At 41.5% G+C, this 71,502-nt stretch overlaps 4 protein-coding genes across 7 annotated transcripts; 2 read left to right on the top strand and 2 right to left on the bottom strand.

Moving 5' to 3' along the window:
* Nucleotides 1-9,707: 9,707 nt before the first annotated feature.
* On the bottom strand, nt 9,708-11,079 carry LOC105901178 (C-X-C motif chemokine 11-6). Its single transcript, XM_012828577.3, has 4 exons — nt 10,660-11,079; nt 10,375-10,498; nt 10,176-10,265; nt 9,708-10,044 (listed from the first exon to the last, which is right to left on the bottom strand). Exons 1-4 carry the CDS (start codon nt 10,715-10,717, stop codon nt 10,032-10,034), a joined length of 285 nt encoding a protein of 94 aa, XP_012684031.2. The 5' UTR covers nt 10,718-11,079; the 3' UTR covers nt 9,708-10,031.
* A 16,340-nt stretch (nt 11,080-27,419) lies between these two features.
* On the top strand, nt 27,420-49,422 carry rufy3 (RUN and FYVE domain containing 3). Of its 4 annotated transcripts, XM_031570630.2 has the most exons (19): nt 32,451-33,157; nt 38,281-38,340; nt 40,342-40,515; nt 40,774-40,891; nt 41,000-41,101; nt 41,450-41,573; nt 41,880-41,944; nt 42,071-42,136; nt 42,268-42,337; nt 42,516-42,599; nt 42,969-43,052; nt 43,301-43,468; nt 44,055-44,152; nt 46,564-46,683; nt 47,292-47,427; nt 47,545-47,621; nt 47,759-47,792; nt 47,941-48,018; nt 48,477-49,422. In XM_031570630.2, the coding sequence occupies exons 1-19, from the start codon at nt 32,980-32,982 to the stop codon at nt 48,618-48,620; spliced, it is 1,980 nt and encodes a 659-aa protein (XP_031426490.1). In that variant the 5' UTR covers nt 32,451-32,979; the 3' UTR covers nt 48,621-49,422. The 4 variants fall into 4 exon arrangements, with proteins under 4 accessions (XP_012684100.1, XP_012684101.1, XP_031426490.1 ...); XM_012828646.2 differs by lacking the exons at nt 32,451-33,157; nt 38,281-38,340 and adding an exon at nt 27,420-27,898; XM_012828647.3 differs by lacking the exons at nt 32,451-33,157; nt 38,281-38,340 and adding an exon at nt 27,421-27,898 and having other exon boundaries at nt 47,941-48,043; nt 48,477-48,603.
* Nucleotides 49,423-49,742: 320 nt separating this feature from the next.
* grsf1 (G-rich RNA sequence binding factor 1) lies at nt 49,743-56,714 on the bottom strand. Its single transcript, XM_012828648.3, has 10 exons — nt 56,264-56,714; nt 55,891-56,044; nt 55,579-55,734; nt 55,184-55,315; nt 54,786-54,924; nt 51,149-51,327; nt 50,905-50,999; nt 50,521-50,656; nt 50,375-50,425; nt 49,743-50,270 (listed from the first exon to the last, which is right to left on the bottom strand). The coding sequence occupies exons 1-9, from the start codon at nt 56,492-56,494 to the stop codon at nt 50,376-50,378; spliced, it is 1,272 nt and encodes a 423-aa protein (XP_012684102.2). The 5' UTR covers nt 56,495-56,714; the 3' UTR covers nt 49,743-50,270; nt 50,375.
* A 433-nt stretch (nt 56,715-57,147) lies between these two features.
* Nucleotides 57,148-69,022, top strand: LOC105901248 (MOB kinase activator 1B). The gene is made up of 6 exons (XM_012828678.3): nt 57,148-57,328; nt 63,050-63,216; nt 65,944-66,037; nt 66,198-66,331; nt 66,797-66,960; nt 67,256-69,022. Exons 1-6 carry the CDS (start codon nt 57,315-57,317, stop codon nt 67,331-67,333), a joined length of 651 nt encoding a protein of 216 aa, XP_012684132.1. The 5' UTR covers nt 57,148-57,314; the 3' UTR covers nt 67,334-69,022.
* The last annotated feature ends 2,480 nt before the right edge of the window (nt 69,023-71,502 follow it).

Below are 71,502 nucleotides of genomic sequence, written 5' to 3'. Positions count from 1 at the left end.
TTTATCTCTGCCTTCACCTAAAGTCCTGGTCTTTGTTTTAGTTTATTTTCTGTGTTGTTTTTAGAATGCATTGTTTTAATTGCTCTGTCCAAAATTACTGTTTTTAATACATATTATTCGGTCTCATTATAATCTTATTAATTATTTTTAATTAATTTATTATCTTTTTTTTGGTATATTATATTATCTTATTTTCTGCACTTCATTAGCACTTCTATTACTTTGTATTATTGTTGTTGTGACTGTATATTCTATGTTAAGCACCTTGAGATTTCTTTGTATTTTAAAGTGTGCTATACAAATAAAATCCATTATTATTATTATTATTATTATTATGAGGTGTGTGTAATGATAAGTGGGTTTTCATAAAAAGCAGGACCTTAGCTTGGAGGTGATGCTGTGGTATCAAAGGCTCTACTGAAGGCTGCGCCATAACTAGCCTGATAACCCCACTTTCTCTACCATGCAGAGAAGCAGTGTGTGTGTGTGTGTGTGTGTGTGATTGTGTGTGATTGTGTGTTATTGTGTGTGTGTGTGTGATTGTGTGTGTGTTTGTGATTGTGTGTGATTGTGTGTGTGTGTGTGTGTGTGTGTGTGTGTGTGTGTGTGTGTGTGTGTGTGTGTGTGTGTGTGTGTGTGTGTGTGTGTGTGTGTGTGTGTGTGTGTGTGTGTGTGTGTGTGTGTGTGTGAGACATAGAGAAAGCGGGAGAGAAATATTGCATTCATATGTGTTCCTGTCTGGGAGAGAACGATTTTTAATTAAACTCTGGAATGACAGTTGGATCAGTTTTTTTGCTCTCTTGTGAAAAAAAGTACAGCACATTTTATTTTTCATTAAAGACAGTTGTAGGCTGTGAATAGTTTTACATTCTCTCTTATGAGTCACTAAGTTATCTTCTATTGATTTCTATTGATTTTTCCCATGGTAAAACTGGATTTCAAAAACTGTTGCCTTACCTTTTTGCCTGAGCTTCTCCATGAATTTCTTGGCAATATCAGGCTTGAGGGAGCATTTGAAAGGCAGAAGCTAAAGTATGTGGAACTGGTAGCGGAAGCGAAGCAACAGGGTTGACAAGTTCACAAAAGACCAGTGGAGATAGGTGTGACGGTGCAAACCCATGACACCGTTATGAGCGACGCGATATTTAAATACCATGCATTTCAATGGGAACCAAGCCATTGTGACGTAGACCACCGTTTTGTGCGAAGCGACCGATAAAAGTTGGGAAATCCTTGAATCCTATGCAAATGAGGAGCGATTTTTCTCCGGCAGCGGCCAATCAGAATGCCTTTATAACTCGTCGTCATTTCGCACCCTATTTGACCTCACCTGGCTGTCATTTTAGCAAACTTTGAGTGCCCTGAATCTACACATACATACATAATGGAGGAAAAATTAATAATCGCTGTGTCTGCCCACCCGGTGCTATATGACACGTCTCTGTTCGTTTACAGAGATGTTTAAAAAAAAAATACGGCATGGAAGAAGGTTTCGGAAATTGTTGGTATTGCTGGTGGGTTTATTTTAATGTTATGTAATTTCATGCTTAAACGAAAAGGCAATTCTGGTTAAGTTAACGTTAGCACTGTTAGCGCTGCTTACTGGTTAGCACTCTTGCTATTTTCTGTTCTCCAAAATGCATCATGTTACACAATTGCTGGCTTCTTTTATAATATCTAGATATCGATAATATTCCAATATTCACATTCATAATACTTATATGATTAAGTATGCATTTCCAATGTTCTAATTTATGCAGAGGATCTCTGTAAAAAGAGGTGGAAGAACCTCAGGGACGTGTACAAGCGGGAGAAAAATCGGGAGAAGGACAGCTGCAGGAGTGGTGCAGGGTTCAGCGCAGGGAAGACGTGGAAGTACATGGCGGTCATGGGTTTCCTGGCGCCATTTCTGGAGTTCAGGGAGACGTCAGGAAACATGACCCTTGCAAGTCATGTTGAATGACAGGTGGCTGATCTGCCAGTCTGTTCCAGCCAGCCTGACCCCATTGCTGCCAGCCAGGAACACAGTGAGCCAGCCAGCCAAATTTATGTTGAGACCACCACCCCATCCACATCCACACCGCAGGGCAGGCCCGGGAGAAAGAGGGCGAGGGTGGATCCCTTTGAGGAGCGGATGCTTGCATCACTGGAGAGGTTCCAGCCCCCACCACCTGCTGATGAGGATGAGCTGTATTTCAGGAGCCTCATCCCAGCACTAAAAAGGTTGCCCCTCCATAAGAGGGGGGAACTGAAATTAAAGTTTTATGCCATGAGGCTTTTTTTTGAGGCTGAGAGGGAGGAGGAACTCCAGAATAATGGCTGGGCTTTGTCTGAGGTCTTTTAATAAAACAGTTTGTGTTTTAAAATACAATGTCTCCCCCTTGGTTTCCTAAAGCAATACTTCTTAAGCTTAAAAATAATAAACACATTACTTGTACATATTTGCTTTTAACAATGGGTGGCTCTTAAAAGAGCGGTTGGTTTAATAAGCCACTGACAACACATAACTGTACATGTAACTTGTACATATTTGCTTCTAAATGATCAATATGGGTGGCTCTTAAAAGACCCGTTTTGCAAAGCCACTGCCTACACCACATTGCGTTGCCAGGACACTTCACCCTCTGCATTGAAGTACGTGCAGAAACTCTCCCTGGAGCGGATGGCTTCTCGGGCAGCATTGTTGCTGCCGGTTCTGGGAGCATCCAGCAGTGCAGCGGACTCCCCCTCCATGGTAGGACCTGGGCGTGCTCGGCTAGTTGTGGACTTCTTTAGAAAGTTGTGAAGGACACAGGTGGCCTTGACACACATTTCAGCCTTTTCAGGGCAAACACCGATTACACGCTGGTACATCCTCCATTGGCTGGAGAGAATGCCGAATGCACACTCCACCGTCAACCTGGCACGGCTGAGGCGGTAGTTGAACATTCTCCTCCCCCTGGTCAGGTTTCTCCCTGGAAAAGGACGCATCAGGTTCTTCTGCAATGGAAAGGCCTCATCTCCCACAAAGACATGAGGCATCGGTACAAGGCCCTCAGCTGCAGGGATGGGGCAGTCCTCTGGGAGGTCCAGTGTCCCACTCTTCAGAGCCTGACCAAAGGCAGAGTTGGCCAGGGTCCCACCATCACTGCTCCGCCCATAGCTGCCAACATCTATAACTCGGAACCGGTAATCGTAATCGACCACCGCAAGGAGCACGATGGAGTATGTGCCCTTGTAGTTATGGAAGAGGGAGCCGCTGTTAGAGGGGGCCTGGATAACCACATGCTTGCCATCCACGGAGCCCAAGCAGTTCGGGAAGTTCCACCGCTGTGAGAAGCCCTCAGCGATGTCCCTCCAGTCCTGCTTGGTTGGCACTGGCATGTAGTCACCCACCAGGCTGTCCGAAATGGCACGGCACACCTCCTGCACAATTCTCCCCACGGTGGTTGCACCCACACGGTAACTTAAACCAATGACTCTAAATGAGTCACCAGTGGCCAGGAACCTGCAAGAGACAGTGTAATCAGTCTAAATCTCATGACTCAATTAGAGCTGACAATTAGGTTTAAACATTAAACATGAAATTAAATACTTACAAGATTGAAAAATTGTTGATAAAAAAAACATTTACATGAAAAAACGAGGTATAGGGCGTATTCACTCACGTGACCCCTATCCATAACAACAAGCTTTGGCGGCCATCTTGGGGTCCATGTACGGCATTGTTTTGCTGTGTTTTATGCCGCTCTGACCATCATATTGTGAAGGAGACACAATTTCAGTGCCTTGTAATTATGGTACTGTGCCTCATTGTTGGATGTGGGACTAGGACGGGTAAAGCGCACACACACCGCGAAAAGTTTAGGTTGTTTCGCGTCCCGCGTGTGATAACTAACCAGGGGGAACATGTGGAGGGACTAACATCTACTAGGCGCAGACAATGGATTTCTGCCATAAGTAGAGCGGATCTGACAGCGGAGAAGTTGGAGAATGAACGTGTGTGTGGTAAACACTTCGTGTCTGGACAGCCTAGCAAACAATGGGACCAGTTTAATGTCGATTGGGTACCTAGTCTCAACCTCGGGCACAGCAAGATAAAAGAGGCTGGGAGAGCCGGAAGAGCCGAACGAGCCGAACGAACAGCTCGGCGCAGAAAACATCGTGAACATCTCCAGCGTGATGTTGTCAAGAAAGTGAAAAGGTTAGAAAGTGAATCAAGGAAATGTGAGCTTGAAAATTCAGAAAAGCCTGTGTACGTGCCTGCTTCAAAGGTTCTCGCTGCTCCTGAGGAACAAGACAACGCTACTACTGGTACCAAAGAAACACGGACAACTTCACATCATGCAGAAAACCAGACTCCATCCAGTTGTACGGAACTCACAGGTACAAGCACTTCTGACAAATCTTCCCAGACATCTGAATTTAACTATCTGTTCAAGGAAAGCAAGATGCAGTCTTTTACTCAGGAGTATTTTTCAAACTGTCATGACAGTGATGACAAGGTACGATTTTACACAGGCTTACCCAGTTTTGATACATTGAATACAGTTTTCAATTTGGTTGAGGCCCATGTGTCAAGGAGGACCAAAACCTTAACACCATTTCAAGAGTTTGTGATGGTTCTCATGAAACTGAGGCTCAATGTGCCTCAGCAAGATCTGGCATATCGATTTGATGTCAGTCAGCCTACTGTCTCAAGGATTTTCTGGTCATGGATGATAGTGATGGATGCACGACTCTCACCCCTTCTCAAATGGCCTGAACGAGAGGAGATAATTCGGACAATGCCAGCATGTTTTGGTGACTTAGTCATGGCTGATCGTGGTTTCACAATTCAAGAGAGCCTTGCCCTACGCCAAGTGAAACTGGCCATTCCTACATTCACTCGTGGTAGCAAACAGCTTGACCCAGTTGACATCGAGCACACAAGAGGAATTGCCAATGTGAGGATACATGTTGAACGTGTGATTGGACAGTTGAAACAGAAGTACAAGATGTTACAGGAAACCTTGGAGATGGGTTATGTCAGCCTTACTGGTGGTTCCACAGAACCGATGGTAGACAGAATTATCAGAGTATGTGCTGTGTTAACAAACATGTGCCCATCAGTTGTCCCCTTAACTTGAATTGCAGATCCAACCATTACATGATAAGGACACTGTTTTTTATTTGATATACTGTTTTGAATTCATATTTATACTGTACAGATAAGGATAGTAATAGATATACTGTTTTTATAAACAATTTTTTATTTGATATACTGTTTTGATTTCATATTCATACTGTACAGATACAGATAGTAATAGATATACTGTTTTGATATACAATTTTTTATTTGATATACTGTTTTGAATTCATATTGTACAGATAAGGATAGTAAGATATACTGTTTTCTATTTCATATACTGTTTTGATTTCATATTCATACTGTACAGATAAGGATAGTAATAAATATACTGTTTTGATATACTGTTTTGAATTCATATTCATACTGTACAGAATAGCGCTAAATCAAGTTTTAGTGCAGATACTACCATACAAATTGTGACAGTGAGAATGCAGCAATGCATCTTGAATTAATTTCCATCTTTATCCAAATGACTTAGATCATTCATTGCCCCAAATAGTGATGGAATGGGGGTGAACGGGCACATGTTGACCCTTCATTTCTGTAGTTTTTTTGTAGTGCTTAGTCTTCAGGAACAAAACCTCACAACTCCAAGGTATGTGGGGAGGGGGGCACCTGCAGCACTGTATGACTTTATTTAGCCTTGCACTGTAAACAGGGGGAAGGACAGTAAAGGTTACTATGGTAACAAGAATTACAAACAACGATATTATCTCCAGGTTAACCTCAAATGTAAAATACAAAAACTTTCCCAACCACCACGTATTTCCCATCAAACCGTTTTCCCTTGACGCTTTGTACAAAGCCAGAGACGACGTAGTTGTAAGCCTGCAGACTTTTGTACGCCTTGAAACTTTCCTGTGTGTAAAAAATTGTCTCCAGTACTAAGTACGACGCAAGATCCATTGCCTCCACTGGCGGCAGGCGATCCGCGTCTAACTGCTCATCTTGAATCAAAAAAGGATCGATTCCAACCGCTGAAATCTTTCTTTGGTAACGCAGAAGGACATAAGGTTGCAGGCCTCTCGCATAATCAAACAGCGTACACGCTAGGTCAACTTCTTCTGACATTTAATAAGTGGACCCCAAGATGGCGCCACGCGAGATGCTGACGTCACGTGAATACGCCCTATAGTAAAAATGCTTACCGCAGGCAGATGGCGAGTCGTTCGGGTGGCCCAATTGGTTCACGAGACGTCGTCATCTTGTAAATCAATGGACCCACTCGTGAGCAGTGAATCAAAATGCTCTGTATTGAGCCTAAAACACTGCTGAAATAAAACAGCATCCAGGCGCAGCTCCATCACCAACCGATGATACTCCCCGTAGGTCTTGCGGGACCGGTGTATGGGATGCACCCAAAATCGGTGTCGTTGGGGTCGCTGTTTTCTCCTCCTCCGAATAAATAAAGCGCAAGTGGCGAGTGGCAAAAATCCGTCCATGGTGAATACACCACAACGATTAAAACTTCCATATTTATACTTTTCTCATGGACCCCAAAAAGAAACAAAAAAGAGCGGGAGATAATGAGATTAGAAGAAAAAATTATTGTATTCATAAATCGAACGAAAAACAAGCGGGAGATAATTACATTGGTCAATAAAAACAACTTTTCTTAACTCGCTGTAACGGAAGGACTTTCACACACCATATTTGGAACCGTCACCCGCCATGTTTTGCACAAGTCAGAGACAGTTCAGAGACAGTACACGCCCACCCAAAGCGATGGAAGCGTATCACGTCGCTGTCATGGGTTTGCACCGTTAGAGGCAGGGGCGTTTCTAGGATTCAAAGAAAGGGGGGGCTTAGCCCCAAGGGGAGTGGCATGTTTGCGCGCTGCAATTTTTTTTTTTAAGGCCCATTTGGGGCCGCGGATATCCATTGTTTCAGACAGTTCATAGATTGGTTTAATCAGAAAGAGTGTGATTTTGCTCTGTAGTTTTGCTTGCATTCAGTATAACACAAGAGACAGAATGACAGGGTCATAGTGAAATTTGACAACACAAATATACCAGCTGTGGTGAAATGACCTGTTCTGAGCACCAAAACTGTCCTGTGGGTAGCTCTTCAGATTAACCTGTCTGGGCCCTGTGTCTTTTTCACCTAAATCATTAGTTGCTGCAGCTGCTTGGTCTGTCTCTTCCTCTCTCTGACTCTCTGCCTCAGCCTCTCCTTCTGCATGACCCTTTAAGATAAGTTCAAACATTGAAACATTAACTGATCGAAATCCAGAAGCCAATTTTATGACTTGGCATAAAAATATCATGTAATAATCTAGTTTAGGCTAACCCTTGGAGTAGCCTAGGCCTGACAACAAATGCCTATACATTTCTACCACAGTAGAAGAAAATTAAAAAAACTCCACTCATTTCCTTCTAGACCTGTAGACCACTAACCTCCATCACACCGGCTCCTTCAGCCCTGTCAATCTCCTGCTTCTCTCTCTCATCTGACTGGGCGGAGCTACCACCTCTCCTAAAGAATGTTCTTATATCCATCTGGTCAATGAATTGGATGATATACCGGTACAATAGCGTTATGAGGGACACTATGACATTTAGTTTTCACTAGCATTAACTGATTATAAATAACAACATTCTATAGGGACTGATAATATTGTTTTGAAATACTAGAGAGATATATCAATGCAAAGAATAGAGAGATAGTTATTTCTTGTATTTCGAATTCGCTCGTTCACACTCTTGCTAACTGGTGACAGTTTCTAACAAAGTAGCAAGCTAGCTTAGTTTTAACATAGCCCACTACAATTATTCGCTTTCATTTGCCTCATATCAAGTAAACCTAAAGCAGGTAACACTCGTTAACAACTACAGATAGCCACATTCTATAACTTCTTGTACTTACAATTTCACTCCGTGCATAATTTACTTTGAACTCCTTGTCTATAATACTGGCTGTCGTTGACGAGAGACGGTACTAGTGCCCGGGGTTTATATCGTAAAGTATGATGAAAGGCTATTGGAGTATAATTTGAAGGGGGAGTAAACATACAAACCAGAACGCACGCATATAAGTAGCATGTTAGAGTTATAATTAACTTGTCCGTGTGAGAAACAATAGTTTATTTTTTTTTATTAAATTTTTTTTAAGCCAATAATGCCAAATGATTTGGGGGGGCTGAAGAACATTTTAGGGGGGCTTCAGCCCCCCTAAAATAGGCCTAACGACGCCCCTGGTTAGAGGTCATGTAGAGAAAATTAACCACAACCCATCTGTTGGATTTTGGTTTTCAAGGATGGTCAATCAAAAGAGTTGTCTGAGACTGCTGAAAAGACGAGGCAGTGATTGTGGCTGAGAAGCTTGCAAACTACTTGGGGTCATGATTAAAACTGAACTAAAACTGAAATATGTGAAATCTTGTCAGGGTGTATGTGAGAATGGCCCGAGCCGGCCATCTCACGATGTGGGATGTAGGCTGCTGGAACATGGTTGCAGGCAGGCAGGAGAACACACAGCGCAGGATACAGTGGCTTTCTTATAAAAATCACAGCTGTATATTTATTTACAACAACAGGGACTCGAACCCCCGAAACATATATACAAAAAACCAGGGACTTGAACCCCAAAATCATAGAAACATACACCAGGGTAATCCCAACCCCAAAAACATAGCGACATGCACTGAACAAAACTAAAGCTTTAAAACAGGCCAGGTACAACTCTGTACTCTCAACAGGTATCGTCTATGTACCTGCCTCAGCTTCTTGCAGCCTGTCCAGTCTGTCTACCCCTCAACAATGAGGTGCACCTTTTAACAAGGCAGTCCAGGGCCTAATTTGGCCCAATCAGTCCCAATTGGACCCGTCCACAGGTGCAGGGGAACTCGGATCCAACCATTGGGGTGGGGGTCCAGCCTTTCTCCCCTCGTGGACCAGAGAAGGGGGAGGGAGTTCACCTTTTCACAGTGTATCTTGAGGTGTATCTGTTGTTGTCTCTGGTAGTGGCATGTGTTCTAACCCATCATGAGTATAAAGGACGATTGGTCTTGGACGCCAGACACGGCTGATGAGCCTTATGAAGGTGTCGTGGGCCTAATTCAACAAAACACTGATGAAGGAAGGTGCCTGCTTGAAAATCCCAGTGAAATCCTCATGAAGGCAGCTTTGTGTTGTTGTTGTATCCTGCTGCTCAGGTTCTATGCTTGGGCAGTCATGTTGTTGTGTTAAGCATTTGTGGGCTCCAGACAGCACATGTTGTACTGTGAAGGAGGACCTTTAGTTTGAGTTTCAGTTTTTTCAGTCATTTTCTACAGTTTCTTTATAGTTATTGAGGTAAGCAGACACAGGTTTATCTCTTTAGGGATCTTTTCTATGTAGTCAGACACTTATGATTACATTATGAGCCTGTCAGTGTGGAATAAAAGTGATTTACTTTTGCTGTGGATGCATGCCCCATTGGATTACATTGTACAGCCGGTTATTGCATTCTACCTCAATACTGGACTGATTTCGATCATTTTTGTCCCTCATAAAAAATGATGTGAAAATAGAGCCAGTTGTAACCCAAAGTTCCCAAAGTTTCCCCTTTAACATCTTTTCCTGCATTTAACTAAAATGACAGTATAACAGACACATTGTTCTCAGTAAACTTTTATTGTCTAATTCATATTTACAACAGAATCCTAACCAACATGTATCACAAAATTCATAACATTGTATAAATTATCTCAATATTCAGTATAAATATCTTCATAAACATCACATATAAACAATGCATTTTAAATTAAGACTTGACAGGAACACACCCAAAAAAGGCATATTACATGTGAATTTCATTTTCAAACATAAAAGGACTCCGATGTGAAACACCTGGGATTGCTGATATGTTTTTGATGTGGATAAAGTAATAGCTGTCTTTTGTCTGACCTCGGAGAGAGATCAGTGGACTTGTCCAATGCAATTTACTCTGCACTCCTGCAAAACAACAAAAAAACAGGTAATCATTATATAAATATGATTAAAATACATATATATTTATATCACTTCAAGTCATTGATTTGCTTCTACAAGCCAAAATTGATACGGAGAAAACTAAACTATTTTACCTCTTTTTGATGGCGCTCTTGATGTAATTCTTGGCAAATTTGCTTTCTGGATTCAGGCACTTTTGTCCTCTGTTGTCCTTGAGAGTGACACTGTGGACACAGATAGAGGTAAACATCAGATACACAGACCATCATTAAGTTATAACACATCAAACTCAACAAGGCATTCAATTATGACATAACACCATAATGTCCTTACATGATTTCCACGTTGGGGCATGAGGCGGAAGGGGGATACACCTCTAGCCGCTGGATTCGGTTTGGATGAATGACGTTGGTCCCTTCATCCTGGCACCGGCATCTGGCCAGAGTATCCCGTTGCCCTGAAAATCAACATGACCACCATTGTTACAGGATGTCCAGCTGAGACAATGATGTTGTTGTATCACTGTCCCTTTTTACACTGTGACTACAATTTCACAAATTACACAACCTTTTCACATATATGAAAACATCATGGCCAACAAATGACTGGATCCCTTACCTCTCACAACTACAAAGAGCATGACGGCAAGAAGAGAGATGAGAGCTGCTGACTTCATTGTTGAAATGGGTGATGATCTGCCGTCTGTATCAGCTGTTGTATCGGTGTGAGGCTGTGAAGTTGTCAATCGGTGGCAAACATGCCTGTATTTATTCTGTCAGATCAGGGGGTTTCCCTAAGCATCGCACCTCCTCCTTCTTGTCCTGCATCACACTAGACACTTTCACATCCTCACGTGTCTTTTTTTTTTTACGGTCCCATTTCTTTATTTAATTTCCTGTAATCTGTGCATAGCAGTGAAACACACAGCAGTGACACTTTCCATAACTTTCTTGCTGTTTTTCACTACCCTAATGCATTATCTATAATAGTCTGACACAATACTACAATGTAACAACATTTTGGTTAAAAAACAACCAAAAGTCATAACTTTTTAAAAATAAAAATAACTGAAATGCAGTATAGCACATCTGCAGAAAGCTGATGTATTTCAACTGTCAATCTTATAGGATATGTTCAGGATATTTCTGCCCCAGTGTCATACACAGATCATTTCCCATGTCAATCTTACAGGGTGTGCTTCTGTGTATTCTCATATCCAAATGGGCTTGCACATATACACATAAATGCACATATACATGAGTGTGTTTGTGTTTGCCCAAGAGAGACAGACAGAGAAAGAGAGGGGCACTACAGGTACATGATGAATGTGTGATGAGAAGTGGGTTTTCATTATAAGCAGGACCTTGGCTTGGAGGTGATGCTGTGGTATCAAAGGCTCTATTGAAGGCTGCGCCATAACTAGCCTGATACCCCAATTTTCTCTAACATGCAGAGAACCAGTGTGTGTGTGTGTGAGTGCATGGATGTAATATGTGTGTGTGTGTGTGTGTGTGTGTGTGTGTGTGTGTGTGTGTGTGTGTGTGTGTGTGTGTGTGTGTGTGTGTGTGTTTGTGTGCATGGATGTGAGAGGGAGAGAAAGGATTGCATTTTCATTTGTGTTCCTGTCTGGAAGAGAAATATGTTTCATTAAACTCTATTCTCACAAGGTTATCCGTGTAATTGGTCTGTTAAGGTTAATTGCATTCCAGTATTTATACATATCTAACCAGTTAGTAAGGCACAAAGGTGGTTATTTCCCCTTTTGGTTATTTTCATTTGTTGTAAAGATTTAGATTAAGCTAATTAAATGACAGATGAAAATATCTATGTTCTGAACTGACTGTAGACTGTACAGATTCTGTTACTCGTATTTAAACCTTTAACATATTTGTGAGATAATGATAATTATCTGATTACAGAAGTATGTTGATTAATGAAGTCAGTTTGTATTGAAATCTGGAATGACAGTGGCATCAGCTTGCTCTGTCTTGAAAATAAGCAATTTCAGCGCATTTCATTTTCCATTTAAGACAGTTGTAGGATGTAAATGGTTTATATTCTCTCTTAGACATAAGTCACTAATTCACCTTAGTAAAAAAACTGTTGACTTACCATTTCACCTGAGCCTTTTCCATGAATTCCTTGGCAATATCAGAATCCCCATCCCCCTCTTACTCTTCAGAGTGAAGCTGCAGAAGCAAACACACACACTCACACACACACACACACACACATATACGCATGCACACACATATACGTATGCACACACACGCACATATGCATGCACACACACACACACACACACCCACATACGCATGGACACACACACATACGTATGCACACATACATATATGCATACACACACACACACATACATATGCACACACACACATACATATGCACACACACATACACATACTGTCACGTCAGAGCCCGGACCTGCACCAGCCACGCCCCCTTTGGTTTCCACCCACTCACCTGCACTAATAATCCACACCTGTTTACTAATCACCCAAACCTGTTTACTAATCACCCACACCTGTCACTGTCCCTACTCATACCTCGCACTCCCTTCACTCTGTGTCTGGTATCGCATTATACGGATTACCGTCGAGTTCCTGCTTGCCTGATGTTTTGATGAGTATCACCATAGTTCGCTTTAAAGTTTGCCTTTGTTCTGTTCCTAGCCTTAGTTAAAGTTCTGTTTATAGCCTTGCCGAGTGTGACTTGTGTTTTGTTTTCCGCTGCGGCGTTGAAGTAGATAGTTTAGTTCAGTTAAAGAGTTCGACTCTGTTTAATTTCTTTCTGCGCCTTCAGTGCCAGTTTCCTGAGTTTCATCCAGTGCTTCGAGCCTGCCCCTCCGAGCCTGCCCCTCCGAGCCTGCCCCCCTCCCCTTCGAGCCTGCCCCTTCGAGCCTGCCCCTCCTGCCCCTCCGTGAGTTTTGCCTACGTGCAAGAGGATCTGTTTCCTCGTCATCTGTGTTCCCTACAACCTTTGCCCTGTCTCGTTTGGTTTGTCCCAGGCTGTTCCATTAACAAAAAACTCTGTTTCTCAAGAATGTCGGTGTCTCTGTGTCGGTCCGTTTCGTGACGCATACATTATTACTCCTCCTCATCGTGGTTAATGTCATGCTCATAGCATGATGCCATAACAATTTCAGTACTGACGTGATCACTATGTTTGAACACGAGTGATCGGGTATGTGTACGGTCAACATCTGGATCTTTGCTTGGGGAATAAATCACACTCTTTTATCTTGGCACAGACACCTCGGCCTAGACTCATGCGGCCTGAAAGAAGAATGTTTGATAGAAATGATGGCAAGAAAGTACCCGAGAAGTGTAAAAGTTTGCATGTAAATAGCAGATGTATCACTGTGACAGCTGTTTAGTATTCTCACATATATTAGCCTCCCCTGTCACATCTACAAAGACAACTCTGCACCCCTGCAAAACAACAGAAAAATAAATTCATACAGGGGAAACTCAACTATTTATCAACTATAATATAAGACTAGATGTTCTATCTATCTATCTATCTATCTATCTATCTATCTATCTATCTATCTATCTATCTATCTATCTATCTATCTATCTATCTATCTATCTATCTTTCTTTCTTTCTTTCTTTCTTTCAATCTAAGCTGCGTTCCTTCCACAAAATCTTCAAACCTAAGAATCTCTGTGCGTTTACAGGAACTGGTAGGATTTAAGATCACTAACAGTGTTTATGGGAGAGGAGATGTGAAACTGAAGAGTAGTAAAGAGGAAAGTGGAAAAAAGAAATAGGTATGAAATTTAATCAGACCACCATGGACTGAATGACGAACAACTTTTTGTCGGTCTTTACCGTTTTTTTTTTCAAAGAACAGACATGCCCGGGCATGTGGCCTATCTGAAAAAGTGGCATTTTTATGTGCATGGCCCACAATTATATAATGCTTTAATGTATTGCTTGAAAATGGTAGAATTGACAAGGGGGTTTAACCCTGACCTCTATCTCATTACTCATTACATAATGAGCTGGTCTAAGGTCAGGTCAAAGGTCACCTGCACCCGAGACGCGACAATTTTACCACAGGCCTGAATAGAAACTCAAATCCACATATTCAACATTTTTTGTTATAGTTTAAGCCAAGCCAGTAAACAGTAACATATTTCAATGAATTTGATGTAGAAATTCAAGACGCATGTTCTTTGAAGAAGCTTGAGTAAAAATATCATTGGCGAAACAGTGGTTTGATTTTACTTTTATTGTTGCAAGATTTCAATCTCTCTGCCCATCTTCAGAGTGTTCTTACATTTACATTGAGCCTTTTAGCGGATGCTTTTATCTAAACTGACTTCCAGTACAGTGCAGATTGACATTTTCAGCAGTATACAGTGGGTACTGAATCCTGATTTAGATGTTGCTATCGTCTTGCTCTATCAATGAGCATTAATTTGTGATCTCTCTTATTAAGGAATCAATCCACGTTGTAGTTGTATTTCCATGACAGCACTTAAACACACAAACATTGTCTGGGGCATACAGAACTACTGTTAATCAGCTAAAGCATGTAGAGTCACTTTGACACTGGGAGTCTCCCAGGTACAGAAAGATGGGTGAAAGACCCAGTGAACACCCAGGTTTCAAACAAAGAATACAATCTCACAGTAATGAGCATATTTGAAACACTCTGTATTTGCATTGTGTTATGGCCGCAGGTGCGCCAGGAGTGTAGGCTTCAGCACCTAATTGCTGATGATATGCACCGGTGCCCATGCAGGTTATTATCTAAAATGTCTGCTTCCTCTCCTGATGGAAGGCCATTCTTGTTTTTAATTTTGACACATTCATTGTCAATCCTGACAACATTCTTGTATTACTGATAACTGACTTGGACCCATCTCACACTCTCTTTTGTATTTAATTCAGTTGATAAAAACACATTTGTTTGTCATTCGCTGTGTCCTTGGCATGGGTCGACCTGCGGGGAAGTTTTGTCTAATCTCTGTTTATGCTCTGAAGCTTGCAGAGTTTCCCTTTTTTCACTCCTGAATTTGTAAAGGCTGCAGCCTAGCGAGTGGACTTTCACTTTCAGAGCCTTTTGCCTTTCTGGGAAGTGCTATCTCTGGCAGGAAACAGCAGCAGGCCATGCAGGTTAAGCTGTGCATGCATCCTAGTAAACTGTATATAGGGAAAGAGAGGCGCCATCAATGAAATCACTAAAAGTGGGGTTTGTTTATTCTGAAATCAATTAACCATTTGTTGTTTTAAATAACAGTTGTGTCTACTGGTCTTTGAGTGGTGTGCAGACATATCGACCTCTGACCTGCTAACATATTCTATCTTTCGAAGCAGCTTTGGCTATAACACATTCTTTTTATCAAAGCAACTTTTGGTTTATTTAGGAAGTGCATTCATCAGCATGTTTACATTGATTTATTTAGCAAACAATTTGATCCAAATTGAACCTATGACCTTTGTAGGAGCATGCCCATTCAGGGTACAAACACAACAAATCCTTTGCAGGGAAAAGAGAAGTGACTCTAAAGGGACTGCCACATCAGTTTCCACTTCCTCAAGTTTGCACTCCAAGTCCTTATTGCCTTTGGGGTTTGGAGGACGATCTTTCAGGACCAAAATAGAATGTGTTTCAAATACTTCCCAATACTTTTCCAAGGTAGATTACAAGCAATATCTGAGGACTCTGAAATAGTTTACCAGTATAGCACCAGTTAGCACTAAATCCCATTATAATGGAGGTCAACAATATGCCATAAAGGACACCTTGCCAAATTACCATGTGAACCGTGAACATGAATCCAGTATTTTAATGCTGCCTTTGGAAGAATAGCACAGATGACCGAAGCTGCTCATCCTTGTCCACTGGCCATTCCTTCAGCAGAATTCCTACACATCATTCCTGTATCATCAGAATGCAGCAGTGTTAAGGTTGAGAGATGCTTCTACGACTGCGTTACTGTGTGGCATGCAGTTGCTTCGTCGGACTTGTGAACCTTTATAGTTCTCCGTCGGTTAGTGGGTGTTGCAAAACCATATATAAAAAAAAGATGGCGGACCAAACTCCGTAGATGGATTCGTAGAAGATACATCTGAGGGGATTTGCGAGGTGTCTGAGCCAGCTATCTAATGTTAGCATGCTACTACCGACAAGGTAAACAGCGATTTAAAAGTTGTTTGCAGTGTGGACTGCTTCTGGATCCTTTGTTTAGCTTAAGAGTGACACTGAGGGTGGAGCTAAATGGACATGTGAATAATCAGTTGTGTGCATAGACTATATATCCACCCTCAGTGTCACTCTGAACGTCGACAGGGCAATAAAGAAGGGGTAAGTTGCCAGACTTGCACCTTGCCTTCTGGTGCCCTCCACAACAGAAGGGCCTAGACAGCACAGACAGACAAGACGGTTTGTCCATAAGGGCGATTTGGGCGATATTTTTTTTCTGTCCCATTCTACCACTAGACCGTACTACAGTGTACTAATGAAGATAAATTGACAACAAATCAATTAGGGCTTCCAAGACAAAATGTATCCATTCAACAGGTTTCTACAAAGGGGAGGGGGGGATCATACATCCAAGAATTGGAACGAAGGAAAATCGTGGCTAGAGGGCTGTGAAGTGGCTAACGCGGTCTGTATTTCTATTTACCACTGTCACTTTTCATAGGTTTCACAGTGTGAATGTTTGCTTCTTGCACTAACACTGAGTTATTTTCTATGTGATGACTTATTTTGCTTTTGTAAACCAATACTTTCAAGATCAGTCAATACATATTGTTGGTTTTGACTTATATGTTGCCCCCTTCTTTATGTTGTTACTGGACATATAATGTGTCCTGTTAAGCTATGTTACATCATACAACATTTGAGACATGTGAATAATGAAAAAGTGGGATCATTTATTGTGGAGCCACATCATTTTTGCTTATGAAGGCTCCGGGATGCAACTTTCTTCCATAGCTTTCCACCTGTAACTAGCTACTCTATGTAGCTAGAGGGGAAATCTTTCTGTTGTGTGCTGTCATCTAGTGGACAAAAAGGTATTGCTGTATCAGTTAATCAGCTAACAACAAATTGATACAATTGTCTTGCTTAATGTACCTACTGAATGGGTTGCCTTAATCATTATCAAAAAAATTGCCCCCCCTGAGAATGTTTTCAGGAGCCGCCACTGGGCTTAGATACTAGAGCAGAGTAACATTGCTGCATTTTGATGATACCGGAATGATGTGTAGGAATGGCCAGTGGACAAGGATGAGCAGCTTCGGTCATCTGATTATTGTATATATATATATAAACTACAAAGTCGTTTCTTAATGTTGTTTTTGTAGTGCTTACACAATCTCCAAGTTGGTGCATGAGGAACACATTTCTGATTTATCTGTGTTGCATAGAGGAATGAAGTCCACCACTCCATTAAGACACTTTGGTCTTCTTCCTTATGAATCCAGAAGTGCTGTTAAACAGGGGAGTGTTGAGAATGTAGTTGTTTCCTGACAAAACATTGTGCTAGTATGCATCAGAAATGTCAACCTCACCTAGTGTTATTGCTAGTCAGCTTAAATGACATACACAAAGGTGAACTGAGAAGAATACCCCACCTCTCAAATTTGCAAAGAATAGGCATGCCCTAATTACAGTAGCCGTAGACTTCACAGCCTCTGATCTTCAGGATCGCTCTGTGTTTATGCTGCCCTGAGTTTTGAATGAATAATTAAAGGCTCCAGTATTTGCAATGCCACATCAGGGGCTTTCCCTTTTTTGACTCTTACATAATCTCTCTCACCCACACATACACACACACACACACACACACACTCTGTATTTGATGTTCTGATTTCTCGGAAACAGGCTGACTATGAGAAAATGCGGGCTGGCCTTTTCCGTGGCTTTCACTGTCTGTGGCCTCCCATTGACCAATTCACCAACAACAACCATTGATAAAATGATGTCAATACAATGTGCCATTCGATTTATAATTACTTGTGCACATTAGCTGTTGGAGAACATATTTTGGAGCAAAATGAAATGTCATAAACAAATACAGTACGTGAACAAACTCCTCAATTGAAAGCTTTCCCTTTTTATGTGTATGTATGTATAATGCTGAAATATGACATTTAATTGAAAATCAGATTGATTGTATGGCAAAAAATGAGATTTAACAGCTCAACTAACTAACCCAATGGACATATGAACTTAAAATAAAACTAAGTTTGTATCAGTTTGGTACACCTCCATATAACTCAATCAATCTATCTATCTATCTATCTATGCTACATTGCAAAACTTTCCACAAAATCTTCCGACCTTCTGCCTATTTACAGGAACTGATATCTATCTATCTATCTATCTATCTATCTAGACTGCTTACTACAGAATAAGTAGGAAAACATGGTGAGTGAAATAAAAAGCACGAATGAAATGCACGAACTTTGATCAAAATACAAATTCCTTTTGCGTTGTTGCTCAGCCTGGCTGACATATTTGACTTTAATGACTGACATTATTATTATATTATTATTTGACTATAATGACTCCAAGTCTTAGGAGATAGTAGATACCTGTGGAACCTGGTCAGACTCATTGGTCAGACAGTTGATAGGGAGATGAACTCATTAACTGTGTCAGAGACAAGTGAAATATAATAGTGTGTCCTATATGTGTGTGTGGGGGGATATGTTACTAAGACAACTCTGCACCCCTGCAAAACAACAGAAAAACATATAATCATTATATACATATGATTATAATACAAGATATTATATAGTATATGAATTTGATATATCACTTCAAGTCATTGATTTTCTTCTACAAGCTTAAATTCATACAGGGGAAACTCAACTATTTATCAACTATAATATAAGACTATATGTTTTATCTATCTCTATCTATCTATCTATCTTTCTTACTTTCTTTCTTTCTTTCAATCTAAGCTGCGTTCCTTCCACAAAATCTTCCAACCTAAGAATCTCTGTGTCTCTGTGCGTTTACAGGAACTGGTAGGATTTAAGATCACTGACAGTGTTTATAGGAGAGGAGATGTGAAACTGAAACTGAAGAGTAGAGTAGAGGAAAGTGGAAAATAGACTCACCGCGGTCGGTATCAAGTTTAACCAGACCTCACACGGACTCCAGCCACATGCAAAGTTTGAAAACAGACACACGGACTTAATGACGAACAACTTTTTGTCAGTCTTTACTGTTTTTTCCCAAAGAACAGACATGCCCGGGCATGTGGCCTATCTGAAAAAGTGACATTTTTGTGTGCATGGCCCACAATTATATAATGCTTTAATAAATTGCTTGAAATTGGCAGATTTTACAAGGGGGATTTAACGCTGACCTCTATCTCATTACTCATTACACAATGAGCTGGTATAAGGTCAGGTCAAAGGTCAGCTGCACCCCGAGGCACGACAATTAAGTCAGTATTACCACAAGCCTGAATAGAAACTCAAATCCACATATTCAGCCTACAAAACAAAGGCAGAATTCAGAACTCAGCCTTTACTTACTTTGTTGTGCTCCATCCTCTGTCCTCTGTCCTTTGTTGAAATGTTTTGTTACAGTTTAAGCCAAGCCAGTAAACAGTAACATATTTCAATGAATTTGAATGAAATGAAATTCAAGACCCATGTTCTTTGAAGAAGCTTGAGTAAAAATATCATTGGCGAAACAGTGGTTTGATTTTACTTTTATTGTTGCAAGATTTCAATCTCTCTGCCCATTTTTCAGAGCGTTCTTACATTAACATCGAGCCTTTTAGCGGATGCTTTTATCTAAACTGACTTCCAGTACAGTGCAGATTGATAAAACACATTTGTTTCAAATCCAACCTCTCGCCTCCCTCTTTCGCTGTGTCCTTGGCACGGGTCGACCTGCGGGGAAGTTTTGTCTAATCTCTGTTCATGCTCTGAAGCATGCAGAGTTTCCCTTTTTTCACTCCTGAATTTGTAAAGGTTGCAGCCTAGCGAGTGGACTTTCACTTTCAGAGCCTTTTGCCTTTCTGGGAAGTGCTATCTCTGGCAGGAAACAGTAGCAGGCCATGTTAGTTATGCTGTGCATGCATCATAGTAAACTGTATACAGGGAAAGAGAGGCGCCATCAATGAAATCACTAAAAGTGGGGTTTGTTTATTCTGAAATCAATTAACCATTTGTTGTTTAAAATGTACAACAGTTGTTTCTACTGGTCTTTGAGTGGTGTGCAGACATATCGACCTCTGACCTGCAAAAAAATGTTATCATTCGAAGCAGCTTTGGCTATAACACATTCTTTTTTTCTCAAAGCAACTTTTGGTTTGTTTAGGAAGTGCATTCATCAGCATGTTTACATTGATTTACTCAGCAAACAATTTTATCCAAATTGAACCTATGACCTTTGTAGGAGCATGCCCATTCAGGGTACAAACGCAACAAATGACAAAGCATATTTAAAGTCCTTTGCAAGGAAAAGCGAAGTGGATCTAAAGGGACTGCCACATCAGTTTCCACTTCCTCAAGTTTGCACACCAAGTCCTTATTCGATTTGGGGTTGGGAGAACGATCTTTCAGGACCAAAATATAATGTGTTTCAAATAACCTCTTCTTTCCAAGGTAGATTACAAACAATATCTGAGGACTCTGAAATAGTTTACCAGTAGAGCACCAGTTAGCACTAAATCCCATTATAATGTAGGTCAACTGTATGCCATAGAGGACACCTTGCCAAATTACCGTGTGAATTTCCACCTGCCAAACCTGTAGGGTTGGTTCTGCAGTCTATAGTCAGGCATGTGTGTAGGTGTGACACCACGCGTTTCACAGAGAAATACAACAAAAGACATGGTCTTGTTCCCAAGAGAATTTGGATGCTTGCTAAATAAAGTAGTTCACTGAGAGTGAAAAGGAGCTGAATAGAGTAGTGGAAAAACAGCTAACAAAGAATTCTAAAACGGATGTTGAACTGTCAAGTAGATACTTACATAAATAAAGGATTAGTTGATTTACATGTGTAAATAGTTGTAACATATTTGGTATATATATATTAATTCATTTGGCAATTATTTTATCCAAAGAAACATATAGAGACAACTTTCACTTTTTACTTTTAGTTCCACAATACATTTCAGGAACTTCTGGGCAGAACTTGCAAATCACAGTTAGACTTATATTTTATAACTAATTATATACAGTATAGGGCTGAAATCTTGAGAATGGCCATGCCATTCAATCAGTCTGGCTTTAACAACGCTTATGTAATGAATAAAACAAAAATGAGTAGTAGTGTTGGTGATCCTCATCTTCATAGCTTTATCTGCCGTCATATGTATAGCTGTTTTTCTGTATCAATACTGTGCAGTGCTCTCTCCTCCTCTGGCGGGTCATTTTATTCTTTGAAATATGTTTGTATGTTGAGCTTTGGCCACATGCACTTGTGAAATCGAAATGATGCTCATTGTCTAAAAGCACCCTGAGAGTTCATAGAGCCCTACTAGAGGGCTTTGAGGCATGACCAAGGTCCCAGGATTAAGTCACAAGGGCAGAACAATTACATATGATTGTCAGACAACAACTCTATGGAAAATGGCTTGCATTTGATTTATTTAACTGACACACACGTCAGTAAAAATTGGCTTTTATTTTGATGTACTCTGCTCGAGTATCTAGGCTATTCTGGTGTGGAGGGCACCAGAAGGCAAGGTGCAAGTCTGGCAACTTACCCCTTCTTTATTGCCCTGTCGATGACCTTTGCAGTGTGGTCTGCTTCTGGATTCTTTGTTTGCCTTAAGAGTGACACTGAGGGCAGAGCTAAATGGACGTTGTTTGCATAGACTATATATAGACGACTTTGTAGTTTATATATATATATATATATATATATATATCTATATATACAGTATATATATATAAACTACAAAGTCGTGTTTTAATGTTGTTTTGTAATGCTTACACAATCTCCAAGTTGGCGCATAAGGAACAGGGGGAAGTATTTCTGATTGATCTGTGTTGCATAGAGGAATGAAGTCCACCACTCCATTTAGACACTTGGGTCTTCTTCCTTATGAATCCAGAAGTGCTGTTAAACAGGGGAGAGTTGAGAATGTAGTTGTTTCCTGACAAAACATTGTGCTAGTATGCATCAGAAATGTCAACCGCAAGCTTAAATGACATACACAAAGGTAAACTGAGAAGAATACCCCACCTTTCAAATCTGCAAAGAATAGGCATGCCCTAATTACAGGAGCCGTAGACTTCACAGCCTCTGGTCTTCAGGATCGCTCTGTGTTTATGCTGTCCTAAGTTTTGAATGAATAATTAAAGGCTCCAGTATTTGCAATGTCACATCAGGGCCTTCCCTTTTTTTTCATCACTCTCACCCACCCACACATACACACACACACACACACACACACACACACGCACACACACACACACACACACACACACACACACACACACAAACACTGGGCTGTCAGCCAACGAGTGAACTTCTAAACATCCCTCTGTATATGATGTTCCGATTTCTCGGAAACAGGCTGACTATGAGAAAATGCGGGCTGGCCTTTCCCGTGGCTTTCACTGTCTGTGGCCTCCAATTGACCAATTCACCAACAACAACCATTGATAAAATGATGTCAATACAATGTGCCAGTCGATTTATAATTACTTGTGCACATTAGTTGTTGGAGAACATATTTTGGGGAAAAATGAAATGTCATAAACAAATACGTGAATAAAATTGAAAGCTTTCCCTTTTTATGTGCGTGTATGTGTGTATAATGCTGAAATATGACATTTAATCGAAAATCAGATTGATTGTATGGCAAGAAAGGAGATTTAGCAGCTCAACAGTACTAACCCAATGGACATATGAACTTAAAATGAAACTAAGTTTGTATCAGTTTGGTACACCTCCATATAACTCAATCACTCAATCTATCTATCTATTCATCTATCTGTCTTGCAATCTAAGCTACATTGCATAACTTTCCACAAAATCTTCCAACCTTCTCTGTCTGAACTGGTATCTATCTATCTATCTATCTAGACTGCTTACTTCAGAATAAGTAGGAAGACATGGTGAGTGATATAAAAATAATTATTTCATGTCACTTTTCCTATTTTGGAGGATCCAAAGTACGAACGAAATGCAACTTTGATCAAAATACAAATTCTCTTTGTGTTGTTGCTCAGCCTGACTAACATATTTGACTATAATGACTGACATTATTATTATTTGACTATAATGACTCCCAAGTCTTAGTAGATAATAGATACCTGTGGATCCTGGTCAGACTCCGCAGGAACGGGCAGTTGATAGGGAGATTAACTCATCAACTGTGTCAGAGACAAGTCAAATATAATAGTGTGTCCTATATGTGGGGGGTTAGTTTGTTCGTGTGTGTGCGTGTGTGTGTGTGTGTGTGTGTGTGTGTGTGTGTGTGTGTGTGTGTGTGTTGGTGAATGAAGTGGTAATGTTACAGTGGGAAACAAAATGAAGATTTTATTTTATTTCAACAAAAAAGTATTTTCACAAAATAAAAAGAGGTACAACTTCATTACAGAAAATTCAGTCATGAAAACAGTTAATGACCTAAAAGTAAGGTAATGCCCTAAGCAATCACAGCGCTACCACTACAAAGGCATATTCTCAGGTGGAGGTGCAATGAGAGCAGCTTACACAGTCAACGCCTGTCAATATGTGTTTACAAAACAACTACTGACTGGTTGGATAAAACCTTTTCCTCCTGTAAATGTTTCCAAGAGATGACCCTTGTAACAAAACATCAACAAAGCATCAGTCTCAGCTTTGCTCCCTTTGGTTTCGTTTCTTGGGGTTTTGTTTTTTTCCTTGTGTTTTTGCACTGAGGGGGGAAATCAATGGAGATTAAATGAGTAATTACTTCAGGGATGCTTTAAACATGAATGAGTCTAGGTTTGTTTCTACACTAAAACTGAGAACATGGATTACAGTACTTTGTCAACATTGTACTCATGGTAGTATTAGTTATATCACACCCATATGAGCATATGTGTGAGTAAAAGCATCATAGATATTAATGAAAAAGTAAAACATTATCATGTATAGAAGTAAACATTCACCTCTGAAGTCTGATGATCCGTTTTCCCTGTCTTCCTTTTGGGTCGAGGCAAACCTTCTTGTTTCTTCTCAAGGTAAGCCTAACACATAAAACCTGTGATTCATTTTGAGCCCAGACAAAATGTATAAAAAGCCAGAGAGACTTACACAAAAAGAATTAACTCTAAAGTGCTTGGCTTCTATGCTCTGTGAGAAAATACTCACAAAATTTCCGTCTTTGAACAGAATGCCCCTGGTGGTAGAACTTGAACTGTTTGGATCAGTTTTTTTCTGACAGCTTTTGGTACTTGTCCTCTGCAGGTACATCTCTCCAGACTTCCCCCAATTTCTCCTGAAAACAAACAAGTTATTTTATGACTGACACACTCATACAAAACTGGCATGATGATAGTGATGCAGAATATGAACTTCAAATCATCATTTTGTTTTAAACTGGTTCTCATTTTCAACAAACCTTTAAAGACAGTGGTACTGCCGAGGGTCTACCATCATGCAACTGATCTGATATGATAATGTTTTTATGTCAGCTCTACAGAATAGCATTATTGAAAAAATAAGGTGAAATTACAGTTACTTACCTTTGCTTGGTGTTACACTGACTTCAAGAAGTATATAACAAAATAATGTAAGCGTTAAGGCATTCATTTTGGTGTTGAGGTACAAGTCTCTATCCACTAGACTGTCGAGAGAAGAGTAAGCTCTAACTTTTGCATGCACAACTTTATACTGCTTGGGAGCTTACTTTCGCTTTTCGGGAGAATCAGCAGGTTGACTGGGTTTAATCTTTTAATGGGTTTAATTTGCAGGGTTCTCCCCACCAAAGGAATTCTCTTGATACAGTATTTGACCTAGAATAAGCCCATCCACAAGACTAACATAACAGAGAAGCAGGCTCAAATAACTTTGCACAAACAAACACTAATAACCTTATTAAAATGTACATTCTATCAAACGCCCATTCTTTATTTACAATGGCAACAAACGTGTCTAGACGAATCACAGCACATGGTCACTCTAACATGGCAGACCATCCCACTCAGGTACATTAACGGCCTGCTCCCTCTCCGACCCAATCACAGTAGCACCAACTACCACCAACTGCATTTAAAAAAAAACAACAACAACATGCCCCTCTGCTCACAAGACCCCTCCCTAGTGTCTGGGGAGCGAAGCAAAATCCAAATCCCCCAAATAAGCCAGCTGCCTGGGGTCTACAGTGAGTCCGTAGCGGCCAATCGGATCGAAGACAAGTACAAACCTCCACAGTCAGTGTCAGGAGATGTTGGAGAGACGCAAAAGAGGTCCCTCTGCCCCGACTGAACCACCCCAAGGCTGTAGTCGGATAGTCCGTCCTATCGTGTTTCCCTAACCACTTTTCCTTGACTTGGGGGGAAAGCGTCATGAGGCCCATGTAAGATGTGAAGTACAATTAATAAGGTCTTAGGAAAAGACAACCGTGTGCTAATAGAATCTGGCTGTGCTTACATTAGGCTACTAATTTTGCAGCAGGTGTTACTATCTCCTTTCTTTTCGTAAATAATGCTCCAATGTACACTGTTTTAAAGGAGATATCAAAGGATGCACCTCCTATAGTTACGCCCCTGATGAGAGGGCATGTTGTGGTTGCAGGTGTTCATTTACATTTCAATTCCGTTCCCCTGTGAATTCCACTGTCCCTCTCAAGGAATGACAAACTTGAACTTCTGCTCCTAGTCTGCCACCTAGTGGATATTACAATAAAATATTACAAAATAATGATACTTAACATTCTTACAAGCAATCACTTATGTATCTGTAGAAATCAAATGACAATAAAACATACTTGTAAATTATAATTGATTTTCTTCATAGTAGTCTTGATATCCAATATTTTTTTTATGATTATACCAAATGCCTGAGGGATTAGTTGTACAATGATGAGGGGTTGGCTACATAATTCACAAAGTTTTGTTTATGACTTGACAAAGTAGTGAGGCTCTTTTAATAGGTCTACATTTGTTTGGTAATAATTACGTTTTGATATTTCTATACCATTTTTATACCAGTCCAATGCCTTTAGAAGGCTTGGATTAAAGTAGGATGCTGACTCTTGAGAGATAATGGTGTCACACTCTTGGGTTCTGCAAAGCAATGGCCCTGCTACGAGGGAAGATATAGACAGCAGTTTTACAGTAAAACCAGTTAGTAAGGCATAACATTATGACCATAGAGTAAAAAATATAATAAATAAAAAAGTTAAACGGGATGGTCTAGCTAGTCTGTTCATGATAGGATAGACTAACAACCATCATAGTCATAACTGTTTGCTTAAACACTAACAGTCATTCTTGAAGCATCTTTAAAACCATTAACACTGGTAGCCAATGCATTTACCAAGTGTGCCAAACTTAATGCACGTTATCTGCTTTACACTTAGTTTGTTATTTTATAACACACAATTAACAGCTTTACACTCTTTTTTTCCCCAAATGCTAAGCCCTGCACATAGAAAAAGCAAAAACGTCAAGTGATTTTCATTTTTACTATTGTGTAGTTGGTGCTTCATGTACGGTATGGTATGTGTGTAATGTATTGATGCTGAAACACATTTAATTTTAGAGTTTGAAGAGTTTTGCAAGAATTGCAAAGATGGTGCCTTAGCAATCAGAAAAAAACTGTAATCCAAAAAAGCACTGCTATGAATTTTGAAGCCTCGTCTTTGTCAGATGTTTTGAAAGGCCCTGAACTCGTTCACCAATGTGTTTTCACTCTGCTGGAAATGAGAAAGTATAATAGTAATTTGAATAACCCTGTTGCAGTTATGTGTGGAGTATACCTATAACACACTCTCTCCTGAATGAGCATCTTAAATATCAATAGTGTGTACACTGAAGCCCTAAACATTAAATGCAATAAGTGCATTCAATGTTTGCAAAAAGAGGCAGGCAATGACCCTACCAGAATAATGACCCATCACTATAAAAACAAAAGCCAATTCTAACTGGAAATGCAGTCAAATAATATGTGAAAAATGAATATTAAATACAATTATTTGAATGATCGTAAATTCTTTATTATACTATATATTATACGGTGTAGGCTATATACAGGCACAGTTATCTACTATGGGGCAGAAACTAATACTATAATTTCAGACAGACTCGCAGAGCAGACACGTATTCATCACATTTCTGAAACTGATTTTGATCTCCACATTGATTAGAAATGAAATAGAATAGACTGCCCTTCAGCAAAAAGAATCGGTACTTCTCCTTTAATTGCAGTGGCAAAGGTAAACACTCTACTGCACACGTCACGTCCTATCACGGGCCACAGCTTGGAAGTGGCATTTTGTGGGAGAATGGATAGATTGCTTCTAGGTCTAGTCAGTAGGAGTGAAGAGAAACGTGTTTTATGAAATATGTAGAGATCTACATATGTTTGACAGCTTGATTAATGAAGAAGAATGTCCGTGATTTTGTTGTTGATGTGCTTCTGAGACACAAAAGTCACATGAATTTGAATTGAAGATGGCGGACCATGGCATTGAACCGTCGGGGGATGATTCAGAAGTTTCCCAAACTTTGGGGAATTTAGAAAGTCCACATTCAGAAGAAAATAACGGACATTGCGCCAGTAGCCCTGAAGAATCATTCTCGCCAACATCGGTGATATATTTTAAAGAGGCTTTAAGCGCTGCCAACATTCAGTTTGCGAATAAAGGATCACCAAGTCCTACACCAGTGCGATATGAATTTCACATCGAAAGAACCAAGAAGACCAAAAGTAAGTGCACTGTAGCATGATATGTTGGGTGGATATATAACGATGAATGTGGATATATAACGATTTTAGAGTTAGCTACGGTTTGGTATTTTGCAAGGGAGGCTAAGATGTTGTTTACACTGCATAACCTCGGTATGCTAGTCCTCTGAATGTCAACAACTTCCAGTCGCCCTATCGATGACCATAACAACATACGACTGTCACCGCTGGCACCACGATTTCATTTCAAATCTGTGGTCTGAGGAATTGTTGGAAATGCTTCTGATGTTCACCACCTTTCTTTTTTATCACGTCACTTAAACAGTGTAGCAAAGAGCTACAGCAGTGTAGCAGATTATCTGTATTAGATGTCAACGAAATAGAAAATTCGATGGCTCTTTATCTTTATCTTTAGTCTGATACTTAGTGCTTAGCCTTGATGGGATTAGTCAGTAGGCTAGGAATGTGGAATAAGTAGGACACGCTAACACAACAATGATCAAGACAGTTAGCTATAAATAAACATCCTGGACTGTGTGTATTCGGAGTAAATATAGGCTGCAGAAAGCCACAGTCAACCCTGTTTTGTTGCATCGTCTTGTTTTCGACTGGAGAAATCCTTTTCGTCATTGGATGGTGGTAGGACACCATGCATTTGAGTTATGGTGTCCTGCACATTGCTCCTTCAGTTGGCTCTAGTAACCGTTATGTAACGAATCCTTGCTGCCTGGGTGCATGCTCACATTCATCTTGGTTGAGGAATCATGTTTCATCAGTGCGTTGAGAATTACCATGAGAATGAATGTGTGTATTACATCAATGAGACATGACACAAACCTGTACAATTTAGGAGGTGAAGAGAGGTGACTTGGAAAAAAGAAGGTGCAATTACTGTCTGTAGACTAGACTTTGGATTGTGTGAGCACTGGTCTTGCCAAGTGCAGTGGTGTTAACATGTATCCCAGAGGACGTGTATGAGAAGTTGACTGAAAGGCTGAATATGTTTATATGAGTCAATGGACATTAACTGATATGGCAAATGGGTACTGCGGGAGGAAAGAGTAAGGACAAAAAAAAATAAAAACTACTGCTCACTTGCACTCTAAAAAATTCTGGTTTGAAAACAACCCAAATTTGGTTGTTTTTAACCCAACTGCTGGGTAAATAGTTGACCAACACAACTCTGGTTTATTTTAACCCAGCAAAATGGGTTGTTATTTTAATCCAGCCGCTGGGTTATTAGGATCAGCCTAATGTTGGGTCAACCTAGCCCATCCATTTGGGGTTAACATTGCTATTTTAACCCAGCCAGATGGGTTATTTCGCCCAGCAACTTCAAACCATATACTAGTTCATATTAAAACACAATACTTTGTCTGTACAAATTAAACATTTTCACTGAGTTGAAAGTCACTCCTTCTCCCCCTAACAGCTCAATGTATGCTAATGTAGCCTAATAGCTATTATTTAGGCTAATATTCAAATGACAGGTAGCCTACACAGTCAAATAAAACGAGTTAGTCAGAAAGACTTCAGACAATTTTTATTTTACAACAGGCGTAGTTTAAAAAAAAGCAAGTGTTAGGCTACTTTCCACTTTGACGGGGAGTTCTAGTGTTCCATCCGTTTTTGGTGTAATGTTAGACCTGTAAATCAAAAAAAATAGAGGGGCATTGATCAGTCACTTTTTACATTAGCCAGGAATGGCTAGAGAAGCTCTTTCACCATAGTGAGAATTTCTTGTCCATCTTTTAGGATCTCAGTGATTGATTTGGACCATCGTCAGTATAGAGGCTTAACTCATACAGTCATTGATTTGGACTAACATGACACTTTGAAAATAGGCTTTACCTCAGTAATACACACTTATACGGCTTTTAACAAGTTAAATGTTAGCTCTGTTTTACTAAATATGATTGGCTATAAACAAAATTAGATAGCAAGCTGCAAAAGAATAAATCTTCATTCAGTCATGTTTACAAAGGGCATGTCTGTGCTGGATAAAAAACGGTTAGAAGTATAGATACCAACCTTTATTTCACTCTGAAATCACCCATTATCCAGTGCATGTTGAAACTTGAAAACTGCTGAGTATGACGGTTGGAAGAGTTACGGCTGTTTTTTTAGACTTGTTACAGCTCAAATAATGAAACAACTGAGTTAAAGTGAACTAGCCGCTGGGTAGATTATGTGACATCTGGTGAAGGAGAGAAGAGGGCAATGTCTTCAACCACTAACCCGGCGGCTGGGTTTCGCAAAACAACCCAGAATTAGTTAAAATAATCCAACAAAATGACCTAACAGCCTCAACCCAGCGTTTGGGTTGAAAAAACAACCCAGCATTTTTTGTGTGCGCAAGCAAATTACCACAGTTAGGGTCATGACCTGTGACGTTGCAATATCTCATCTTTCTGCATAGATTGTCTGCATGATCTTTAAAGCAGCATTAGGCCTACTATGCGAAAAGCAACTGTGCTAAATATATCCACTGAAGGAAAGTGCAGTGTGGTGGCCAGGGCTTATTACAGTTTTTCTCTGTTGCTTTGGTACATTGCTCAGATCAGAATGAAAATTCTCAATTAAGACTGTTTGTTCAACCTCTACACTTAGTCACTTGTGCATATCATACCAGAAATTTCTCATTCTTTTGAACATTTTGCAAATGCTTTTGCACATGCATTCAAAAGTACAATCATCTGCTGTTAAGTCTTACCTCCTAAAACATCTAGGTATCTATTCATTGTGTAAGTCATGACATCCAGATGGGTTACACCAGTTATCATTATGTGTCAACCTTATTATCTTCATCAGTTTCAGTAATGTGCTATGTTTGCAAAATGACTTGTCATCCAAACCTTGATTTTTTTTTTTACGTGGGATTGATTATTAAAAGGGGACAAATGAGTGTAAAACCTCATAGGCCACCAAGCCAGACAGAATGTGCCAGACCAGCATGAGGGGTATTCCAGTAACACTGTGACACTATCTCAGACAGCAATGTGTTTATTGATATTTTCCGCATTGACCACAAAATCTTACCTTCCTTACGTAAACTCATCTACAGATAATGGGTAATGGATAATTAGTAAGAAGCATGATCTAAATGATGTAGACTACTGTATGTTGATATTTGCGTTAATGTAAACCTTCTAAAAAAAACAGCACTCAAAAGAATGCTGATTACTGTTCTATCTAGTTTACTCTGTACTTTGTGTATCCAGAGGCAAAGTTCTTCCCTGAATGAAAGTGAAATGTCATCATGATGAGCTAACATTACCTGGTTCTCAAAGAACTTATGTGGCATGCAAGATTGTCCTATTATTTCTCAACCCATAAATTAAGTGAAAGAGATCTAGTAAAAAGCAAGTTTGGAAATAAGGAAAACACAACATGGATAAGTATTTCGACTGGCTTGGTTACAAACCATAACAAAAGGACTAGCATTTTGATGGCACTGACATATTCATTGACATCATTATTTAGGCTGCCTTTATGCTTTTGAGCAAGTTGTGTGCACAAATTGTTTCGAATACTGTTTTCAACATGTTAAGGATGATTTGAGAAATGTACCAAAGCGGCTGATAAAAGAAAGGTGTGCTTATTAGGTGAGGCAGATGGGTCAGAGTGTCTGAAACATTGTGCTCAGCAGCTCTATTCCAGGCCACAATTTAGCTGGGAGCTTCTTTGGTGTTCTTTCCTTTAATTTTTTGTACTTTAGGATTTGAAAGGAAGCAATGTCAGTCAGTCCCTAAAATAGGTCATGAAAAAAAAAAAAACCCTGTGTCATTCAATATGGGCCTTTATATTTAATGTCATGGCTTTTAATCTCACGCTAAAATAATGGCTTAGTTTTCATCATCATCATTCTGGCTAAAGCATTTAAATAGCAAGAGCAGCTGGATTGAAGACTGCAGTCTCTCCCCAACAGAGAAGATCTGAATCAGCCATTGATTAGCTTTCCTGGATATGCAGGCAGTTCTGTTGAAGCTCGATGCGAGAGATGCATCCTGGTCTGCGCATCTTGGGGCTTTTTTTTTTTTTACTCCCTCTCCCCACCGTTTCGTTGCGCTTGCACCATCTGCTCACGTGACCCTCTCTCTGCTCCACCATCCTGCTCATTAAGGCAGCCATCTTGGTCAACACCCACCCTGCGCGCCTCGCCTAGCCAATCCAATTAGCCGTAGCGGGGGGAGCCGTGCGTGTGTGTACTGTGTGTGTGTGTGTGTGTGTGTGTGTGTGTGTGTGTGTGTGTGTGTGTGTGTGTGTTTGCTGGACAGAGACAGGGCTGTGTGATTCCAGCCGCGCCGCTGAGGAGCCTATCAAACAGCACCCAAATCCCCCTGGCCTTTTCTGCACTGAGACACGAGAGAGAGAGAGATAGAGAGAGAGAGGGAGGGAGAGAGAGAGGGAGAGAGAGAGGGAGGGAGAGAGAGAGGGAGGGAGAGAGAGAGGGAGAGGGAGAGAGAGAGAGAGAGAGAGGGAGAGAGAGAGAGAGAGAGAGAGAGAGAGAGAGAGAGAGAGAGAGAGAGAGAGAGAGAGAGAGAGAGAGAGAGAGGGAGAGAGGGAGAGAGGGGCAGGGCAAGCCTTTTATTTCACACGCGGGGGTTTCTACTTGCTCATTCACCAGGGGAGAGTGGCCACAGCAGCAGCAGCAGGAGCACCATCACCAGTGGTAGCAGCAGTGCAAGAGAAGGAGACGAGGGGGGAGGTGCAGACAGCACAAACCAGAGCCGAAGAAGAATAGCATCCCTATCCGAGTCCTGCTGTTTGTCTTTTTTTTTCTCTCCTCCTCCTCCTCCTACTCCTCCTCCATCCATCCATCCCTGTGTTCCTCTTTGTTTTCCTCTCTCTGTTGTGCCTCCTCTCTGCTGATTCAGTGGTGCTATTGGAGACGGCAGGCAGAGCTTAGAGAATTCTCTTCTCCTTCCTCTTCCCTTCTCCTCCTCCTACTGCTTTCCTTTCTTTCTTTCTTTCTTTCTTTTTTTGAAATCCTTTCCTGGATCCGTGCCTGGCTTGGTTTGGGTGAGCGAGGGACCTTTTCCTGGAGTCAGTGGTAGCAGTGGCGTTGTTGTTGTTGTAGTAATATCAGCTGAGTCATCATCATGTCCGACCTGACGCCTCAAACCGATGCCCCAACCCCCACCACGGACAAGATCACGCAGGCTGCCAGGGAGACCATTTATCTCTGCAACTTCCGTGTGTCCGTGGACGGGGAATGGCTGTGCCTGCGCGAGCTCAACGACATCTCCCTCACGCCCGACCCCGAGCCGGCCCACGAAGGTACGTACAGGGAGGGCCGGAAGCCATGAGCTCTCTCTCTCTCCAGCCTCCTCTGGCGTCCGGGGGAACGGGTAGCCATAGCATCAGGCGCCAGACTCAAGGCCCACGCTGATGTTGGGCGGTGCTCTTATGCATCCACACAGACACACACATGTTTGTGTCTGGAAGTCTGGGAGTTTTATTTTTTTATTTCCCTGTAGCATTTACAGTATCTATTGCCATGCCGACCATCCCCCTTAAGGTGTTGTCTGTGAAGAGGTAGGATGTCTTAGATTTGTGTACGGTGATGCTTTTTTTTTTTTTTTTTTAAGCAAATCAGTTAGCTAGCTCAGCTCAGTTTGACAATCTCTCTGCATGATACAACGCAGCTGTATTTAGTTAGTTTCAATTAAGTTTAATTCTCACCTTCCCTTTATGCCCTCTAGTAGTAGACCTAGCCTATCCTCCCATACATTCTTGAAGACTATTACAGCTGCAAGCATTCAGCTGCTGAGTTCTTATTTTACATGTCATGATGGTCAGCCTACAGTAAAGGCAGCAGTACAGATGAAAGCTTTTGCTTGTTTGTTGTGCTGGTCCCCTTAATTTTATAAATGGGATATTGCCTAAATTAGAGGAAATTTCGTCACTGAGATTAGATTTGTGTATCCTCTGGTCCCCTGGTCTGGTACGTGGAAAAATAGCTCTGTCTTTCCAGAGAATCCTGACTTCTGGGAATCCTGCTCTGCTCAAATGCTGCAAATGTCTGTCAGGCCATTTTGATTATACTGTAGCTTGTTTAGGCAACAAACCTCGATGATGTAATTTATGTAAAGTGTTATGTATGGTTCTCTGTGAAATGTATCTTGCTTTTATAGAATTCCACTGAATTTGTCCACTGAATTTTTTTTGAACATTTTTTTTACATTAATTATTAATCTGACTAAAAGATGTACATATTGGCCCCTCCCCCAACCCCCATCAAAACATAGACTAACCCAGTTATCTCAGTACACCAGCAGCTGTACAAGAGAGATCACTTATCACTATCACTAATATGTTGAGGGGTGAAGTGTTAATGCAGTCTTTGCAATCAGAACACCATAAACCTACCTTGGCCAAGCGTGCACCAGATAGTACTTGACGCTGGCACGGGTTCGGGCCGGATCTGGCCCAGTTCTGGCTGTGTCCGTCCCATAACCAAGGCAGCTGTTGGAGGAACCTCGTAAATTATAACCCCCCCAGGGAGCCTGCTCTGATTGAGTGCTTAAGGGTCAGCCCAAGGTGGCCAGGAGGAGATGGAGATGTGACCACTTATCCAGAGGGCACTGTTGTTCTGAAGCCTGTTGTCCTTCTGCTTGCCACACAAGGAAATGGGGGGGGGGGGGAGCTGCGCATAGATCAAGTGTCCAGAGCACAGTGCTGTAGGCAGAAGCTAGATACAATGGTCTCCAGAATATGGCAGACGGTAGCATTCAAATAAAAAAAAAAAATGATGGATGCTGTCTGTGATCAAATGTAGATTAGGACTTCGCTATATACCATTTGGGCATTACATGGCAAGAGTTGTTGTAGTCAAACCCACCCACATATACACGGCACTCACATTAAATAAACATCCTCAGAATTCATTTAGGGATATGAACTGTGATGGAAAATGGATCTGTGAGTGAATGCCTTTCCTGTCAGTGACGGCCGGTGCCACCATGTCCAGGGTAAATGCATGACTCAGCCATTTGAGGTGAGTCCTCCTCTCACCAGAGCAATGCTGATGCGGCTCTTTGGCCCTCTCCTAGTAGACGGGCGAAGTGTTACATAGGCCAGCATGGGACTGGAGTGTCAGCAGTTGTCTGTCTGTGTTTTCTTTTTCTTTTCTTTTTTTAGATGTCTTACTTGCTTGAATATTTCTCGTATAGCCAGATGTGACTGACACTTTATCAGAAAAACTCGAATTTTAGTGTTGAATCAATGCTAAGATTCTCTACAGACTAAATATGCCTAGACCTGCCTTGGAGCATAGATTAGAAGTCTACTAACCTTAACAAGATTCGAGTGAAACACTAAATTCAATTTAAGAAATTGGAATGACATAGACTATGCTTTCAGAGCAAATACTGCATGATAGCATTTTTGTTTCTGAAACTGGTCATTGGACTTTAGGACAGTTCACAAAAAGTAGGCCAACTATTTTCTAATTAGATAGATAGAGTTAACCCGGTGCCTTGACTGATATTATTATGAGCTCTTGATGTGCTTGCTCTCATTAAGCCCTGTACAGAAAACATACCTTTTTAGCATTTGCGAAAGTAAGCCATCATTGCTCTTCTGTGCTAGGGCCTTCTGTCACCCTCAACACCCCCTCCCCGACTACTCGACATCTCCCCTGACTCATCAAAGTACCTTTTTATAACAGTGGGGAGCTTTGATGGGGATTAGAAGGGCAGGCCGTTGTGTGATGGCTTGATAAGCAGAAATGGACAACTGTGTGCTGACGTTTTAAGGGATCTATTTGCTTTTGAAGATTGGGAAGACTTGGAACGTCTGGAGATTCCTCGGAACCAGAGGTCTCTCTGGGACTAGCGCTGAATTATGGGAAGATCTGAAGATGGGTGTCTCTGAGTATGGGTCATGCAATGTATAGGCTGCAATGTCACATAGTGCTGGATAGGGGTGGGAAAAAAAATCGATTTTTCGATTTCTCTCGATTATCTCTAGAACGATTCCGTCTCGATTCAGAAAAGTTCATAATAGATTTTTTAATAAAAAAATTATTTTTATTTATTTATTTTTTTTAATTTTTTTTTTACACATCCATTTTGTGTTGAAATGCAAGCTGCATCGATTATTGCATTGTTCATTGAAAGTCATAATTGTGACAAGGAAAAGCTTTTTCTCTAATAAAAAATAGAGAAGGTAATTCATCTGTTGATTTTCTTTAATTATCAAACACAAAGTAGGAAGTGATTTGAGACTCTGAGTAGCAAACTCAAATGTTTAAAAATCGACATGCATCGATAATCGTTTTATCGGTTTAGAATTGAGGATCGATAATCGGTTTAGAATCGATAATCGGTTTAGAATCGAATCGTTGACCACTGAATCGGAATCGAATCGAATCGTGAGGTGCCAAGAGATTCCCACCCCTAGTGCTGGAGTCCTGCTTACATAATACCCAAGCCTCCTCAAGAAGTAGGTGCTTAACGATATTCCTCCACAGGCTGGCCACTCACTTTTCACCAAGCTCCTTTAACATTAACATTAACATTAATACTAATACTACTACTACTACTACTACTACTAATAATAATAATAATAATAATAACAACAACAATGATACAAATAATACGTATAATAATAATAATACTAAACTTTATGTATATAACATAAGAATATGCACAAGGCGCTTTCCATCACATGTTACAGCAACCACACATAGGCCAACACAAATATAAAGAACACATAGGCCAACACAAATATAAAGAACACATAGGCCAACACAAATATAAAGAACACATAGGCCAACACAACTATAAAGAACACATAGGCCAACACAACTATAAAGAACACTGCCATAAAAGCAGAGAAGAAAACAACACCATAGATATCAATAAAATAGATAACTAAACCTAAAATAAATAAAAGAGGTTAAACTAGCATGAAATTAATAAATAGACATAAAATCATAAATAAATACAAATATGAACAGACAATGAACATCTGAACAAAATATAGTATAGAACAAGGCATAAAATAATGAACCATTAAACATTTAAAAAAGCAAGCTGAAAAAATGGAACGGAACTGTACGTTTTAAAGGGACAGCCACTGTGTGAAAGGTGATTTCGAACTTCGTACTTGTGATCTGACAGAAGGAAATCATTGATTTCAACATTGGTCAAGTCTAGTGAATGATCATGTTGCTGAATTGGTCCTGAAACATGTTGTAAAAGTGTACTATAGTTCAGATCAGGATGCTGTTAACAAGCATTTCTTGTTAAACAACATAATGTAAGCATCAAAGTCATTTCGGTGGTACACTGAATTGTAATACAGAGAATTGCATCTGTGCCACTGCTACAGAATGTGTGGTATTTACAACATGTAACGTTTGTGGACAGGGCGTGAAACCTGTGTAATGCTTTATGGCACCACCTCACACAACAAAAACTAGACCCTTCTGCTAGCTATAAGAAGAAGCTAGCACAGGATTCTCTGTATGGACATCATGGTAGAGGCAATGGAGAAACCGAGGAAGACGTTGTCGAAGGAAGCGAGGAAGAGAAAAAGAGAGAGTAACCGAGCAAGAGACCAAAGAAGAGTCAGTTTCTGACTGGCTTTTACTCGTTGGCGAGAGCTAAAAGAGACAAAAGTATGCAAATCAGATGCCGAACTGGCCTTCTTTCTGTTGGACTAGTCAGTAATAACTTGTGTTGCACTTGCTTGATGTTTGGCTGTGATTATGATTATCCCTGCCAATGTTATTTATGACTTGTAGGAACAGACACTAGGCATTGAACTGGACTTTTTACTCCCCAGAGAGCAATCACATTGACAGTAGAAAATAAGCCTCTACAATTCAGTGGTTTGCTGAGAGGGGTGGGGGGTGGGGTTGTAGGAAGCGAGGTAGAGTCACTCTAGTCGCATCTTTTTTTAAACATCCCTGGCCACTGAGGAAGTGAGAGAAGCTGGGAGCTGCTGCAGTGAGACGCAGGGCTGGGTTTTTACCACCACTACCTAGCTTTTGTTCTCAGGGCCGGGAGCATGTGACAGGACATAATAGCACTACTAAAATGGAGGATGGGCCTTGTAAACGCAGACCCATTTAGAATTCTCCTGTGAAGAATCTCAAATGGCAAATTAGTCCTCTGATGTAATGAACAATAAGACAAAGATGTGAGCACAGAGACCATTCAGGTGTCGAGAACATTTCATCTGGGCTTTGCTTCAAGGCCTGCACAGCCAAGAGGTGTGTAATCGCATGGAGATAGTGTTAAATATATGGTCTTGAACTGAATAACATGGACTGCATCTCTATTTTCTTATCGAGGGTTATTTTTAATTTCCACTCATAGTATGCATGACACGTTCTTTTTTTGTCCTGTCTTCCCTTTTTTTCTTTTTTTTTCTCATTGCCCTTTGCAAAGATTCATGGGAGGATTTCACAGAGTTGGTGGAACAAATGCACTTGCTTGATGAGTTTAAAGGTGCGTATGGCAGTATCCTCCCCGTTTTGGACCGCGACAAGCCCCACCCCATTCCAACCCACCTGCTGAAGGATGACTCGGATCACGTCCCTGCATGCCCGTGCCACACACACACGCACACACACACACACACATATATATATAAACTCCCATATGTACACATTCCCTTTTGGCAAACCGTGCTGCTGTCTCAGTCTCCGTGTGTCACTTTCTGCGTCTTCTTTATTTGCTCCCCATATTCACAGTTCCTTTTGTTGTGTTCGTTTTCATTTGTTATTTTTCCTCCCATCATTCTGTCCTTTGGGCTTCATTGGCTGGGGTGTGGCATGTGGTCGTGTCTTGGCACTGCATTCATCCCCCCGTGCTCACGTCTGTTCTGCCCTCGCCCAGCATCCTCAGTGGCATGTCCATGTCTTTAGGGGACACGTTGTGCCTAGCATTAGTGTTAGCCTAGATAGTGTTTTCGACAACAGTTGCCAAACGATTTATTCATTTGTGATTTGCGAAGAGGCATTCCTTGTGTTTTACTATATCAGCAAGTCTATGAATGAATTCACCATGGTGGGTCATGCTGACTTGGCCATAAACATCACAAATTGTACAATGTGTTGTTGTTTTGTGTTCTTTTTTTGTGGAGAAAACAACTGCTAGCTTCGGCGCTGAAAGACAAAAACAGTAGCATGTATTCTGCCTTTGCTATTTCTTAAGAAACACTATTTGAGGTGGTTGTCCCATCACCTCCAAACCGGTTCCTGTCCTCTCCATGATCAGACGGGAGTTAATTCTCTCTCACACCTCAGGCGCTGGTAAAGGAGGGGTGGTGATGTGAGCGTTACCCCTGCTGCTATGCTACCGCCTCGCTGCGAGGGGAAGTAATGAGGCTGTTTTATGCAGCGCAATAACACACAGTGGAGGCCTCATTACAGGCGCAGGCAGACTTGCATTTTACTCTCCTGATGCTTTTTACATAAATCCACATTCCGCTTAGATGAAAGTTGTGGAGGAGGTTAGTTTCATATTTATTCATTTAACATCTTCATCCAAGGCAACACACAGTACAGGTAGAGTATACATGATGTATGTATATGGGGTCTGAACCAGTATCCTGCTATGAGATTCAAACCAATATTCTTAGCGGTGTTCGCACCTTGCCCTGCTAATTGAGCTACGTGAACATGCTGAAGGTGTTGTTTGGCTTTCTCTCATCTCTCATCAGTCTCATATTGGGTACTGTGATTCATGTAGGACTCAGTGTTCACTTGTCTTGTGGAAAATCATCCTGTCATAGTATGCACACAATGTGTAGTACACTGCAGTGCCTTGCTGTTAGGTGTGAATAATATGAATGAATGCAAGTCGTGTGCAGACTCTGGGCTGTCAGGCTATGTGTGACTGTGGTCAGAATTATCTGTATCATCTGTACTTTTAACTAGGATGCTTAGAAGGGTTCATTAAACAGTACAAGTAAGTCTTATCGATTTATAGTTTACCAATCTGGTTGGTTAATTATCTACCAACACCATATACTAGCAGGTTTTCTTAGCCTATTTGCTTTGTCACAGCAGATTAGATTGCCAAGGGCTTATTTAAAATTGTATGCAAACACCTTTTATTAATTGTGAAAGATTTGTGAGAGACACCAGCTTGCTTTTAATAAGTCTTTATGAAGCCTGTTGAGACATGTTGGTAGTAAATCCCGCCTCATTTATAAAGCTTCCTTGTCATTTTAATTAACTGCCATACACTCATGTTATTGGCTCAGCCTTCTGCTCTTTAGTAATGCTATGCGAATGCATCACCATGCTAGCCATGTCCTCTTCCAGCTGTTATGAATTTTTTTTTCTGCACCAGGCTACACATAAGCCTCCTTAGTTCTATCAGCATGTGTGCGTTGTCCTCCACCAAAGCAAGCGTCAGGGTCGTTAATGACTTGAGCGGATGTGTGGCTCCGTTGCCATGGAAACCGATGCACTGTTGAACTCTCTCACCTCCGGTCCACAGATCCCAAGGACCCCATCGCCATCGAGAGGCTCAACCTGATGAACATGGCCAAGCTGAGCATCAAGGGCCTGATCGAGTCGGCGCTAAACCTGGGCCGAACGCTGGACTCCGACTACGCCCCGCTCCAGCAGTTCTTTGTGGTGATGGAGCACTGCCTCAAACATGGACTGAAAAGTATGTGGAACAGGAGAATCGGTTTAGATTTTATTTCGTTTTGTTGTTATGTTTTCCGTCACTGATATGTCTTATTTGAAATGGAGTTTTCATGGAAGTAACAGTATCTTAGTATTGGTGACGCAATCAGAGACCTTCAGATTTTCACAGAACAGTTTTCGTCTTAAAATGCCAGAAGCCTGACTAGAATTAACGCCGTGTCTTAGGAGTATGTCATTTGTAAGATACTGACTTAAATTCTGTTGCATTACCCCTTAGGTAAGAAGACCTTTCTGGGACAGAACAAGTCATTTTGGGGTCCCCTGGAGCTGGTGGAGAAGCTGACACCCGAAGCTGGAGAAATCACAGCCAGCGTGAAAGATCTGCCTGGACTCAAGTAAGCCACACTGTCAGATTTCAACTCTGCTGCATTAAAGTCAGCCCCATGCACCACCCACTCTTCAGTGAATGTGGGGAACTGAGATATCCGTGCCTGTCCGTGCAGAACCCCACTTGGCAGAGGTCGGGCTTGGCTTCGGCTGGCGCTGATGCAGAAAAAGCTGTCCGACTACATGAAGACCATCATCAACAGGAAGGATCTGCTGAGGTGAGAGGCACCGCAGCACTGTCACTGCTAAAGCTGCTAATGCTGCTCAGCTAAATGCAGGATTAGGTCAAAGTCAGTCTCCCGTTGGCCTCAGACTAGTTTGGCATTTAATCACAGAAGATTCTGAATACATAATATATAGAGAGATCAACAGATATACCTAACTAATGTTAGAGATACCACGTAGTTGTTGGCTATATTTAACTTTATCCTGATGAGCATTTAGCAGTAACACAGTCAGTACTTGAGAATGAGAGAATGGCAGTACTTAAAGGATGGAAGTAGAATGGTTGTACAAGAGGGGATTGTCTGTAATGGGTGACAGACTCTGACTTATCCCCACTCCAGTGAGTTCTATGAGGCCAATGCTCTGATGATGGAGGAGGAGGGAGCAGTGATCGCAGGGCTGCTGGTGGGCCTGAACGTCATTGACGCCAACCTTTGCATGAAGGGAGAAGATTTGGACTCCCAGGTAATGAATATGGCCAGTGGTCACCAATGGCAATGCTAATACTCTTAGTTGTTGCATGGCTCTTTGGAAGACACAGTTATGATTGGTCAGCTGTGGCATTCAGAGAGGTCTGCTATTTCTGAATAACAGATTGATGAACTGTATATCAGCCCGCTGTCACGGGCGACCATTGTTTCATACAGCTGCTGACTTTTATTGGACTTCATGGCAAACACTAGAAAAAGAATAGTTTCAAATAAATGCCAAAGTAAGTTTGGTAGGTAGCCTAGCAGATTGTCTAATACTAACCTATTGTTTTTGCTATAGGTGGGGGTAATCGATTTCTCAATGTATCTGAAGGATGGGGGGCACAGCAGCAAGAGCACAGAAGGGTGAGTGTGTCTCAGACTCCAGAAACCTCTAAACTGTAATGAAACACCAAGCTAGTCAGTCAAGTAAGTACTTTCATATTTCATATATTGAGTCCTTGTTTTGTTTGTGATTTGTGCCTGTCACAGGGATGGACAGATAACTGCCATTCTAGACCAGAAGAATTACGTGGAGGAGCTGAACAGACATCTAAGGTAGGAGACCAGTTCTCTTGTGAAACTCACTCACTGACCGTTCTCATATCATTTTCTCATTCTCATATCATTTTTTTTTGTGTGGCCGCAATGACTAAACATCAAGTAACATGCTTCCTCTCAATATGCAGCGCATCAGTCAACAACCTCCAGGCCAAAGTGGACGCGCTGGAGAAGTCCAACTCCAAACTGACAGAAGAGGTGGGTCAGGGTTCAGTAGAACATCACAAGGGACAGTTTCAAGCCTTTAGCTGTCCAGCACAGAGTATAGCGGATGTGTGGCTTAGTCTCCTACATTAGTGGTCTTTGTTTTGCAGTTGTTGGCTACATTATTTATATTGTTAGTTTTTATTACAATGGGTTGTTTTTGTCATTTCAGTTGGCGGTGACAAATAACCGTGTCATCACCTTACAAGACGAAGTGGAACGGGTGAAGCTAGAGGGTTCCTATCCTGCAGACAAGGTTCTAATGAAGTCTCTTGCTTCACACCATTGCACCATACAAAAATACTTTGTTTATGCCTGTGAACACCATAAATGCCTTAAATGCAAAGTCTAGAAAAGTTAAAGGCAGTTTAACCAAAACATATGCACTCAAACACCTGATCCTCATTATGTTTTTCCATTTTCCTAACAAAATACAAGCTGCCAAAGTCTAGAAAAGTTAAAGGCAGTTTAACCAAAACATATGCACTCAAACACCTGATCCTCATTATGTTTTTCCATTTTCCTAACAAAATACAAGCTGCCAAATGGGCTTTTATGACCAGTTTAACCGGTTAAGTGTCGTGTTGGCACGTGGCCATAAGTGAATTGTGAATTGTGTTCCCAGGTGCCCAGAGCGGATGGTAGTGCGGACGGCCAGGTGCTGGGAGAGGCTCGCAAGCAGCTCAAGGAGGAAACCCAGCTACGATTGGTCAGTCAGGCTCCTTCACTTGGGCATAGTTGTCACATTGTTTTCTTCATTTTGCTTTGCCGCATGTGATCACTATTCATGCTTGTCTTGGCCCAGTCTCTGAATGACATCAGCTGAGTATGCTCCTCATTGCTGGCGTGAGGGGGATGTAGGTGGTACCAATAATAAAAAATAAAAAAAGCTGTTTCTCCACTGCCTGGAGTGTGGCGTGACCTGGGTGTGGCTGTGCTTGCTTTGCCCCCGTGCAGGATGTGGAGCGGGAGCTGGAGGTGCAGATCGGCATGAAGCAGGAGATGGAGCTGTCCATGAAGATGCTGGAGAAGGACATCTGTGAGAAGCACGATGCCCTGGTGGAGCTTCGCCAGCAGCTGGACGACATGCGGACGCTCAACCACGAGCTGCAGCACAAGTCGCAGGTACACACACAAATAATGCAATGTTAATATGCGATTAATATGCGATTTAATATGCGATTAATGTATGTAGTGTGTCGTTAGTAGGTACTTTGTGTGTAGAGTGTAGTATGCTGTTGTGTATACGGTATGTAGTATGTTCTGTGTACTGTATATTTCTCACTGCAAAACTTCACACACATGGTACACATGTGAGTTTACTTATGCATTAATCATCAACCATGCATTACAATGGAGTACAGTGTTAGTTGACCTACCTTTGTCACCTTACCATGATTCATGAGATTGAACAAACAACACAAATTTCTGTAAAAACACAAGTCAGATTGAGGCAAATTCATGTCTGATTTACTGCCAATGTTGGGAGGAACATTAAACAGGAAAATTGCATGACATGTTACTAATAATTCTCTGCACCAAATGGAACCATGCAACTAACAGGCACAGGGAGACCAACAGCAGCACTGCTTAGCTGCATGGAGTATGGGAACTCTTGTCCTAACGCCACGGATAAGCCATGAGGTCAATGCCTTGACTGGGAGCTCCACAGTTACGTGAGGGTTAGCCTAACGCTGCTCTGTGTCCATAGGGGTCAGAGGCCAGCTCCAAACAGAAGAACGAGCTCATCAGTCGCCTGGAGGACAAGACGAACCAGATGGCCAGCACCATCAAACAGCTGGAGAACAGGTAGGAGCCCCACCTGTGCACACACCCTTCCCTGACCCCCAGTCACACTAGCACACACTTCATTAATTACTGCTGTGTTGGAGATTCTTCGTTTAGAATAAATAATGCTGATCTGTCCTCAGCGCCTCAATCTCAAAGGTGTGCTGTGAGGGATGACCAGTAGCGTCGGTTAGCTGGCTCACGCTCACTCATACCTGAGTGATAAATCATTGCTGTTTTAATAACATGCAGTATATTAGCTTACTGATTGTTTGATTGTAAGGACAATTTGCTTCACTAAAATATAGTTTGCATGAATATGTTTTTTTATATAGTATAAGCTGAAAACAGGTGGTAAGTGTACCTCTGTGAATGCATTTCACTATAAAAACTCATTCCATGAAATCCAAGTTCCATGAATAAAATGTACAGACCCATGAACACATTTAGGCCATATGAAAATGTATCCCCAAGGACATTAGGAAGGGAGGTTTCCCTGGGTAATTGGCTCCTAATATATATGTATAGGATATATATATGTATAGGATATAGTGTATATATATGTGTCCCCTGTACCATGGCTGTCATGCACCTTTCATGTGACTCCATGGCCTCAGCTCAGGAATGTGTTTCAAATCTCCTAAGCTTTCTTATCCCATCTTTCAAAAAAAAAAAAGGTCTGAGTTACTTGCAATAACATTCTCTTCTTCTCCTTCTTTTTCTGTCTCTCGTTATTTTATCCTTCTCTTTCATTTTTCATTCCTCCCATCACTATTTTGCTGACTTCTGCTGCCTCTCGTTCATTTGTTTCATGCCTAGTGAGAAAGACATGGCGAAGCAGGCCAGGAATCTTAGCTCGACCGCGGGAAAACTGCTCCAAAAGCCCCAATAGGCCTGTTCAGAGTCGCCCGTCGCTAGTTTCAGAAAAAGACAAGATTTGACCTTCCGTTTGATATTTTCATTTCCAGTCTTGCACAATATACCGTAGAACCAACTAGGACGTTTTTTTTTTTTCATTTTCAGGATAGAACAAAAACAAAACAATCTGTCGCTGTTCCTCTTTGTCTTTTACAAATGGACACCACTGTACATTTTCCTCTCTGGACTATTCCGTCCAGTCGCATCTGCTTTGATTATTGTAATCATGAATGAATGGGGTCCCTGTAGTGTCCGTACTGGTGTTTCCCTGAGTATGAGCACAGCACATATAGCAGTGCTCATGCATCTTCAGTGGATCAGCATGGCTGCAGACCAGGCATAGGCTCAGTTTAGTAGATTTTGAGGTGAGGGTTAAGCCAACAGCTAGAAGATCATGTGTTGGAACAATGGCAATGAATACCAAATGCATAATCCCCTGCGCTCTCTCCCCAGTCATACAAATATGTTAGCCCACTAACAAAAGGTGTTGCGAGTTAAGCATTAATTTTTCTTTTGTATATCCTCTTCTCAGCATTGGGCTTTTTTTTTTGTGTAATCCTGTTTCAGCTGGTGAATGAATAATTGGATTTGGCTCTGCAGATTCAACATATCGGTCAACAACGGTCATCGTAATTTCAGTTCACAACTCTCCAAAGGCTCCAATATATGGTCTTTGCTGCAGCTGGACATAATGTTAGCGATCGCCTTTTATGATTTCAGACTACAGTGCTCATCTTTCCAAGTGAAGTGGAGCTGAAGAAGCTGCCATTGAGCCGCTAGTCTGAGCATTATTGTGTTTGGCTTGGTTTGAGTGTGACAGACCTAGAGCCCCAGGGATAAGCAAGTAACTTAATTGACAAAAATGAAATTATTTACTCAGGAGGAAATTTAGGTTTCGGTGGCCTATTTTGGTTGAGGATCATGTGCCTGAAATCACCTTATCTGTACATGAAGCGATAAAACCTGCAGAGAAAGAGAGAGAGATGGGAGTTGAGAGAAAATCAAGAAGAGAAAGCCAGAGGGAGGGAGGGAGAGAGAGAAAGGGGGAGAGGAAAGAGGGAAAGGAGAGGGAATCATAAAGAGAGGATGACCCAGGAGCCACAGAGCGGCAGGTCAGGACGTGTCCAAATAAAAAACAAAAACAAAAACAAAGGCTTTATGGTTTCTATGAAAGTCAAAGAGTTTGGATGGAGTTGCTTGCAACATGTAGGAACCATTAAACTTTTATGTGGACTAAACATAGATGTAAAACTGTAGTTTAAATCAAAAGAATAGCATAATAAAATAAATAAAATCAAAATGCTCTGGCCTACTTGTCTTTTTTTCCCCCAAGTCTGCTCACTTCCTCTTTCCTTTCAAGCTACCTCCTCCCATGAGTTTCTTCATACCTCTCACATTCATTCACAGTTGTGTTGTCTAGTATACCCCCTACCATGCATTTTTTGTTTTATTTTGTTTTGTTTGTTTTTATTTCACTTTTTACTTTACCACCCGTTCATCTGGCTGAAACCCAGATCCAAACAGGCGGAGCGGCAGAGGGACCTGGCAGAGGAGGCCAACCGGCTCTTCAAGCAGGAGTTCGGGGACAAGATCGAGAGCCTTCAGCAGGAGCTGGAACAGTTGAGGAAGCAGAAGTACGTGTCTCTGTAACCCACACACACACACACACACACACACACACACACACACACACACACACACACACACACACACACACACACACACACAGGGGAAATCCTGCATACAGTCAGTGCTTTCCAGAAGGAAGGGTCAGATTTCTATTTGGCTGACCTGCTTCTCTCCACAGGCTGGTTGAATGAGTTGTCACTAACAGCAGAAAAGGCATTGCCTTATGGAATGTGCATAACAGCAGCGATCTTTAAGCTTAAAGCTTCACCGAAGCTCACCAGTAAAGAGGCTTTTGTATGACCACAGTGTACGCCTGTTAACCCCAACATCCAACACGGACATGTTCTGCCATGGGATAGTGTTGTTACATTGTCACAAGAGGGCAGCCATCGTAAGTGGAATGTAGCTGCTCTACAGCGCCCTCTTGTGTATTCACTGATATGTCTCACATGGACCTTAATGTTAAGGTAAATTAAGGTATTAAATATGTCATAGGCAGAAACTGACAATTGAGGGGCTTGCTGCATAGGGAACCTCCTCACTGTTGTGCAGTATACTTAGTGTGTGTGTGTGTGTGTGTGTGTGTGTGTGTGTGTGTGTGTGTGCTTCCTAGATCCGGCATGGAGGGAGAGTTTAGGAAGCAAAGGGAGCCTCGCGGAGTGCAGCACCATGACTCTGGCTTGGGGGAGAAGACGAGCTCCCCATCCTCCCACGGAGACAGCAGGCAGCAGGTGGAGGACATCAGAAAGGTAAAGGTCCACCCTAGAGGGCTTTTCCATGCCGGACCCCTCAGTCCTACAGTGTGTCGTCCCCTATCTGATGTCCATCATACGCTGTCCTAAATGCGTATGCTTTGTTGTCTACAGGAGCTGGAGTCGGTCAGGAAAGAGAACGACACTCTACGAAATGTGCTGGATGAGAAAGCTAGTCTCAGTTCCAGCTTGTAAGTGTGCAACTTAGCATCTTGTTCAGTTACATGTTTTCTTTTTTCCCTTTGTTCGCCTCATTGATTTATTCTTTATTTTGTATTATTCCTTATACTTTCCTAACATCTAAGCTGTGTCGTTTCTTGTGTTTGAGGTCCCTATCACAAAATGAGGAAGATGATGAGCAGGTAGTGAAGATTTATACTATATTTTCAAACTATTCGCTATCACTAACAGTATTAATCATTACAGTTGTATTGCTCAAATAAACACATCCATCTCGGTCACTGTTGAGTTGCTTCTTCTCTCATTCTTCTTCAATCACCTCTTTTCTAGGATCAGGCCTTGTTCGAGGACCTTGAACCCTTCATCTGCACTAGTTGTGAAAAAGAAGACTCCTTGACCAGGACCAAGGTATAGAAGCGAGCTGGCCACTAAGGTGAAATAGTTCCCTACCATCTGTCCACATGCTTAATATTTTAATGTATTCACTATTCACTACTGCTGGTCTGTGTAATCCCTGTTTTGAAAGACATTTACTGTCAGTCATGGGTATAAACACTGAAAATGTTCTTTGTCTTCACCCCAGTATAAATCTGACTATAATCCCAGCAAATGTACGTGATGCTATAGTTTGTTAACACCAAGCTAACTTGGAAACGATCTCTTCTACAAACTCTAAAACTATATGGCACAAAACACTAAAGAACAAAATGATTGTAGGATAAGAAAAAGAGCTTGGGACTGTTTTCAAACCCTAGTCATTTTGCCTTCTGCAGCCTCGACCTGAACTAACCAGTTCTAAACTCATGTGTAACTCTTAAGTGAATTTGACAACAGCTGATCTGTTCCCGCTGGTGTCTCCTTTGCAGAAGCAGTGTAAGAACTGCAGAGGGCTCTTCTGCGAGAGCTGCCTGGCCAACGAGTTACCCCTGCCCTCCTCCATCAACCCTGAGCAGGTGTGCGACTCCTGCTACTCCCAGCTCTTGCAACAGTACGCATCGAGCCCCTCCTGAGGCACGCACACACACACACACACACACACACACACATACTGGTGCATATCTCAAAATTCATCATTCTGAATATCATAGAGCGATGGACTTTTGACGCTTCAAATGGGACTTTTGAAATGAGGCATTTTTTTTTCTCATCAATCTTTAAACCAAAAAGGATATAAATTATCATTACAAGAACTTTGGTCTAATGTGTAATGTTTTACAGTCGCATTTGCTTCTTGAAAGGGATGCTTAGGGATACCTTTGTTGTTTTTAAGTGCTCTGTGTGTGAGAAGCCTTTGGGAAGTAGTACTCTGCTGCACACATTCATATCTGCATTGCATCTTAATCGTATCATGTCGCAAGTGATTGAGTGATGTTGTCCACCAAGTGGATTTATACAGTTCTTGTATTACTTGAATTGTGTATGAAACAGTTACTTTGAACTCCCTTATCCCATGCCTGCTCTGTTATGCTCTTAATAGTTAGGCAATATATTTCATGGTTAGCTTGACTAACATAATGGCAATTATTGTAAGCAGAGAATGGCTGAGTTGATTTAGAAATCCTTTAACTTTTTTCCTGAAAAGAGGAGCAATTACACAAAAGGTTCACTGTCGTAAACAGCGATGGCATAAACCTGTTACAGAATCACTACATCTCAAACTGTACAGGGCTTATTTGATTATGGAATACTGACATCATGCAGGAACATTGCTTCTTTCGCATTCAAAATGGACTTTTATGACTTTGTTGATCTAAAGCTGATTGACAAGTTGTATTTTACTTGATGTTTTAATAAAACTTTTAAAATCTTGAATTGGTTTGTGTATTGTAATGGTACACCAATGAATGGAAATTGTTTGATCAATGTATATTAGTAATGTGCCAACTATTAATGTTCATCTGGCCCATGTCAATTGTGTGAAATGATTGGTACTTTGAGTAGTAAGGAGTTTTGTTCTAAAACTAGCAGGCTAACTACCTAGGCATACAAAACAGCAACAGCAGCATAGTTGGCACTGATAAAAACAAGCTCACTGGTGTTTCTGGCAGCGTTGTTCCGTGTGATATTTTGCAGCTAGTGGGAATGATAGGTGTGTGTGTTAGGGCATGGTCATGTGAAGGATGCAATCAAAATCCATTTGAAGATGACATTTATTTTTATAGCACTATACACTTTTTAAAGCAATATATTTCTTTAATAGAAGACTAATCAAATTGTATAGCAGTTATCTATGTACAGATCAACATAATGGCACACATTCATACATACTGCAAAGGTTGATCAGTATTAAACACGCCATTTGTTCAAGCCAAGAAAAAGGTGGAACTAAGTATTTAACCATATGTACATTTTCCAATTCCTATGAGCACAATAATGTGCTTATTCCTCCAGTAAGTTAATTGTTAGCTTTAGCTGATAGTAAAGACGTTGGCACTTCATGCCAAATTAATGAAGCCTAATGCTGATGACTCAAACTGACAAGATCGGCAATAGTTTATTGTGGACACACGACACCGGATGGTTATACAGACATTCCAAAACACTAACTGTACCGCAGGAAGGGAATGTGGTTTATTCTTTTACATTATGCTACTCATGTTGAGCACATCGTCCAATAAATATGGCAGCGGTGTTGTATTGATATCCTGGGAGAAGCAAACCTGTGGAAAGCAAACGCATGTTTACTTTGTAAGTTTATTACATATGTACAGTATTGATATCACCATAAATGGTTTAAATTGGGAAAAACCAACAATGCACATACCTCATGACGCTCTCCTACTTGAGTTCAGGAATAACTCAATATATCTGTTCTCTGTGTAGAAAGAAAGCAAGGTCCCATGTTATGCTTCATAAGCATCGCTCACAAGCATTACGTTTGAGAGATGTTCAGCAGATGTAATGACTCACGCATGTACTCCTTGTCTTTGGACATGGCCGCCACTGCATCCTTGTGGCTTCTGAAGTGCACCTCTGCCTCACCGCTGGCCTTCCCGTCTGAGTGATACTCCACCATGATCCTGGCCACCCTCAGAGGACCAAAGAACTGGGAGACACAACACAAATCATAAAGACAGTTAAAACCCAACCATAAATTTCCAGACGCTCACCGTACAAATCCTTTCCACAAATCTGTGCAAATCATTACCACTAATGTCAAGTCATATTCAGCACTTCTGCTTTCTGAACCTGTATTTCCTACACGGATACATATTTACATTCACTGTACGGCAGGTCTTTTAGCATGAAAGGCATTTGCTTGAGTTCAATGGTGGAGATGTTGGAAACATTTACTTTGACAATGTCCTCTGCAGTGGCTTCGTATGGAAGCCCTCTCATGTGCACATAGTGGATGGGAACCACAGAGGCTTGGCTTGCAGCGGATCTTCCTGTGGAAGAGAAAAAAAAATGTTTTACACGAGAACATGTCATATTTATATAATAATCCGTTTCACCAATTGTGTCGTCATAACCAATGAAAAATAAAGGGAAATACAGGTAAGTGTGCCACATTGTCACTGCTTTTAAGCCGTCTTACCAGATCTGAGTGGCTGGGCTTCACCTCTCTCCCATTCCAAAGCTGTGTGGGGGGTGTTAGCAGGAGGGGGTCTGTTCAGAGGCGGGGATCTGTTCGGAGGGGGCGCTTGTGGCTCCTGGGCCCTCGGGCCACGCTGCGATGTGATCTCACTTTTACAGCTGGGGAATATCTCAACATACCTGAACACAAGGGGAAAGAACAGTGCATCAACACAAGGTAAAACACAACTTAAAGGATGCCTGATTGTTTACTACTGAATAGTGATGCTTTTCAAACAGTATTTTTATTATGAATACTTATGCTGTAGTATACAGCGCATTTAAAAAGTGTTGAGACGCCATCACTTTTTTCACATTTTGTTATGTTCAAATAATTGAAATTCACTTTTCCCTCAATACCTTATAATGATAAGCCAAAAAAAGGGCTTTAGAATTGTATGCAACTTTATTAAAAAAGAAAAACTGAAACATCACACTGACATACGAACGTATTCAGACCCTTTGTGATGACACTTAGCTCAAGTGCCTCCCATTTCCCTTGATCATCTATGACAGGGGTTTTCAACTGGTTTTGTCCCAGGGACCACCATTCTGACTAGAAAGTAATCCATGGCCCACTGATGTGCCTGCGCGAGCGTGCGTGCGTGTGTGTGTGTGTAGAGAGAGGGGAGACCTATCAGTGTGATATCTGGGCATGGTGAAGTCCACACAGTCTGTCTATTCCTGGCGAAATGGTAGACAGCAACAGTCTCATATCATTCTCTGGTGCAAGCCTTGCCCTGTACTTATTCTTCAAGTACGCCAGTGTAAAAAAGTAGTTGGAAAGGGCAAAAGACACCTCATTGCTTTTGCAGCAAGCTCTGGAAATTCTATCTGACAACTTATCCAGAACTTTAGTCATATGAAAATCACGCCTTCATGGCTTCATTTGACAGTAATGTTGAACACACGAAACACAGTGGTACCTCCTCTCCTGCTCTGTCTGTCGTCACTGTAAATCTTGTGATTTGATGTATTCCTCATTGTGTTTTCTTTTTCTTTTTTTACTTTGTTTCCCTGTATCTTGTGAAGGTGTAGCTTTGTTGGAAGCCTGTCCTTGCCCCTCTATCCTGGCAGCCTGTCCCTCCGTCATGGCAGTCTGTCCCTCTCCTCACTAAACACTGCACCATTGGTGCTTCTGACCAGCTAACTCGACATTGGAACGAAATGTTAGCTAAGGGCAGTAGATAACTTCAGTCGTTCACCAAAAGTATTACTTTTTCGACTAAACTTCAAAAGTACACCTAGGCTATGCTTTACCGCAGATGCTTGTCAACTTCGCGCGCCAGACTGTACGTTATGAATAATATGCGTATGGTGTTTTAGACATTAGGGACGCAATGCATTACCATCAGCAAATCACAGGCTATCATAGACTGGATAGGTGCAAGGCTACATTCTGTCAGCGTGAATCTCCTTTAGACATATTTTTCTTATTCTAGATATTTTTCACAATATGCAAGTGTAATCTGGAAATGTGTTGAAATATCAAAGCGAACCCCCGGTTGAAAACCCCTGATCTATGAGATGCTTCTACACGTTGAACGTCCACCTGTGGTAAATCTAATTGATTGGACGTGATTTGGAAAGGCACACACCTATCTATAAGGTCTCACAACTGACAATGCATATCAGAGCAAACACAAAGCCATGAGGTCAAAGGAACTGAAGGAAGGCTATTCTACAAAGCATCTGGGTGGTGTGATGCAACTTCCACTATCCTCTTATGGAGCCAATAGTGACAACTGGACATCAAAACACTTGGATATTTTCTTAGAATTGTTTCCTCCCTTCATCATTTAAATCACCTTGTCTCTTTAGTTCTCATTTCCTTGGTTATTTCCTATCCTGGCTGATGACCCTTGGATAGACTACTTTAACCATTCATAGTTATTCATACCTAATTATGATGAGTTATGGTTAAAGAATTGCCACCTCTGTATCATGTGCGAGTAGTTTGTCATCTGCCTTAATCTGGAACTCAAAAGCACAGGGGGTTGAAGATTTACGCAAGTAGTAGATTTATTTATTTTGAATGTTGCAAACAAATAAAATATAAGGCCTAGGTGCACCTGCCAATCACTTGGCAGAAACTCAATGCATGTAGACATGGTCAAGAAGATCTGCTGAGGTTGAAGACAGAATGAGGAAGAAGGGTGATTTAAGTGACGTGGTATGGTTGATGGTACCAGATAGGCTGTTTTGAATATTTCAGAATGTGCTGATCTACTGGGATTTTCACACACAGGGTTTACAGAGAAGGGTTCAAAAAAGAAACATCCAGTGAGGGGCAGCTCTCTGCATGAAAACGCCTTGTTGATGGCAGAGGTCAGAAGAATGGCCAGACTGGTTCAAGTTGATGGAAAGGCAACAGTTACTCAAATAACCAGTTGTTAAAACCAATGTATGCAGAAGAGCATCTAAATGCACAACACATCAAATCTTGAAGCAGATGGGCTAGCAGCTGAAGACCACACCGGGTGCCACTCCTGTCAGCTAAGAACAGGAAACTGGGGCTACAGTGGGCACAGGTTCACCAAATTTGGACAATTGAAGATTCGAAAAATGTTGCCTGGTCAGATGAGTCTCGATTTCTGCTGTGAAATTCAAATGGTGGATCAGAATTTGGCGTAAGCATCATAAAAGCATGGATCCTTGTTTCAACAATTCAGACTGGTGGTGGAATGGACGGTGTGGGGGATATTTTCTTGGCACAGTTTGGGCCCCTTAGTACCAGTTGAGCATCCTTTAAATGCTACAGCCTACCTGAGTATTATTGCTCACCATATCCATCCCTTTATGACCACAGTGTAACCATCTTCTAATGACTATTGTCAGTAGGATAACATGCCATTTCACAAAACCCATATCATCCCAGACTGGTTCCTTGAACATGACAACTAGTTCACTGTACTCAAATGGCCTCCAGTCACTAGATCTCAATCCAATAGAGCACCTTTGGGATGTGGTGGAATGGGAGATTTGAATAATGAAGGTGTTGCCCACAAATATTCAGAAACTGCATGGTGCCATCATGTCAAAATGGACCAAAATCTCTGAGGAGCGTTTCCAGCACCTTTTTGAGTCCATGTCACAAAGAATGAAGACAGTTCTGAAGGCAAAAGGGGGTCCAACCCAGTACTGGCAAGGTGTACCTAATAAAACGCTACAGCACACCTGTTCGCAATAAAAAATACTGATGGGGAAACGTAAGTATAATTTTTGTTTTGTTCTAGTGGGTAAGCAGTAGAACTTGTATATTGGGATTGTATTTTATTTTATTGTATCTTATTTTTTTTATTTTTTTTTATTTATTGTCAATGTTATGTTTGATATACGTTAATGCCTTTTTTAGGTTGTATAGCCTTTTTCACTCTGGCTGGGGGACTGCCAATGGAAACTAGCCTTTTGGCTATAATTGGGTGCATTTACATTTTAATGTTCATGAATGTACACTGTCCCTCTTGATCAAATAAACAAATTGATTGATTGATTGAAGTGACATTACTATTCACAACAATGAGTTCAACAAACCAAAGTGTTTTGTCATAAAAGGACTGAATCTTTATGGAATTCTTCAAAATAACCAAATGACCCACCTGTGTCCCATAACCTCCTTGTCTTTCTCCAGGGCACTGTCAGCCATCTCCGGAGAGGCAAACTGAACGTAGGCCTGTCCAATGCTCTGGCCTCTGGAGTTGGACACCAGGGTCACCCCATCCTCTACAATGTCTAATCCTGAGGGCAAGAAACGATTAACTGGGTACATAATCTACAATTACATTTGAGAAAAGTAAAGTACATGATGAATCACTATAAATGTGCCTGCATCTCAACTGGTGGAGCAAAATGCTAACACCACCAGATAACCAAGTCATGGGTTTGATGTTGCAGGAGCACACATTCATACATATAACATGTATAACATTACTCTGATAGACATTTTCTTGGATAAAGGTGGTTGCTTTTAGAATATAAATCATGTAATGTAACGGACCTGTAAAGAATTGAATGATGTCCTTCTCTGTACTGTTGAAAGGTAGACCTCTGAGCCGCACCACCCCGTCGTTGGCCAGCGGATCTGGCCCCTTCAATATGGCTTCTGCTTGTTCATCTGTCACTTCAAACACTGGATAACACACAGATGTTGCTCAGAATAAAGGTCATTACCAGAATTAAACAAAGAGAAAACTTAAGGTTAAACATAACACAACACACCAATACTAGGAGCCTTAATAAAAGGGTTGTCTATTTTCAGTGAGTTATTCTATCATTTAGCATTAAGCATCTCTAAAGTCTAAAAAAAAGAGAGAATGGCATAAGAGATCTTGATAAGGTGAAACACGAGTTTCCACCCAATAATGGTAAGGTTTATAACAATGAGACACAAACCCTCAATGTAGCGGGGTCCTAGATATTGCCTGTGTCTCTCCAGTGCCTTGCTGACATCCTCCTCAGTCTCCAGCTCCATGAAAGCTTGTCCATTCGGCCTCCCATCTCTGAGATGCATGAAATGAATTCCTTTCACTCCTTCGCGAATCCTGCACTCTGAGACATTAAATTAAATCATATGAGTATGTGACCACATATCGTAATGAGACACATCAAGTTACTAAGATGGCAGGCAAACCATATACACATTACAGTATGGATAGTGGATGGGGAATGTTACGCTAAACTAGATATTAGATGGGCTTCACCTACCAGAGAAAAATTCCAATACATCCTCTTTTTTGCAGGACCAAGGCAAGCCCTTGACACGGACTATGAAAACATCCTTTGACTCCGGCTGTGGGGTTGCATCGTACTCTGGTAGAGGTGGGTACTCCTCCTCCTTAAATGGCAACGTTACCCCTGCCTAGATAGTACCATAGGATAATATACAGTAGTTAGCTGAGGAAGCAGAGGATGGCGTATGGGCAACCTCTCACCTGGAAATACACATGCACGCCACGCACTCGTAAGGAGAAGAGGGACAGCTTAGGACGAATACAGACATGACTTTCAACTGCCTGGGCTGTGGCTTACATTACTTTACTATGCTAGGTAAGGTTAGCTAACTTTTTTGATTCAATACCTCGGTCAACTGGTTCCTCTGACATGATGTCCACGTTGACTTGACGTTCAAAACAACTGTCCGTGTATGACTGGTTGACCAGTGATGATACCGTGGCCGATCGTATTGGTCACCTAAGAGCCCCAGAACTTGAGAGGGCTTGTTTTGAAGAAATATCTTGGAACACGGTTGCCTTCCACCAAGAGCACGAAACAGAGTTGATATCAACACAGCCCTACAGTGCCCGGACATATTGAGAGACGAATGTAAATCTCGCCCTTCCTTGAAATTATTTTATATCTTCGCCCCCCGCATTTGCATTAAAGTCTTGGTGTCTGGTGAACCTTGTGCTTATTATTAATCCTTGCCTTGACCTAAATCACAGAGGACAACTACAAAAACGTCAACCCAACACACGCCGGGCATGTTCTTCAAAGTCGAAGGTCATTCAGCTAACAAAGTGAAAAACAAGGAGAATTCCGAAACTATGCTTGAGCCACGTTTAGTCAAATATCGCCATCTAGAGCTTGGGAAGTCTACAGTAAGTAAGGGAGACGAATGGATGGTTCTCCAGCAACTTTTTTAGAAAAACATTTTTAGACTTGATGAAAGATTTATTATTTAGTATTGTATTGGTGTATTTACTCTAAAAATAAATAAATACAAATAAAATATGGGATAGTTGTGTATGGTCTACAGGTCTTATTTCACACTGTAGGAAGACAATTGACTGTAAGAAGTAGCTTAAATATCAAATATGTGCATATAGACTATATATACAAAGTTAAACCAAAGATTTTGCGCAGATCTATCGGTAGACTAGCACAATTTTTTTTCCCGATTCAGCTGCACTTAGTCTCGCGACAATTGCATCACACCGAGACTTTGGAAGGGAAGGAAGGATAAGTTTGTCTACACACAGCGTCGCGAAAGGAGTAGAGGAGAGGGGTACGATTACTAATCTGCTGTGAGGACTAACATTAGACGGGGAAACCCCTGTTTTGGCTTGTCCAATCTTGGAGTTAACTGTCAGGCGTATAGTACTGAGGAAGATCTACAGTCTCAAGAAAAAATGAGTTTTTTATTGTAAGTAAATTTGCTATCTTATTATTATCCATGTTGAAATACAGTCTTTGTGTCTGATCCAGTTAGCTTAGCAGCTGGTGTAAGGTTAGCCCCTAGTTGCCAAGTAAAGCAGTGCGCTAACGTTACCCTAGCCATGAATTGAAGCTGCTAACCGTCGTGCGTTGATCCTCGGACCAATTATGTTTTTGAGATTTTTTTAAGAGTTATGTTTTGGATGTTTGAGCCACCCATTGTGGTTGTCTCACGAGCGCTGTAATTCCGGAGAGTTTGCGTGGTCACATTGAATGATTGGTCACTTGATTAGATATTTTAAGGAAACTAAGATTGAGTTTGTGTCATCCTCTTGTCTGTCAACATAATTCGATTGAACCTAACGTTAAGTGAGTTCTAACGTTACATTGACAACGTGACAAACAAACTGTTTTTACCCAGTGATACTGTAACTGAGTAATCTGAAATAGTTCTTCCTAATTGATTCTTGTACTTCATTGACAGACAACTTGATTGAAAAGCGTAGGTGACTTAGCTAGCAAGCTCACTCGCTTCGGAGCTAACTTGAGTAGTTAAAAGACCCATATTTCCACTGACTCAGAATCGAAAAGTGGACCATTTCTAACAGAATAATGTTGTTACACATGTTAATTTTAGACGTTGGTGTTCAGTGGGTGACTTGTTTTAAAACCCTTAAGACCACGGCCATCCTGTGTGGATATGACTTATCATCTAAACTAGATAAGCTCCTTTGAGCTGTTATCACTAAACTCAGTACACGCCCGATTTTTGTCAACACATCTTAGCTACGTAGTTCAAGATCTGCTCCATTTATGCTTGCACCAGGTCGTTCTTTCCTTGCATATTAAAATGAAATTCACTTGCATGACATTTGCTTTTCAAGCTTTATAGATAACGTATTAGCGTTACCCATATCTCTCACTCACTAATTTTCTCTGAAAAATACAGATCTGTAAAATAATTTGAATCAATCACAACAGTCTCTGTTCACAACAAATAACTGCTAACAATAGATATTGTTTCGCTTAAGGAAGGGCAAGTTGCCTTCAAATATAGCAAAAGACGCTGGAGCAGCATGTGTTATTACAGAGGAAGGAAAATATGAGAAGTACCAGTGTGCAAATTGCATTGAGTTGTTGAGTTATTATCAGGGGGTAGCAGGTAATAACATGTCCATGCATAGTGTTCATTCTTTCTCGCTTCTTCATTTCATGAAAAGGGAAGCGTGTGCAGACCAAGTTCCTGACTCAATGCCCTCAGACATTCTCTACTTAATACACAGTTTGCTCTTAATCATGTTCAAAAGAACTCCCTCAGGTCACAGTTTGTTATCCCAGTAGAGCAGTCAGCATTTGCTGTGGAATTAAATCACCAAGCTGTGAACACCGTCACACAGATACACAACAGAGGTTGTGGTGTTGGAAATGAAGTTAGGTTAATCTTTCCATTTCCCAGAATGAAGGTCTTTCAGTTGATTCTGTTATAGAAACACTGTGAGACCTTTTCTGTTCATGAGGAGAGTGCCAGCAACTCGTGACTTGTTTGGGTGTGCGTGTGTATCTTAGCCTAGGTTTTTTTTATTGTTTGGCGTGTGGGTCAAAGGCGTGATGCATACATTTATTTATCCGCATCAAATTAAAGTTACAAAAATGATTTTATATTCAGTTGATACGTAGAAAGCATATTAAATAACACTACAGTATCTACTTTAATGCTTCAAACAACTTTAGAATGTAGAAAATAGGAAAATAGAACATCAAAATATGTGTGAAATAGGCAAGGCAAAAAGGCAAAATCATTATTCAGAGTATTGGTCCACACTTTGATCTATAAATAAACATAGAATACCCAGTTTAAGAATATTATAGTTTTCTTGGCAATTTCAAATTGGTGTTGGCAGTGTAATATTAAAAGGACGATGTTTTTTTTTTCTTAGGTATTGAAGTAACCATGGGACTTTATTCCCTAAATATGCAGTTCATTATAGTCATGTCAATAATTTTATGTTAATGGCAATTTTGCAGTAATTGCAAATCTGCATTTAAACTATCTAAGAAAGCAGGGTAACTTGGCTGTAAATCTTGATCACCCAGCAATCAGGACGCTTCTGCTGACATTTACTCAGGAATGTTATCAAAACTAATTTAATGATACAGACTAATACTAAAAGCATTACAATAATGCGAACAATGACAATCCTAATACACTCTATCCATTTTTGACAAAATGTCATTCAGAGTAACAAACCAGTCATTCTGTGTAACAGATTTGGTGTAAAAATGAAACGATAAACTTATACTGACTTGTAGGAGCACTGAGCGGTTAGGGTGAAGTCAGGCTCGCGGTTATGATGCATCAAGGTGTCTGATACTAAGGTGTTCATGGAAGTGCTTGGTCCCCTGGTGTTTATTAAGGGTTGTTAGGCTCTCTGGAGATCGCATGGAGCTGAGCTTAGTCTTTCAATCAGCAAGGAGTCATGATGAAGAGCCTGGTGTAAATAATGCCGTGCAGTGGGGATGTCATTCCTTGCCTTTTACTTGTAGCACATAATGACAGTAATATGCCATGGACCCTTAGGAGTGGGTAGGCTGTAAGTCTGGGGGTGATGCTTTCAAACACTGGTTTGAGATGAATGCCAGCATCAGAGCCACCTGGAGAAAGCAGCTGATTAAGGAGTCATTTAGGATGTTTTTCAGAGGATTAACTGTGTACAACAGTAAACCGTTTCAGGGGTTCAGGTAAGCAATGACTAGCTTCTGGCCTGGCAGATGTGCTTCTGAGTGTTAAAGTGATGCTAGGACTGGTCCTCCTGTTCTATAGCCTGAATCTGAGCAGTACGGTCTTGATGCAGTCACTAGGTCATCTATTAATACATACCCCAAGGTTCCTTGAGCCAATCCCCCGTGTAGGCCCAGATCGCCAGTATGTGAGGCATGTTGAAATCTGTGCTGAAGACCACAAATATTATCTGGAGGAGAGGTCAGGCAGAAAGCCTTGTCTCCAGTGTCCGAGTGTGCAAGATACCCAGTCATACCCTGCAAACCTGCAGTTAGTCCTGTTGAAAATGTGTTGCTTGATTGAGGTTGATTTGTCTGTATTTTAGTTTTAACTTGAATTTTTGTCAAGATGTACGGAGTAACAGATGTTTAGCACTCAAACAATTTTGCTCACTATGAACCAGTATTTATTGTTATTTATTGCCAACTGAGTGAACTGTGTGAACTAGCCCTGAGCACAGTCAGCTGTGATCATACATGTCTTAGCGGCGTGTCCCATAGGTCTGATTGAGAAGATACTTGTGGTGGCATGAAACATTCTTAAGTGTGTATAAAGATGGCATAAACTATGCTGCTTGGTCCCCTGCACCTGCCTCTCCACACAGGGTCCTGCTGCTGCTGCTGCTGCTTCTCCCTCAGCACTCTAACTACTTGTGCCAGCAACATCACTGACCGACTGGAATTGAGAACAAGCTTGAACCTAGTTTTAAATTTTGTCTCACTGTTGACTGCAATTGTAATTTGACATCAAATTAACTGACACATGTAATCATGGAGGCTTATGCATTTAGTTCTTACCACTTCATGCTTTTTGTCCGTACTTGCAAAAGAGTTTGCATCTTCTAACATAATACCAGAGAACGTCTGTCTCTCGCTCTGTGTTTCTCTGCAGATTCAGTAGAACCCCTTCTCACGATAGCAGAAAGAACAGCTACGGGAGGGGTGGTGCGAGTAGAGATAATGTCCACTGGCTAATCGATCGTGGATGCTATCGCTCTATCGGACGGATAAAAGAAACCAATGCTAAATATACTTTAATATACCTGGGCTGCCCGCCCAAGTCAAATCTATGTGTGGGAAACAATGTTAGTTATTTTACTGTACTGGTTGTGTTCACTAGGTTCAACTTAGGTCCCAGTGGTTAAAAGCATGGAACATAATCCAGAACCACAAATTGGATGCTTCCCAATGAACCCTCCTGCACTGCTTATGACCAGTGGAGAAAAGCCACAGTATACCTCACATAGACCGACCCTGTCATTCATGTTGATGCCACATTATGCCCTCAGTAGCGTGTGTGTGTGTGTGTGTGTGTGTGTGTGTGTGTGTGTGTGTGTGTGTGTGTGTGTGTGTGTGTATATGTGTGCAGCCTCCCATGTCATCCACCTCACGCCTGATTGCATATTTGTGCCATGCGTACACTGCTGCATTGTTTGTTGGGACCCTTTGGTTTGCCGTCAAACCCAACTTGTCTGTAGCCCCGTGGTTGCATGTGCTCGCATACACACACACACACTGTTGCGCAAAAGGAGTCACGTTATGTCACATGCTACACGTTTCCTCATTGATGGCATACAGGCAGGCCAATGCATAGCATCACGTTTCCCACCACTCATATGATCAGCCAACTTCAAAAGCCCTATTTGCTTCCCTGAAGCACCAGTGTCAGTCTCTATGATGCATGAGCAAAGCTCACTGTAGTTCTTAACCTGCCAGAAATGAATCACGATGAACGCTGCCTGGAACACACAAATTCTGCAGTTGGAAACCCGACTCTCAGGTCTGGTTAGGACTTGTGAAGGGCTGAGTGGTTTAAACGCTGCTGCAGGGCACATCTTCACTCTGCTGCCACAAGCATTCATCTTCATGTCTTTGGCATTCTCCTTCTGCTGTCAAGCGTGTCAATCACGTCAGCAACATCAGGCTTAACAAGGTGCAGCCCACACCTCTTTGATACCACAGCTGATTCAGTTAGGATATCTTGCCCTATCTGTAAGCATGAGCCTAAGCCTCATATAATCAGGCGCATTCCAGGGGAATCAAGCCCATGATCTTGGTGGTGTTTGCATCTTACTCTACCTGTGTTGCAGGAACATCAGACTTTTCTGGTTTCAGGTGTTTTATCAGCGATGAATGTCTGCTGTGGCTGGCTATGTAGATATAGTCAGTCGCCGTGGAGTCTGTGTCTGTATCGGTGTGTGTGTGTGTGTGTGTGTGTGTGTGTGTGTGTGTGTGTGTGTGTGTGTGTGTGTGTGTGTGTGTTGGGCTTTATAAGGTGTGTTGATACAGGGAGCCCTCAGGATAGTGTGTGAGGTGAGGGAAAATAAATGAAAAGTACAGGTTAGGTTGAGCCCAAGTCACATAAGTTCATACAGCCCCATTTCTAGTGGTCTTGGTCTGCGAGGCTTGATCAGAGTCACGCCAGCATGTAATCGAGTTAGCCACCCCTCCAGTCATATTTGATTGCATTACTCCTCGCGTGGCTGTCTGTCCGACGCTCAGGCGACCGCACTGTAGCCAAAATTTCAGGGGACCTTTTGAGAGAAACGCTTTCATATCAGGAGCGTGTCTGCCAACGAGAAGTCTCCCTCTCTCTCTGGGTATAGCATCACAGCACTAATCATTTATGACTACACTCTATACAGTCTGTAGTTTGTATACAGTTTCAAGTAGGTCTTTTGTTTTTGTTTGTTTCTTTTTCTTAAAAAAAAGGGGAACTCAACAAATAAAATAACATGCTAGAGGCAAGAAAAGGGCAAGAACTCATTCTTCCCATTCTGAAGGAGGAACAAAGAGAAGAAAAACAAAATAGTCATTTCTTTCTTTGTGATATGTCTAGTCTTTATGACTTTCTCCCTCCCTCTGTGTTTATATTACATTCTATACATTCATATATATTACTTTGTTCCCTCCTTCCGTCCTTTCCTTGCAGCGGAAGCCGGTCGTCGAAGACCTTCAAGCCGAAAAAGAACATTCCAGAAGGCTCGCATCAGTATGAGTTGCTTAAGCACGCCGAGGCCACGCTGGGCAGCGGGAACCTGCGCATGGCAGTTATGCTGCCCGACGGAGAGGACCTGAACGAGTGGGTGGCTGTCAACAGTAAGTACCCCACAGCCAGTGTCAGCCCAATACACACACACACACACAAACACACACAAACACTAGACCACACTCAAATTTTTCATAAAGGATCCTCCAGTTTGTCTCCAAGTCTTTGTGCTTTTGTCTCTGTCTCTACTTCATATGGGCTCTCTTTGACTTGTCTCTATCTATTTATGTCTTTCTCTCTCTCTCTATCCCTGTCTCTCTCTCTCTGTGAGCATATAAAGCCATATGATGCGTTTGTCTCATCTGGTCAATGAGTGACTTAAGCTGCATCCGCTCAGCCATTGTGGCATCATGGATCCGTATTCTTTACGGTTCATTGATGAAACAGTCTGGTCCCCTCTGGCGGATACTTCCCAGACAGGAGGGGGTCCACCGCTGCCCGCCCCCCCTTCCAAGAAATCAATATGAAATTAGTTCCAGACCCCCTCAGCCTTCATACAGTACCAGTCAAAAGTTTGTGTTTTCTTTACTTTTATTATTTTCTACATTGTAGATTTATACTGAAGACATTTAAACTACGAAAGAACACATATGGAATGATGTACTAAACAAAACAAGTTTTATCTACCATGTAGAAAATAATAAAATCAAAGAAAAAATCTTAGAAAAAATGAGAAGGTGTGTCCAAACTTTTGACTGGTACTGTACATTGCAGCGATCACAAGCATTGGGGCTGGAGCCACTGCCCTTTTGTGTATATGCACTTGCCTCGAGGCATCCGTGCTGGGCCGCTGCTATTTATACAGCAGAAGAGATATGGCTGCCCGCGGCCGCTGTGTGTGTGTGTGTGTGTGTGTGTGTGTGTGTGTGTGTGTGTGTGTGTGTGTGTGTGTGTGTGTGTGTGTGTGTGTGTGTGTGTGTGTGTACATGCAGCATTTTCCACAGACGGGGATTAGTGGTCGAGGCCCTGCTGCAGACATGCTGAAGCAGGCACCAACGGTGTGCATTTGCTGAGGTGTTGAGTTGCGTCTAATTGCTCAGGGTCGTTAAGGGAAAAACAGGCTGAGGCAGAGTAACAAAGAGTGCTGATAAAGTTGTAATTTGTGTCCTTTACTGGATGTGAGGGTTTAATGAATACAGTAGGTGTTCTTAACTACAGAAACAGAAGCTGTAGTAGCAGGCAGACTAGTAGCGTTAGCAGTTGCTGGAATTCAGAAGTAGCCAAGTAGCATGGTGTGTGTGCCAAGGAGACTCATTAGAACTGTACTGCTGTAACAAGATGCCACTGTTTATGTGTCTATTATACTACTCTACAAAAAAACTCGTAAATGTGTAAATTGCTAAAATTATGGTATTTCCATGCAGACTCTCCTGTCCTGGTGTGTTTTGTTTGTTTGTTTGTGTTGTGTTTTTGAATATGCTATATTGTTAACCCAACCTGCCATCTGGCTGCAGTGTAGGACTTGTATACTAGAGCCACTGCTCGACTCCTCTCAGAGTAGTGCTGACGGCAGCTCTTTTCCCTTCCTTCATTAATGTGAGCTCAGCCAAGCCTGAACACAACATCACCACCATCAGTCCACCCTGTGTATGCTGAACAACCATGACTTCATTCCTCGCTACAAATGTTCCTGCTTGACAAAAAATGCTGCGCTTGCAGTGCATGTTCCCCAATACACACACACAGACACACACACAGACACACACACAGACACACACACACACACACAGACACACACACAGACACACACACAGACACACACACAGACACACACACAGACACACACACACACACAGACACACACACAGACACACACACAGACACACACACAGACACACACACAGACACACACACAGACACACACACAGACACACACACAGACACACACACAGACACACACACAGACACACACAGACAGACACTATGAGTGACCATTAAAATGCACGTTGACAAACTCTGTCATGAGATGTCTTGACAGTAGTTATGACATATTTACTGGGACTCAAGCGTTGTACTGTGGTATCCAGTGAGAAATTTCCCATTTTTATTTCAATTGTGATCTATTCAAATTATTTGAACGTATGGAACGTGTTTGACTACCCAAACTCAGAATCAGAATCAGAAAGGTTTTTACTGCCAAGTAGGTTTTCACCTACCAGGAATCTTTTGTGGTACGTTGGTGCAAACTATAAACATACACAATAAACAATACACATATTAAGTTACTCTATGGCCAGACTGCCATATGTGGATTCCCTAAGATTCAGACAAACACTTTTTGACATTCCACAAAACGTCCTCCTGCAGAGTTCACAGGAGATGAAGAGGTATTTCTGTCTATTACAAATGACAAGCAGACGGAGCCACCAGGCACACCATCACTGGCTTATTCTTGTTACCCAAGAATATGTAGCCCCTCCCGTCGCTCTCCTCCACTTGTGCAACAGATGCAGAGATATTATAGCTATGAACCGCACGGTCAAGTGAAGTTTAGTAAGCCGAGCAAAGAGTATTAGTTGACATTGTAGAGCCTTTGGTCTTGGTGTGTGTGTTTTTTGTTTCGTCTAATCTATTTGGTAAGCTCTCGACCTGAAGGCCGTCTCCTCAAGAGCCCAGTTATTTTCACACACCAAGCCCTCTGAGATGCTCTGTTTTCAGCAGTGGCATAAAATGGGAAATGCGCAGATTAATTTTGCAGTTTTTCAGCAAGAGGTGAAAGTTTTGTCGTATTAACCTTTTGTGTGTGTCTGTGTGTGTGTTTTCAAATCGCTTTTTAGCTGTGGACTTCTTCAACCAGATCAACATGCTGTATGGAACCATCACTGACTTTTGCACTCAGGACAGCTGTCCTCTCATGTCTGCAGGGCCCAAGTAAGTAAATAACCCACAATAGACCCACAACCTCCTCATTCATACTCTTGTGTCTCATTACATGAGCAGCATCTGCAGTTGGAATATTTCTGACACACTGATCTGTCTCAGTCATGTCCATACATCTTTTAACATGTTTCCTCTCCCATTGTCCATGCAGGTACGAGTACCACTGGGCCGACGGAACCAACATTAAAAAGCCCATCAAGTGCTCCGCGCCCAAGTACATCGACTACCTAATGACCTGGGTCCAGGACCAGCTCGATGATGAGACACTCTTCCCCTCCAAGATAGGTGTGGACGCGCTCTTATGCAACATGTGCGCTATGTGCCATTGAGTCATGATGTGTAGATGTGCTCTCTTGCTTCCCCTCGTGTGGAAAACACCATTTTAAGTTTTTGGCTCTTAGGAAATGTTATCAGACAAACAAATCACACATGGCTCCTTTTTTTGTGGTTGTTTTTGTTCCCTATATAGACTACGACTAATTTGAGCTATATTAAAACTGTGTCTGCACAGCTGCCTGTAATTAGGTTTTATCACATTTTCACATGTTGCCGTCTTCGTGCTTACACCACATGTAATCCCTCACAATCTGCTCAAAGTGGAAGCAGTCCTACATGCATCACTTTACAATTATAAGTAGCATAGTCTAGTTTAGGGTGATAGAGAGGATCCTTAGCTAGCACATTGTACTCTCCTGAATGCTCTCTTTATACATGTTGTCAAATCGGTGTATTGTCCTGCGCCTTCTGCAGGAGTGCCCTTCCCCAAGAACTTCATGTCGGTGGCCAAGACCATCCTGAAGCGTCTGTTCCGGGTCTACGCCCACATCTACCACCAGCACTTTGACTCGGTCATCCAGCTCCAGGAGGAGGCCCATCTCAACACCTCGTTCAAGCACTTTATCTTCTTCGTCCAGGTGGGTCCCCTCCACCGCACGCCATTTACAAGGATGCACCGTTATTAACATGAATGTCATTTTCATATAGTTCATATAACTTTCATGTTAATTCATTTTTTTACGGTCATTGGTGTGGCCTATAGTTCTGACAGGGTTTGAGAAAGTCTGCTGCAGTTTGTTCCCTGTACAGGCTTTCCAGGCAAAGTGCTTCCCTTATTTAGAAAAATGCTTCTATCTGTTCACTAATATAGGCTCATAATATGTTTTTATTTGCTGTGAAATGTATGTGTTTGTGGTTTTTTTTGTCTTCCAGGAGTTCAATCTGATTGATAGAAAGGAACTGGCTCCTCTTCAGGAACTGATCGACAAGCTCACATCCAAGGACCGATAAAATGACCTCACAGATCTCTCTCGACTCCACAAGCTCATCATCATCTTTTCATGATTTCTATCGTCTGCTGGCAAACTGTCCACCATGGTTCTGCCCCCAACCATCTAACCTCATAATCATGTAGTAACACGTCAGCCAGAACGACAGAGGGAGGGCTAACCTTTTTAACATGGACCTCGCGTTTGCTTCACTCTTTTTGTTTTGTCTGTCTAGTTTCCTGTCCTCTTCTACTGGACCCTACATAGGAAAAAAAAAAAAAAAAGAGTAGTTTCATTTTTGTGCCCTCCCATCGGTATGCTTTCAAACATACAGTATACTACAAGTGCCTAATAGTATCTGTCAGAACATTGTAATAGCTTTGCGTGAAATCACCACAGGCTGGTGGTGAACGCAACCAGAATTCTACTGCAACTACTTTACAGGAACAACACACGCCTGCTTGACATGTTTCAGGAAGTGATAGACTGTCCAGCGCACCATGCAAAGTTCACAGAACTTCAGAAAGGAGAAAAAGCTCTCTTGGAAGCTTCACTACAGCGAAAAAAGCGACTAATTACAGACACGATGTCATTACATTAGGAGAGCACAGCTTAAAGACCCATCGTTATCGCCCTCCGCTGCTTGGTGGCAGTGCGTTATTTCTGCTTCCTCGCGCTTGCCTGCATCTGCCTGACATCACTTTTATCATAAAGCAAAATTCATGGATATATATGAATGTAGAGAGGAAATGGTTATTGCAAACCAACACGCCTTGCTCAATAAAGTTTTTGTTTGGAAGGTGGCGGTGGAACACAACAAGCTTACTATGCAATATGTTTTTGTACTTCTTTTGCTGCCGTCTTTGATAGCACAGTGTCTTTCAAATTTTAGACGGTGTTTTGGTAACTCCAAAATAGGCCTCTTAGATTTGTCTAATGGCGACAGGCACGGTGGGAGGGGGTACTGTAGTGTGGTTTTAGTCCGCTGCTGCTGTAGTTACACTTACAGTTCATTTTTGAGAAATAAGACAACCTTTTTTTATGGTCTAATTGACCAGAGATTTTGATCTGCACACACAAAGCTGTTTTGGTAACCACCGGACAGATGTGCTTGATTGGCTTTGAAAAGCAAAACGAGACACACCATTTTTTTTATCACATTTCTGTATATATCTTATATATGAACATGTGCATAAAGAAGGTATATTTGATGAAGTTTAGAAGTTTTAAAAGTCTAAAATTTGGTTATATTTGCTTGGTATTTTCAATGTTTTTTTTTTTTTTTTTGTTGTTTGCACTTTGAATTAGTATTTTAAGAGGTGAAATGTACAGCTACCTCCTCCATCAAGAAAATATATTTGATCAATTCTTCTGTTTGTTCCTCAAACCTCTTCCTCCCCCCCCTTACCATGTTTTAGAGGCTGATAGGTTTCATATGTTTCTTCCATTCGGTTTCTTTCCCCATGAATGTTATCGCTTTAATGAATGTGATACAGTTTAAGAGTAAAAAGTATGAAAAAAATAAATTAAAACTTTTATGTCAGAGCATCCTGAAAATTGTTTTGAAACCTCTTGATACATTTTTTTATAAAGTTGTAAACAATGTACACAAATGGTATGCAGTGGAATTTTAAAATACGGGACTTTGTGGTACCTTATTGAATGCTGTTTATAAGATAATAAAATTATTTGTTTGTAGATTTCACTAAAACTATTGTGGTTTGTTTTTTGTCTAAATCGTATCCTCAAAAATCCCCTTTACTAGAATGCAATTTAATCCATGCTATGCATCGTCACAGCCAATACCCGTATGCTGTTGCCTTTGTTCCTGCTAGTTTTATGAATGTTGGTACTTTCTATTTACCAGAGACATGAAGAAGAGATTCATACAAGACTGAGTAACCATTACATCTGCTGGCTCCAGCTTGGAGGAGCACAGGACCCAGGCTAGTCCTTTTGGCTTAATGTAGTTTTCCTTTTTTTTTTTTATTCCATTTTTCTACTTGTATGCCAAAAATGAAAAAATGTTCTAAAGGAACGGCACTAGGCAGTCCATCATTCGCAGTACACAGATACACCAGCTCATCCTGAGGCTTCCCCCTCCCCTTTAGTGAAGTACAAGCCATAGAGTGCTCTCACACACACACACACCACACTACTACCTCAGACTGTAGCCTCAGTGACCAGTCCATCCCTGTGGGAGAGCACAGGCCCACAGTGGCATCAGCGCAGGGCACACAGACTACCACCACCGGGAGCAGCTGCTGGTCCAGTCCCCAGCTGCCCCTGGGCAGATGGCACAGTGCCGAACACAGCTGAGCCCTTAACCTCCTATTGCTTTCACCCCTGGGCCTCCCAACCATTTACTCCAGCCCAACACCGGCCATGGGAGGGGCTTGCTGTCCGCGGTTCCTGGCTGCTGGTAAGCAGTTGGTTGGAGAAGTGAAACCCTTGGGTCAGTGTACTACACAGAGAGTGGAGTGCTGACCTAAAATGATCTGGTTTGCTGTTGATCAGGGAGTTGTCTAGACAAGGGAAGACAGATTTCAGTCTCAGGGAAACTCTAAAGTAGTCTGAACAAATGCAATAGTAGCCACGGTTTATCTCTTGGTTTCTCATTGGAAAGAAGGGGAATTAAAGCTTTTTTTGTATTTAAAATCTTTTTCACACTTATGCAACCATTGTTGTACTTTTCACTAGGTTATTTTAAAATGCAAACACTTCAGCCACCTAGTCTCCTGTTAGGAGGGATAGATGAGCCTCGCCTCATTAGTGTTCTTATGTCACTGAGAGGCTTTTATGAGGCCATATTTGTAAACACCAGAGATCTCTAGAGAATGATTTCTCAGCTCTTACCAGTGAGAGTCCAGGCTTTGCCTGCGAGATGAATGTCACCTCAGTGTTTCACAGCGCTCAGACCCATAATGAAGTCTTTTGTACAATTTTGTAATGGTTCACCGCAGGAGAGTGTGAATGCAAAGTGGCATGGCATTAACCCCCGTTCCCACTTGAGAAAGAGCTTTATGTAACCTTGAATTTTTCTCCCTCATGTCTATTGTAGTCTGATTGCATTAATGTATACAGGTCCCGGGTTCACTTTAATGAGTATCTGTTTCGGAAAGACATCCTGAATGGTGCTTAGAGAGTGTACTGTATTCCACTGTCTGTATGGGCAGTACATCTTTGTGTGTGTGTGTGTTAATATATTTGTATCTGGACAAAATAGCAATGACACAACCCATGAGTTGTGTTACATTATTTACTTTTGTATGTTTGGAAACCAACAACTAATTCCCTGTACTTTTCCTCCTCCTCCGGATGTTACAGGCTGTTCCAGGGATGTCCACTGGGTGGTGATGTGCATCAGGTGTGAGGATCTCCAGGAACAGTGCAATGACTTTTCGTGAAACTGTTCCAGGCTTTTGATGGCGAAACATCCTGTGAATCTTTCTCATGCTGTGAGCATTCGCTACAGAACATTGTACTCCTCATTCTTCTAAGAATGGGCAGAGGAATGTGCCAGAAGCATTGTTGCTTTTAGATGGCTTTGGAGGCAGCAGAGTAGACCAGTCTACCCCCCTCTAAGTGCACTCTGCCAGATGTCTTTGTTTCAATATCTGTCTCTTCCTGGAATGTTATTAAAATATCCATGACCTTGCGCAGGCTGTGGCACATTCTCTGCACACATCTCTCAGCAGGCACGTGCATCTGGAGGGATGGAGATCGCCGCCTATGTCTGGTCCATGGGAAGAGTCAGACATGCATGTGGAAACAAATGGTGTGGTGAGGAATTCTGGGTCCCCAGAGAGAATATCTCTCCCGCTTCTCCACCTCACCCCCACCCCCACCCTACACCCTACACTGCTTCCCATTCAACTGTAGAAAAAGTCTTGTGTGGATTTAAAAAAAAACTTTGACCCCTTGTTATCAGATAAAAAAGATCCCTGTGTAAATTTGAATGCAAAGGTCAAGATCCAACAGTGTGCTAAAATTCATTACAAGCTCCAGTGAGTAGTGTACTATTTTCCAGGGACAGGAGTGGAAAGACACACCTTAAAGGCCTGATATTGTTTGAGTGGCAGCACATCCAGGGACTCCGAGATCACTCAGCATAACAGTATGTGTTAGAAATTGTGGTATAAGGAAGTCAAACTCACCCTAGAGATTCTGAGATCACTCAGGATAACAGTA

This window comes from Clupea harengus, chromosome 7 (assembly GCF_900700415.2).
Source record: "Clupea harengus chromosome 7, Ch_v2.0.2, whole genome shotgun sequence".
In the NCBI taxonomy this organism is placed as follows: Eukaryota; Metazoa; Chordata; class Actinopteri; order Clupeiformes; family Clupeidae; genus Clupea; species Clupea harengus.
This window is presented reverse-complemented; position numbering and strand designations above follow the sequence as displayed.

Excerpts from the sequence above, each read along its gene's own strand:
- LOC105901248 (XM_012828678.3), top strand. Across the intron at positions 63,217-65,943 it reads CGAGTGGGTGGCTGTCAACA|CTGTGGACTTCTTCAACCAG; the intron begins GTAAGTACCCCA and ends ATCGCTTTTTAG. Across the intron at positions 66,038-66,197 it reads CTCATGTCTGCAGGGCCCAA|GTACGAGTACCACTGGGCCG; the intron begins GTAAGTAAATAA and ends TTGTCCATGCAG.
- LOC105901178 (XM_012828577.3), bottom strand. The coding sequence starts at position 10,717 with ATGAAGTCAGCAGCTCTCATCTCTCTTCTTGCCGTCATGCTCTTTGTA. Across the intron at positions 10,499-10,659 it reads GCTCTTTGTAGTTGTGAGAG|GGCAACGGGATACTCTGGCC; the intron begins GTAAGGGATCCA and ends GTTGATTTTCAG. Across the intron at positions 10,266-10,374 it reads TGCCCCAACGTGGAAATCAT|TGTCACTCTCAAGGACAACA; the intron begins GTAAGGACATTA and ends CTGTGTCCACAG.
- grsf1 (XM_012828648.3), bottom strand. The coding sequence starts at position 56,494 with ATGTCCGGGCACTGTAGGGCTGTGTTGATATCAACTCTGTTTCGTGCT. Across the intron at positions 56,045-56,263 it reads AGAGGAACCAGTTGACCGAG|GCAGGGGTAACGTTGCCATT; the intron begins GTATTGAATCAA and ends GGTACTATCTAG. Across the intron at positions 55,316-55,578 it reads AGGACCCCGCTACATTGAGG|TGTTTGAAGTGACAGATGAA; the intron begins GTTTGTGTCTCA and ends TGTGTTATCCAG.
- rufy3 (XM_012828646.2), top strand. The coding sequence starts at position 27,643 with ATGGCGGACCATGGCATTGAACCGTCGGGGGATGATTCAGAAGTTTCC. Across the intron at positions 41,102-41,449 it reads AACAGGAAGGATCTGCTGAG|TGAGTTCTATGAGGCCAATG; the intron begins GTGAGAGGCACC and ends TCCCCACTCCAG. Across the intron at positions 44,153-46,563 it reads ATCAAACAGCTGGAGAACAG|ATCCAAACAGGCGGAGCGGC; the intron begins GTAGGAGCCCCA and ends GCTGAAACCCAG.